General features: G+C 35.2%; 1 protein-coding gene and 1 long non-coding RNA gene across 2 annotated transcripts; both read right to left on the reverse strand.

Annotated features, from left to right (window-relative positions):
* Positions 1-38510: 38510 nt before the first annotated feature.
* Positions 38511-54286, reverse strand: LOC142225013 (uncharacterized). The gene is made up of 3 exons (XM_075294789.1): positions 54274-54286; positions 47097-48641; positions 38511-38665 (listed from the first exon to the last, which is right to left on the reverse strand). Exons 1-3 carry the CDS (start codon positions 54284-54286, stop codon positions 38511-38513), a joined length of 1713 nt encoding a protein of 570 aa, XP_075150904.1.
* Positions 54287-66674: 12388 nt separating this feature from the next.
* Positions 66675-67026, reverse strand: LOC142226146 (uncharacterized). The gene is made up of 2 exons (XR_012719609.1): positions 66963-67026; positions 66675-66885 (listed from the first exon to the last, which is right to left on the reverse strand). It is a non-coding gene; the product is annotated as an uncharacterized LOC142226146 (long non-coding RNA).
* Positions 67027-72089: the final 5063 nt, after the last annotated feature.

Consider the following 72089-nt stretch of genomic DNA (forward strand, 5'->3'; position numbering starts at 1 on the left):
TTGTAACGACACCAATCGAATATGGCCCCATTTCAACTTAAACCGCACACTAGATATGCTAATGTTCTCGAGACGTCAGATATCACTCCTGATATCTGCTATAACGGGTCGCTGCCTGATAGGCGATTTTGCAAAAACTATTGGCGCGAAGTATAATGACTATTGTATGAGCTGTCATGATGCGGAGGAAAAAGAATCAATTAAACACCTCTTGTGTGAGTGTCCTGTGTAAAGCGCAAGCAACTTTTAGGAGCATATAGCTTCAGATTACTGGCGGATCTGGAAAACGTTAACTTAAGCAGTCTGCTAATGTGTTTGGAACAATCTGGTTGGTTCAGCGAAGAAAAATAATCGAGAAGGTTCAGCGGTTAAAACTAGAAGTGCCCATATGTAATAGGTATTTTAGTTAATGTGGTATCACAATGGACTGAATAGTCTAAGTGAGCCTGAATCTTAATCGGGCTGCCACTTTAGCCTAACCTAACCTACAATATATTTAGAAGCAGCAGTCATCCTTTTTATTTTAAAGATAATTTTTATTTAAACACTGTGTAGTTTGATGTTAAATTGACAGTTAGAATTTTTAGCAGAAACGTTTAACATGTTTATGAATATTTGTGATTTGCTGAGATGAACTAGCCTGAAATTTGAACATGGATAGAAATGCAAGATAGATATGAATAGACCAAACACATTACATCAATTTGTGTAAAGACTCACGTCTTTGAGTTGGGATCAATACTAAGGCAATTAAAACAAAAAAGACGAGGCATTTAGTTTTGTTGAAGCTTGTATTGTGATAACTCTTTATGCGTTTTTGTGAATATACAAAGGAATGAAACATTAGTCATGGAACTACCATCCATTTAACATTGACATTATCAAATGGAGGTGATAAGAAAGCTTTAATGAATTTTATACCCATATCTTTGTTACGTTCACACTATGCATTTCATACAGCACATACTGTCGGAAACCTATAACATTTAAAAAGAAGGTTTTCAATAGGACTTAAACAGTTGTGCTACAACATTCTAGCTTTGGTATACCAAATTCCTATATTGAATAAGGGGAAAGTCCCCGTTAAAACAAAATGTCTCAAGAATACAAAATTGAATTACATTGTGAGTGCAATCACCGTAATGGACTTATATCTATGATCATGCCTTGGCGGCAGGGTCGTCCATGTCGTCGTTGCCGTCGTCGTATGCCGAACCAGGTCATTACCGTATCGACACCAGCCGGCCCTACCCCATCAGCATCTGTTGCACCAATTGTAATCGAGCAACAACCGCCTCCACCATATGAAATGGTAGCCACCACCACCACCACTACCGTTGCAGTGAAATAGTGTCCAAGTTATAAATAAAAGCCATTTGTTATGAGCATCAATGGCGCCTTCTGTTCCTGCTTGCTGGCGAATGTTATTAACCCCATCAATTGTGGTGCAAACATTGTACGAACAGAGAAATGTAAGAAGAGAATTTAATAAAAGATTTGCGGTGGCACGCGAAAATAATTAAAATTAATTTGCCTTTTTATTCCCGAAGCCAGCGTTGCCACATTGTACACTTGGTGCAATTAAAACAAATTGCTTGTAATAGATATCGGCCCTGAAGTTTTATTCTGCTGCTCTGCATATCACCCAGACTGAACCAATGGTTGATGTAATTTAAACTGCATTAAGCTACGAAGGACTGCTGTGCAATGCTTGTAAGGAAGTTACACCTACAACTACCTGTGTGTGAAAATCCTTTTTATGATATATTAACATGCATATGGCCGATGGCAAAGGCTCTGGAAGAGAAAACCAAATTTAATTGTTTTTGTTTTTCCTCTAGCAGGAATATTATTTTTTTGTAATGATATCATGGTCGTAGACTTGAATTGAAGGTGTTTAATATGACAATGGGGATTTAACCACACTGTTATAAAAATATGTTTTTCATATGTTACGATATAAACAAAATGTGTTTCGGGCACAATTTTCAAACACAATATATTTAAGTGCAAACATGTAATGTTCCTAAACTAGCACTAAATGTTGGGGACACATACGTTAATATGTTAGAATATATTATGTTTGGAGCATGAATGTTTCATAAAAATAATATATGTGAATGAACATATACAGTATGTCAAGAAAGTCTTTTGACATTGCCAAATATTTCAAATTCTAGAAATAATTGAAATATTAAATATTTTATTAAATTTTTAATTCTGTGTACGTATGTATACTTTGCAAAATACATAATAAAATATTTTTTTAAAATTTCATTATATTTAATTTTGGAACAAAACATAATTTTTATCCCATTGTCAAAACACTTTCTTGACAAACTGTATATGTTGCGATATTTTATTCAGAGAGAGAGATAGAGAGAGAGAGAGTATAGAGAAAGAAATAGAAATGGAAACCGGGAGGGTTGACGAAAGATATCAACATAACACAGCGAGAGAATGAAAAGAGAACAATTTCTGTGAAACTGCTTGTATGTTGTTTCGGAAAACTATTTTATGATAAGGCCAAAAATTTGATATGCTTAAGTCTAAATATTATTTAATTTGAACAAGTATATACGGCCGTAAGTTCGGCCAGGTCGAAGCTTATGTACCCTCCACCATGGATTGCCTAGAAACTTCTTCTAAACACTGCCATCCACAATCGAATTTCTTGGGATGCGGTAACGCTTGCCGATGGCAAGGTATCTTAAACCCTCCTAAAACCGTCTTCTAAATTGTAAGTAAGTTCATACGTGGTATATATTAAATTAAAAAAGACCGATTAAATACGTATATAATTCAGTTTGACAAAATTTTCTATAGAAATAAAATTTTGACAAAATTTTCTATAGAAATAAAATGTTGACAAAATTTTGTATAGAAATAAAGTTTTGACAAAATTTTCTATAGAAATAACATCCGATCCGGTTCCAAATTTGAACCGGATCGGATGTTAGAGACCATATACCAAAACCATGTACCAAATTTCAGCCGGATCGGATGAAATTTGCTTCTCTTTGAGCCTCCGCAAGCCAAATCTGGGGATCGGTTTCTATGGGGGTTTTATATAATTATGGACCCATGCGGACCAATTTTAGCATAGTTGTTAGAGACCATACACCACCATGTACCAAATTTCAACCGGATCGGATGAAATTTGCTTCTCTTAGAGGCTCCGCAAGCCAAATCTGAGGATCGGTTTATATGGTGGCTATATATAATTATGAGCCTATGTGGACCAATTTTTGCATGGTTATTAGAGACCATATACCTAAACCATGTACCAAATTTCAGCCGGATCGGATGAAATTCGCTTCTCTTTGAGGCTCCGCAAGCCAAACCTGGGGATCGGTTTATAGAGGGCTATATATACTTATGGACCGATGTAGACCAATTTTTGCATGGTTGTTGGAGACCATATACCAAAACCATGTACCAAATTTCAGCCGGATCGGATGAGATTTGCTTCTCTTTGAGACTCCGGAAGCCAAATCTGGGGATCGGTTTATATGGGGGCTATATATAATTATGGACCGATGTGGACCAATTTTTGCATGGTTGTTGGAGACCATATACCAACACCATGTACTAAATTTCAGCCGGATCGGATGAAATATTCTCCGTTTATATGGGGGCTATACGTAAAAGTGGACCGATATGGCCCATTTGCAATACCATCCGACCTACATCAATAACAACTACTTGTGTCAAGTTTCAAGTCTATAGCTTGTTTCGTTCGGAAGTTAGCGTGATTTCAACAGACGGACGGACGGACATGCTTAGATCGACTCAGAACTTCACCACGACCCAGAATATATATACTTTATGGGGTCTTACAGCAATATTTCGATGTGTTACAAACGGAACGAAAAAGGTAATATACCGCCCATCCCATGGTGGAGGGTATTAAACCAAATACCATTACGAGGCCTGTATACCTGCAAATGAAACAAATATTTTTTTAATAAGATAATATGTTCGTTTTATTACAAACGGACGAAATACAATTTATAGAAAAACATACCACACTGAAGAAAATCTATCCAGTAAGTAGATCAGTGAAACCATATCCATGGAATAATGGGACATTTTTTTTAATTCTTTAAAATTAAAAATAATATTAAATTAGACATAACTTCCACTTTCCCGTATACCATTCAACATTTAAAACTTGCTGTAACATCCTAATAAAATAGATAATATACAAGTATATACAGCAGTAAGTTCGGCCGGGCCGAATCTTAAACACCTACCACCATGAATTAAATATTAGGGTTTCCTTTGAAATTTCAGAGGGTTTGATGACAGATCAAGCAGAGCAGTTCAACCAGTACACTTCACGAAGATAAATTTAACCCTTTCACTACCGATGTCCACTTAGTAGGACATTCGAAAAAGACAACAAATTCTATTTTCCCACTTAGCTTCGAATTATTTCTCGATGTTATTTTGAAGTAGAGGCTTTAATCTAAACAACCTATAAATATTTTCCATATTGGTGAGCACTAAAATACATTTTTATAAAGTTCTGTAACAATAAACGAAAAATACGAAAAATTGAGACAATTTTTCTACTATATGTTTCTAGTAAATGGACATTCATACAAAAACTATAGCTGATACTACTTCGGGTTTTTTTTGTATTTTTTCTCACACTTTGAAATATATTATAGGCCAAATAGCGCTTATTTTCGTAAGGCCATTTGGTCACAATTCAAGAATCAAGTTTTCAGAACAAGCTCATATAGCTCTTGAAGTAATTGAGGTAGGTTCTCAAAATTACAATTTTTGTTCTACACGCACAGAAAAAACATGTTTGGACATGGTTGCCGCATCCATTTAATGCTTATTTAGTGTATGTAATTGTCGCGAAAACCATGTATTTTGGCTTTGTAAAAATAATTTTCGAGCGGAGAAAAATATATGTTGGCAATAAGCATTTAAATGGTTCTCAAATGCCGCAAACATGTTCTATTATTTAAATGATAGAATTTGAGACCATTATATGGTCAGGAAAATCATGTATCTGACCATTCAATTTTTTTTTACTTTTTTGCAGAGAAAAATATATTTTTATAGTTTACGTATAGACATGTCTACAACCATTACATGGCCATAAAGACCATGTACATTGTTTTCGTGACCATTTAATTTTTTAATTTTTTGCAGCGACAATAATTTTATAAAAACATTGAGCAGGTACACACGATTTTCATTTTGCGCGTCAGTCGTGTGTTGATTGTTTCTTGGAATGGACGGAGAATACGGAATTATTGTGTTTTGTGTTAATTTATTTATTCGGAAATGGCACGTGGTTTTATGTGAATACAAACAAGGAAAGTGTAATTGAAAAAAATATACCTGGTTTTTGTTCTGCATTTTGATATATGGTATAATTTATTTTTATTTGCAGTTACATGATGTCTGCGTTTGTACATTTGATGGTCACGAAGTAAATATGGAATGATTACTTATTGTTGAAATTGAACCAAACTAGAGTGTGTAAAAATATGTGAAGTTTGCTTGCACGACATTATAAATACAAATAAACAATGAATTAGTTTATAAATAAATAAAAACAAATAAATAAAGTTGATTTTGTGTTTTCTTTTCTCAAGTGGCGTCCTTTTTTCGACGACGAAAAAAGTTTTTTCATAAAAATCAAAACATTTTATGTTGTGACCATGTTCTTTTAACTAGAAGAAAAACATTTTTGACGAATAACATAACATTTTAGATCGTGACCATTGTCTTTTAAGGGAAACAAAATTCTTTTTATCAATATAATAACATTTTAGATGAGGACAATTGTATTTTTCTTAGAACCATGTTCACTGAGCCAACATGGTTGCAGGTTAAAATGTTACATGGTCGCCGCAAAAATAGCTGCTATCATATTATTTTGCTCTTCGAATATGATTGTGGCAATCATGTTTCTTCTCTGCGTGTACATGCTGTTAGTGCAAGTAGAAACAGAAGAAAAATTAAAGTTTCAAACATTAGGTTTATTTCGGTAGTGAAAGGGTTAAAGATTTTACCTATGAAGACTTTATCAGATTCTGGATTTATAAGAACCATTTTTGTTTGAGTTTTAGAGGAATCATTAACATCTCTTGTAAGTGTGCAAGAAAATTATAAAATAGCGTCTTGATTTGAAATCTTAAATCTGTAGATTTTCACCCGAGAAATAAAATCTGGAAATTTTACATTGAGTTTCAAGCAATTTTCATTATCAGTGCGCCTTCTATACTCTCAAGAAGTGAAATCGGTCTATATGGAGGCATTACCAAATGGACCGATAAAAACTTAATCCGTTACACGTTGTTGTGAGCCTTAAATACTAGAATATTTACAATGTCAGGCAAATCGGAAAAACTACGGTTTCTACAAACCTAAGGAGTTAAATTGGGAGATCGTTCTTATGGGGGCTATACTAAAATATGGACCGATACTTACCGTTTACGGCACACCTCTTTATGGCCCGAAAATACCACTAGATTTTCGATTTCAGGCAAATTGAATAAAAACTACGGTTTCTATAGGCCCAAGACTCCAAATCGGGAGGTCGGTCTATATGGGGGCTATATTTTTATATAAATCGGTTTAAAATGTTTGCCCACGTCTTTAACAATGTATTAGTAAATATAGAATAAACGATTCACAAAAATAAACTGTTCTTTAACGGTGGTTTGGTTTCTGGTCATTTATTTTTATTCATCAAAATAAAGTGTTTTTGTTTTCTCTATATCACAACATTCACTTCTCAGCTTCTTAAGCGTTTCGAAATAAATGTATTTTTATTAACAAACAACAAATAACAACTCACTTTTGCCTTCAATAAAAACCACAATATTACACCTTCAATGCATAAACACAACTGAATGTAGCAATAAAACAAGAAGTCACATAAGCAAATGAAGTCATAAAAGGACACAAACCTGGTATAGAGAAAAACAAGCGGCAAGAAAAATAACAATTCCACACACGATCCTTTTTTGATCTCGCTATTGTAACAAAACAGCTAGCACCACAAAAGATACCAACAACACAGAAAGAACACTCCACAAATTCATCCACACTTTTTTCTAGAACCAAAACGACCAACAACAGCATAAAAGACGCAATAACAAACCCAAGGTTAGGTTAGGTGGCAGCCCGATGTATCAGGCTCACTTAGACTATTCAGTCCATTGTGATACCACATTGGTGAACTTCTCTCTTATCACTGAGTGCTGCCCGATTCAATGTTAAGCTCAATGACAAGGGACCTCCTTTTTATAGACGAGTCCGAACGGCGTTCCACATTGCAGTGAAACCACTTAGAGAAGCTTTGTAACCCTCAGAAATGTCACCAGCATTACTGAGGTAGGATGATCCACCGCTGAACAACTTTTGGTGTTCGGTCGAAGCAGGAATCGAACCCACGACCTTGTGTATGCAAGGCGGGCATGCTAACCATTGCACCACGCTGGCTCCCTAACAAACCCAAACAATCGATATACACAAAATCTTTTTTCAAACATTCCCCTCACATGATTCCACCGTGATGCCAATTTGGTGCTTTTAGCACCAAATTTATTGCGTTTTGATTTCCAAAAAGCACCAAATTGGCGTTTTAGTGTCTTTTCAAAAAAGAAACTTGGTGCTTTCTGGCATTTTCATTTAGTGCTTTTGGTGTTTTTTTTTCAACAGTAGACTATCAAAAGCTTAAGAAACTTCGCTATGTTGCCATGGAATTTTATTGTTATGAAGGTGGTGTTGATCCTGTTTTAATCTATATTGTTGATGGCATTAAAAACGTTAGTATTAAATTCAAAATTTTGAAATAAGAAATAGACTCCCAGCAAATATTAATATTTCCAAATTTAATGTCGAAACTTTATTTTCTCCTCTGAAAACACATATTACTGATAAAAAATTAATGGAATGAGTGTAAAATTAACAATTATAAAGATGTACACTTGGATAGGCGTTCATAATTTCGTAAAAATGCTTCAAATGAAATCAATACCCAAAAGTTCTTTGGAAGTTTTTTTTTGTAGTATCACATTGAATTTCGCCTGGCTTGAGTAGTTTTTGTAGTGGGAACTGGTATGTTAGAATTTATAATATATTTTTGGTGCTGTTTGCCCTTCGGGAGTTGGCGTCATTGCGATTCCATTTGCAATGATTTCATTGCTCTCAATGCATACTCTCATGCTCACTTAAATTTCCAGTAACTTGTTTATTGATTAGTTGCAATTCTATTTACAGGATAAAATAAAAAAGAGCCCAATCCTGTATACTATCTCTTACTAAATAATTCACGTCAATAGTCCGACAGTTGAATATTGCTTATTTTACATAATATGATAATTGGAACTAAAATTTACGATGAAACCCTAAAAATTCACATACATCCCTCAAGGAATATTTTAACTACTTATTATTCTACACGCAAAAAAATAATTCTTTCCTCCCAAACGAAATTTTAGACAAACAAAGTTCGTTTTTCATTTGCTTTTCGCTGTAAGGATGTGTATTTGGAAGAAAAGTATATACTTTTTGTGATAAACGTTTATTCTTTTCCAGGATGTAAAAACAATTTCATAAAGACTAACTAAAAAATTTTTTTTTCTGGCTAATTGCATTTTCCCTCACATCTTTCTCACTTCCACGAAGATTTTTAGTTCTGAGCACCTTTTTCTGTAATACAAACAATGTAGAAGAAATTATACGATTTTATAAATTTTTAAAATTTTTTTACCTTTCGCCTGGACGGAGAATCGAACCGCGGACCATGCACTTTGTAAGCCAACACACTAACCACTGAGCTATGTACCTGTTATGGTCATCAATAGATAAATATCCATATAAGTTAGATTTATATAGCATAGCTTGCGGCGCCCACGAACCGAATAAACAAAGTTTATTTAACAGAAACAAACATTTAGTTTGGCACCGTGGAGCAGTGGTTGCTACGTCTGACTCTCATGCCAAGGGTCGTGGGTTCGATCCCTGCTTCGACCAAAGTTTTTTTTTTTTTTTTACATACATTCTACATATGTTCGGAAGATTCCGAAAAAAATGTTCAACATTACATTGTACTATATTAAATTTTGAACTGTAAAATGTGTTTTATTAAATACCAAAAGTCAGAAAAGAACAGTGTTTGATATAAACGAAATGGACTCTGTTGTTGTTTCAAAAATAACTTTTTTTATTGAACAAATAAAAACTTTGTAACAAACGAATTTTTTTGGTGATAAAAGTTTAAAATTTTCGAAGCAATTCAAAAAACTCTAACAAAAGAAAAACGTTTTCGGTACACGTTTTCCAAACATTTTTTTCTTTGCGTGTACTTTCTACCAAGTTTCTAAATGAGGAATATTACTCCAACTTATAATATTAGTCGAAATAAACTGTAGGTAGTCAGAATTCTGGTGGGATGTGTCTATAGACCTAACAATCATGTGGATATGGTGTTTTTTTTTTGATATGTTGGAGGACTTGTCAGTCGCTTACGACGATATCGTGGTTTCTGGTGATTTTAACTATAATATCAGATCTGATATTTCCTCTCCCATGCTGTCCTTAGGTCTATTACCGACTAATACGTCCAGTCCCACGCACTCCTGTAGTAAGCTAGGCAATGTTTTACTGTATGACCAGATTTCTGTGTCTTGCTTTTCGAAACATGACTTAATTTTACTGTCCTACAGTTTTAGTTTTCGAAGAACACAATATACATTTTCATTTAGAGATTTTAGGAACCTTGACTATACTTACTTCGGGACCTTCGCTTCCCAGATCGAGTGGAATTTGTTTTACGACATGAGCTCGCCCGACGAACAACTTAACTTTCTGGAACATAACATTCGTCATATAGAGGATCTAACCATGCCCTTAAGGACGAAAAATGCTAGATCTGGCTCTAAGCCCTGGTTCCATGAGGAGGTTTGGCGTACTCTAGGTGGAAGAGATTTAAGATCCCTGCTCTGAGGGACGATTTTCGTGAGAAGAGAAGACTTGCGAATGTTGCTATTACACGCTCTAAGAGTAATTATTTCTATCGCAAATTTTCGCCTGCTTTGGGATCTAAACAGTCCTGGAATATTATACGGTCTATTGGTATAGGAAGAACCTCGGGATGCAGTGATAATGTTGATGTTGATGAATTGAACATGAAATTTGTTAATATTCTATGATTTTGACGTTAATGTCTCGGACTTTGGAACTAACACGAATGGATTTCAGTTTTCTTGTATCGATTCTGCAGATTTGATTCTTAGCATCTCATCCATAATTTGAGAAGATAATCTATAGACAACTGTCTGACTATCTTACTGATGGCTCAATGTTATTTGAGAGACAGTCTGGCTTCCGTCCCAAACACGGCTGCATAACCGCCTTGGCAGACGTATGCGAGGATATAAGGATTAACTTAGAGAACAATGGGGTTACTTGTCTGGTTCTTCTTGATCACTCTAAGGCCTTCGATTCGGTGGATCACAATATATTGTGTGCTAAGTTATTAAATATTTATAATTTTTTTTCATCCGCGACACGTCTCATTTGGTCCTATTTGTGTAGTCGGTCGCAATCTTTTGGTGCAAATGGTTTATTGTCAGGAACTCTGTCAGTCAACCGAGGTGTTCCTCAGGGGTCAATCTTGGGCCCCCCTGCTAAAGGGTGATACGGTCAAAACTTGGACAATATAAACTTGACGTATTTCTTTCAATTTTGCATTTAAAAAACACCCCTCATTTTGAAGGTGTGTGTGTGTGTAGAATGTTGCTCCTATTTTGATTTTGGAATTCACTCTTCAGTTGTCAAAATGCCGTCCAAGCAAGAAGAGCAGCGTATCAAAATTTTGCTCGCGCATCGCGAAAATCCGAGCTACTCGCACGCAAAGCTGGCAAAATCTCTAAAAGTTGCCAAATCAACCGTTACAAATGTGATTAAAGTGTTTGGGGAACGTTTGTCGACAGCCGGGAAGTCTGAATCGGGGGGAAATCGAAAACCGGAAGCCGCTGAGACGACAAAGAGAGTTGCCGGTAGTTTCAAGCGAAACCCTAACCTCTCTCTCCGAGATACCGCAAATAAGCTGGGTGTATCGTCTACAACCGTGCATCGAGCCAAAAAACGAGCCGGACTATCGACTTACAAGAAGGTAGTGACTCCAAATCGCGATGATAAACAAAATACGACGGCCAAAGCGCGATCCTGGAGGCTGTACACGACGATGCTGACGAAGTTTGACTGCGTGGTAATGGACGACGAAACCTACGTCAAAGCCGACTACAAGCAGCTTCCGGGACAGGAGTTTTATACGGCAAAAGGAAGGGGAAAGGTAGCAGATATTTTCAAGCACATAAAACTGTCAAAGTTCGCAAAGAAATATCTGGTTTGGCATGCTATCTGTACCTGTGGCTTGAAAAGCAGCATTTTCATAGCTTCCGGGACTGTCAACCAAGAAATTTACGTGAAAGAGTGTTTGAATAAACGTCCGCTGCCTTTCCTGAAGAAACAGGGTTGTTCCGTACTGTTTTGGCCGGATTTGGCATCTTGCCATTACGGTAAAAAGGCCATGGAGTGGTACGCCGCCAACAACGTGCAGGTGGTTCCCAAGGACAAGAACCCTCCCAACACGCCAGAGCTCCACCCAATTGAGAAATACTGGGCTATTGTCAAGCGGAACCTAAAGAAGACCAAAAAAACTGCTAAGGACGAGCAGCAGTTCAAGGCAAACTGGCTTTCTGCGGCGAAGAAGGTGGACAAGGTGGCTGTACAAAATCTGATGGCAGGTGTCAAGCGTGAGGCCCGGCAATTCGGATTTGGAAAAGCGGAAGCCTAACTGAATATTTTTCCTGAATTTTATACTAATTGAACTTGAAAAAGAAATTTAATTTGATTTTTTAAATAAACGATTTCACCGATTTACACGCGTTTTCCCTTGACCAAATTTTGACCGTATCACCCTTTATCTGTATTCAAACAATTAGTGACACCAATACATTTAAGAAACAATTGTTTAATTACTTTGCTATCACCTGAAAGTCTTTGTTTTCCGATTTTTTATTGAATGTTGAAAAATGCAAGTATTTTTATTTATTTAGTCATTTTTCTTTGATTTTTTTATTTTATTCTCGTTTCTGGTTTTGTTTTACCTATATAAATGTCACTCCTAAATTTTATCTTTGTTACCTTACCAAAATTTAATTGTACCAATTTTTTTACAACATTAGCAAGCTTTATAACTTTTATTATTATTATTATAATTATTTTTTCCCCTTTTATCTTTATATTTAAAGGGTGATTTGTTAAGAGCTTGATAACTTTTAAAAAAAAAAAAACGCATAAAATTTGCAAAATCTCATCGGTTCTTTATTTGAAACGTTAGATTGGTCCATGACATTTATTTTTTGAAGATAATTTCATTTAAATGTTGACCGCGGCTGCGTCTTAGGTGGTCCATTCGGAAAGTCCAATTTTGGGCAACTTTTTCGAGCATTTCGGCCGGAATAGCCCGAATTTCTTCGGAAATGTTGTCTTCCAAAGCTGGAATAGTTGCTGGCTTATTTCTGTAGACTTTAGACTTGACGTAGCCCCACAAAAAATAGTCTAAAGGCGTCAAATCGCATGATCTTGGTGGCCAACTTACCGGTCCATTTCTTGAGATGAATTGTTCTCCGAAGTTTTCCCTCAAAATGGCCATAGGTTAGGTTAGGTTAGGTTAAAGTGGCAGCCCGATTAAGATTCAGGCTCACTTAGACTATTCAGTCCATTGTGATACCACATTAACTAAAAGTACCTATTACATATGGGCACTTCTAGTTTTAACCGCTGAACCTTCTTGATTATTTTTCTTTGTTGAACCAACCAGATTGTTCCAAAAACAGTAGCAGACTGCTTAAGTTAACGTTTTCCAGATCCGCCAGTAATCTGAAGCTATATGCTCCTAAAAGTTGCTTGCGCTTTACACAAAATGCAGGACACTCACACAAGAGGTGTTTAATTGATTCTTTTTCCTCCGCATCATGACAGCTCATACAATAGTCATTATACTTCGCGCCAATAGTTTTTGCAAAATCGCCTATCAGGCAGCGACCCGTTATAGCAGATATCAGGAGTGATATCTGACGTCTCGAGAACATTAGCATATCTAGTGTGCGGTTTAAGTTGAAATGGGGCCATATTTGCTTGGTGTCGTTACAACCCTTGCAATTCTCCCATCGAACATTTGCCATAATAACAGCCTTCTCACGCAGCATGAGCTTGCAGGTAGCTAGGGGCATACCAACAAATTCTAGTTCCCCTGGAATATGTAAGGTAGTCCCTAGCCTTGCCAACTCATCCGCTTCGCAGTTCCCCGGTATGTTCCTATGGCCAGGCACCCATATTAGGTGAATATTGTACTGCTCAGCCATCTCATTGAGAGATTTGCGGCAGTCGATGGCCGTTTTCGAGTTGAGGAACACAGAGTCCAAGGATTTTATTGCAGGTTGACTGTCTGAGTATATATTAATGCCCACATTTTTTGGAACATTACTTCTCAGCCAATTCGCCACCTCTCTTATTGCTAATATTTCAGCCTGAAAAACACTACAGTGATTAGGTAATCTTTTCGCTATTCGAAGTTCCAGATCATTAGAATATACTCCGAACCCCACTTGTCCATCCAATTTGGAGCCATCAGTGTAGAAATCTATATATTCTTTATTCCCCGGGGTCTGTGTGCACCACGCCTCACTGTTGGGGATTAGAGTCTCAAACTTTTTGTCGAAAAGTGGACTCGCCAAAGTGTAATCCACTACGTTAGGCACATCTGGCATTGTTTTGAGGACAGAACTGTGACCGTAACCTTTTTCCGACCACAGCGATAGTTCGCGCAACCGCACAGCCGTTGTTGCAGCTGACTGTTTGGCCAAAATGTCTAAAGGCAATAGATGCAGCACGACATTAAGGGAATTTGTTCCTGTCTTGCTGAATGCGCCTGAAATACACAAACACGCCATACGCTGAACTTTATCTAAACAAGCCGGTTTCTGAAGTGCCGGCCACCAGACTACAACACCATATAGCATTATAGGTCTAACCACTGCCGTGTATAGCCAATGCACAATTTTTGGTTTCAGTCCCCACTTTTTTCCTATTGCCTTTTTGCACGAGTACAAAGCTACAGTTGCCTTTCTCGCCCTTTCTTCAATATTAAGCTTAAAGTTCAGCTTCCTGTCCAAAATAACGCCAAGGTATTTTGCACATTCACCAAAGGGAATTTCAATACCCCCTAAGGAAATAGGCCTAACCGTGGGAGTTTTGCGATCGTTGCAGTACATGACTAATTCTGTCTTTGCAGGATTTACCCCAAGACCATTGTCTTTCGCCCATTTCTCAGTCATCCGGAGGGCCCTCTGAATAATATCTCTGATTGTGGATGGGAATTTTCCCCTGACTGCCAGAGCCACATCATCTGCGTATGCCACCACTTTTATCCTTTCTTTTTCTAGAGTAACCAGAAGGCTATTTATAGCAACATTCCAAAGAAGAGGTGATAGGACTCCTCCTTGGGGAGTGCCTCTGTTCACATACCTTTGTATGTTTGCTTGTCCTAGTGTGGCTGAAATACGTCTCTTCATTAGCAGTTCGTCTAACAGCCTGAGTATACATGGATCAACATTCAGAGTTGTCAGTCCATTTAATATCGAGCTCGGATGGACATTATTGAACGCCCCTTCGATGTCTAGAAACGCCACGATTGTGTATTCTTTGACAGATAGTGAGCTTTCAATAAAGCTGACTAGTTCATGTAGTGCGGTCTCAGTAGACCTGCCCTTCGAGTATGCATGCTGTCGTTTCGAGAACAAACTTGAATCGATGCTAGTTCTAAGATAAATATCTATCATCCTCTCCAGAGTCTTAAGTAGGAATGAGGATAAGCTGATTGGTCGGAAATCCTTCGCCCTCGAGTGAGAGGCTTTTCCCGCTTTAGGTATGAAAACGACTTTTGTTTCCCTCCACTTTCCTGGGATATATGATAAGTTGATACATCCTTTATATATCACCGACAACCAGGGGATAATTTTGTCAGTTACAGCTTGTAACTCCGCCGGAGTAATTCCATCAGGTCCAGGGGATTTGAATGGTCCAAAGCTATTTAGCGCCCATCTTATTCTAGTTTCCGATACAATTTCCTCGACAGGAAACGACCGCTGAGCAACTGTGGCACCGCCAGTACATGGTTCAACCGTCTGATTTCCAGGAAAATGTGTGTCCAATAGTACCTCCAGCGTCTCCTTACTGGACGTTGTCCAATTGCCCTCCGATGTTTTAATGAAACCTGGAGCGGAGTTGGTGGATGCTACAACCTTCCGTAGTCTGGAAGCCTCGGACGTATTCTCAATACTGCTGCAGTAAGCATTCCAAGAGTTATGCTGAGCCTTTCTCAGTTCTCGCTTGTATCCTCTCAGATTCTTCTTGTAAGCGTCCCAGTCCTCAGGGGCTCTGGTGGACTTTGCCTTGTTAAAGAGCTTCCTGCAGGATTTCCTCATATTACTTAATTCCGTAGACCACCATGGTGGTCGATGTTTCCCCCTTGGCTTTCCTCTAGGGCATGCAGCTTTCAGTGAGATGTTGAAGGCCTTAGTAATCCGCTCCACTGCGTGTTCGATATCTTGCACATTTCTCATATTTGTCTCTGTTATTTCCGGTATCATCATATTGAACGATTCCCTATACCTATTCCAGTCAGCTTTCCTAACATTTGGCGGAAATATGATCTTGGTGATATGAACATCAAATTTGAAACTGATGTAGCGATGATCTGAGAAGCTGTGTTCACTTAAAACCTGCCACTCAGATATCATTTCATTTAGTTCTTGCGAGGCCAAGGTGATGTCCAAAACCTCTTGCCTGTTTTTAGTGACAAAGGTTGGGACATCTCCCTTGTTGCAAACTACCAGATTAGTACGCAAAATAAACTCTATTAGCGACTCTCCCCTTGCATTAGTATCACTACTTCCCCATATACTATGATGTGCATTCGCATCGCATCCCATAATGAGTTTCGCCTTTGTTTTCAGTGACTCCTCCACTAAGGTCTTAACGGCATATGGAGGCATCTCCCTGTCATGTCCCATGTAGACCGAAGATACCCAATATTTGCATTTGGCTATTTCTAAACTTGCAACGACAGTGTCTGTATTGCACATTGAGGGAAGCAGAAACAAATTGAGCTCGTTTTTAGCAATTATACAGGCTCGATTTACATCATTACCAGTATACTGCAATAGTTTGAACCCCGGAGTACTTAATTCACATATTTTGTTTTTGTAAACATATGGTTCTTGAATAAGAACTATATCTATGTCCCCTTTCATCAGGAGAACTTTTAAGGCAGCACATGCAGCCTTACAATGATGAAGATTTATCTGGAGGATCCGTAGGACCATCGAGATTTTCAACAACCGTCACATCAGCCGCTTCGATCGAGTCATCAAGAATGTCCTCTTCAGAGATATCGGTGACTCTCGCAATAACCATAGGTTCGACTTTGGTGAGTTCTGAGGCAATAGAAGCCTCCTCACGCATACGGTATCTATCCATGTCTTCAACTTTGGTATCTCCCTCGACTTCGCAAGAGGATCCGCTTACTTCTGATTCAGACAGAGGCTTGTCCATTTCTGAATCCTTTAGCTGATCGTTTTTATACACCTTCATTTGGATATAATGAAAGCCATAACATACACGGCCCTGGGACTTTGCCAGATGTGGCAAAGACTGAGTGTTCAATATAAACACTGCATGCCGTCTTGGTCCATCCACTTCATCCAAACGGCCAACCTTCCAATCAGCTGTTGGAAGATCTGGATTGCATCGTTTCAGTCTATTTAAAATAGATTCAGGGTCAGAAGGGTTTGCAGGTATCCAGGCATGTGCTCTAGGTCTAGCCGGTATGTCTTTCTTCTCGACTAACTCTAGAGCAGCTCCTTCCCAAACTTCACCAATTAGTATCAGAGCAGCTTTAAAACATTCTATAGACCTCTGGTCCTCAAATGCGACTAGCTTAAATCGTCCTTGATACCAACCAGCCTCTTGGTGTCGAGGATCTGGGCCGGGAAACTTTTCCAGTACCTGTGAGTAGACGACAGATAGAGCATTCTCAATTTCCCCCCATTTTTGCTTTGGAACCATACCGTCCAATGCTCCTTTATTAATGATAGCCATCACAAGGCTATCTTTAGCAACTGAGGCAAACGATCTTTGATCCCTTTTGGAGGATGGCAGCTCATCCGGCGATCGTTCCCTTTTTCCAGTCTCAAGAATTCCTTGAGCCCATTTTAAGGAATCGCTTTGTTTAGCCGACAACGTGCTTGGGTCGACTGATCCTAACTTCTTTAGGATAAACAAAGCATTTCTGCGTTCCTTGAATCTCTTTCGTGAGGGATTACCTCCTTTTGATGTCGTTACCTTAGAAAAAGTTCGACTTGTCAGTGTGTCGCCACCTGTCGACCCGTCTACAGGTCGACTAATTGGGCCTAACTCTTGGTCATTGCCCAGATTTATAACTCCAGTCGATACCCGTCCACTGGGCCCTGAAGTTAGCAACCCAGTGGATGACTTGGAATTTCGCTGCATGGTGGCTTAATATCCCACCACACTTGAAATTCGTAGTAGGTACCTATTACTATGAGTTTATCCGCTATTGAAAAAACACGTCCGTTCCGTTCGACGGTTGAATTCAAAATGGCCATAGAATCGCGAGCTGTGTGGCATGTAGCGCCATCTTGTTGAAACCACATGTCAACCAAGTTCAGTTCTTCCATTTTTGGCAACAAAAAGTTTGTTAGCATCGAACGATAGCGATCGCCATTCACCGTAACGTTGCGTCCAACAGCATCTTTGAAAAAATACGGTCCAATGATTCCACCAGCGTACAAACCACACCAAACAGTGCATTTTTCGGGATGCATGGGCAGTTCTTGAACGGCTTCTGGTTGCTCTTCACTCCAAATGCGGCAATTTTGCTTATTTACGTAGCCATTCAACCAGAAATGAGCCTCATCGCTGAACAAAATTTGTCGATAAAAAAGCGGATTTTCTGCCAACTTTTCTAGGGCCCATTCACTGAAAATTCGACGTTGTGGCAGATCGTAAGTCTATTCATGATGAAATGTCAAAGCATACTGAGCATCTTTCTCTTTGACACCATGTCTGAAATCCCACGTGATCTGTCAAATACTAATGCATGAAAATCCTAACCTCAAAAGAATCACCCTTTATATCTATATTTTAAAACCATTACAAAATATTATTTAATTGTCAATTTCATTTCATTCAGGTTTTTTTTTTTGTTTTTTTATAATTTTTATACCCTCCACCATAGGATGGGGTATATTAACTTTGTCATTCCGTTTGTAACACATCGAAATATTGCTCTAAGACCCCATAAAGTATATATATTCTGGGTCGTGGTGAAATTCTGAGTCGATCTAAGCATGTCCGTCCGTCCGTCCGTCTGCCCGTCTGTCCGTCTGTCCGGCTGTCCGTCCGTCTGTGGAAATCACGCTAACTTCCGAACGAAACAAGCTATCGACTTGAAACTTGGCACAAGTAGTTGTTATTGATGTAGGTCGGATGGTATTGAAAATGGGCCATATCGGCCAACGTTTACGTATAGCCCCCATATAAACCGATCCCCAAATTTGGCTTGCGGAGCCTTCCGGAGCAGCAAAATTCATCCGATCCGGTTGAAATTTGGTACGTGGTCTAAGTATACGGTCTCTAACAACCATGCATAAATTGGTCTATATCGGTCCATAATTATATATAGCCCCCATATAAACCGATTCCCAGATTTGATCTCCGGAGCCTCTTGGAGGGGCAAAATTCATCCGATCCGGTTGAAATTTGGTACCTGATGTTAGTATACGGTCTCTAACAACTATGCAAAAATTGGTCCATATCGGTCCATAATTATATATAGCTCCCATATAAACCGATCCCCAGATTTGAACTCTGGAGCCTCTTGGATGAGCAAAATTCATCCGATCCAATTGAAATTTAGTACGCGGTGTTAGTATATGGTCTCTAACAACCATGCAAAAATTGGTCCATATCGGTCCATAATTATATATAGCTCCCATATAAACCGATCCCCAGATTTGACCTCCGGAGCCTCTTGGAGGAGCAAAAGTCATCCGATGCGGTTGAAATTTGGTACATTTCGTTAGTATATGGCCTCTAACAGCCATGTAAAAATTGTCAAATTTTATTACTATAGAAAGTTTTGTCAAAATTTCATTTCTATAGAAAGTTTTGTAAAAAGTTTATTTCTATAGCAATGTTTGTCAACATTTTATTACCATAGAAAATTTTGTCAAAATTTTATTTCTATAGAAAATTTTGTAAAAAATTTATTTCTGTAGAAAATTTTGTCAACATTTTATTTCTATAGACAATTTTGTCAACATTTTATTTCTATAGAACATTTTGTCAACATTTTACTTCCATAGAAAATTTTGTCAACATTTTATTTCTATAGAAAATTTTGTCAAGTTTTTATTTCTATAGAACATTTTGTCAACATTTTATTTCTATAGAAAATTTTGTTAAAATTTTATTTCTATAGAAAATTTTGTAAAAAATTTATTTCTGTAGAAAACAACATTTTATTTCTATAGACAATTTTGTCAACATTTTATTTCTATAGAACATTTTGTCAACATTTTACTTCCATAGAAAATTTTGTCAACATTTTATTTCTATAGAAAATTTTGTCAAGTTTTTATTTCTATAGAAAATTTTGTCAAAATTTTATTTCTATAGAAAATTTTGTCAAACTGAATTATATACGTACTTAATCGGCCTTTTTTTTGTTTAATATATACCCCTTATGGACTAACTTACAATTTAGAAGACAGTGTTAAAAAGTTTTACGATACCTTGCCATCGGCAAGTGTTACCGCAACCCAAGTAATTCGATTGTGGATGACAGCCTTTAGTAGAAGTTCCTACGCAATCCATGGTGGAGGGTACATAAGATTCGGCCTGGCCGAACTTACGGCCGTATATACTTGTTCTATTTTTTTTTTTTTTACTTTTACTTTTTTATTACATTTAAGTTTCGATTTACGTGATTATACAAACATTGGATACATTTGCCTTTACTATAATTATAAGAATATGTTATTCTTGTTGTACAGGTTTTATGAAATAAATAAAAAATTAAAAAATAGTCATCATAGGAATCGGTAATGTGGTTAAGTTAACAATGACTACAAAAAATTTTTTCCATACAAAATTGTTTCCGAGTAAGTTGAACGTATTTCGTAGCAAAAATTTTATATTACCGAAGTATTTTTTAAATAAAATCAACGACGTATATACTACTGTGTTGGAAATTTATTTAAGGAAAAATCCTTCCCATTTCGTAGTTAGTGAACTAAAAACAAATTACTGAAGGCTTACTGATTTTCCTTTAGCTCAGTTAATTTTTCTTGTGATTACAAAAATTAATTATATTACAGTAATTATTTTGAACTATGTGGAAGTAAAAATGATGATACACCGAAAGAATCATCTTCGTTAATTTTACGAAGAATTCTTCATTAACTATTCTTCGTGAATTCTTCATTAAAACAACGATTTTCATTCGTTTTCGTAAATTGTACGAACACTCAGAAAAAGTGAACTCTCTATTTCACTAAAGCCAATTGAACTTTATTTTAGTTTATGGAATTATTAAGTTTCGAGAAAATTTCCTTTACTCTAAAAAGTTTTTGCGTACGTTAGTTAAATGAACTAAAAGACGGGGAAAAATATACACAAATTAAGCAGAAAGATTTACTAAATTCGTACTTCTCAAAAAATAGTTCATTATTTCCTTAAATTTGTAAATTTTACCAAAAATGCGTCCATCATGAACTTCGTATGTCACTAAAGACATTCTTGCATTTTTTCTTTCAAACTACAAAATGTTCTTTAACAAGTGAAAAAAATTAATTGTCTAATAAATTTTCTTGAATTTGTCGAAAAATAGTTACTTATTATCAACGTGGTGCTAGCGATTGTTTACATAAAATTTTCTAAAAATATTCAAAATTTTCCAAAAATTAACAAAAAAAAAAAGTTTTCTTCCTGGTGAGTTCACTGTGAAGAACATTTTATGAATATACGAAACGTCAACGAAATATTCTATATTAACTTTTCTTCGTAAAATGTTCGTACTTTTAACGAAACTTTCTTCAAATTTCACGACTTTTGTGAAGAAGTTTTTAAGAATTTACGAATATTTTACGAAACATTCTGCATTAAAATTTCTTAATAAAAAGTACGAAACATTTTCTTTGAAATGACGAAGAAGTTTCATTGAAGTTGAAACATTTCCGTTCGTTCATTTGGGTGACAGCATGCTATGAATAAAAGTGAAGCAACCAAGCTAAAAGTTACTCAAAAACTTAAGATGTAACAGGTTGGCTGATAAGTCACCGGTCTGACACATAGATGGCGTCGCTAGTATTAAATGCATATAATTTTTATATAGTACCAACGTCTGTAAGTCAGATAGTTTGTGAGACAGAGCGTCTTTTGTGAAGCAACTTTTGTTATTGTGAAAAAAGTGGAAAAAAAGGAATTTCGTGTTTTGATAAAATACTGTTGTCTGAGGGGAAAAAATACGGTGGAAGCAAAACCTTGGCTTGATAATGAGTTCCCGGACTCTCCCCCCGGGGAAATCAACAATAATTGATTGGTATGCAAAATTCAAGCGTGGTGAAATGAGCACGGAGGACGGTGAACGCAGTGGACGCCCGAAAGAGTTGGTTACCGACGAAAACATCAAAAAAATCCACAAAAAGATTTTGAATGACCGTAAAATGAAGTTGATCGAGATAGCAGAGGTCTTAGAGATATCAAAGGAACGTGTTGGTCATATCATTCATCAATATTTGGATATGCGGAAGCTCTGTGCAAAATGGTTTTGGTCACATTTGACCAAAAACAACAACGTGTTGATGATTTTGAGCGGTGTTTGCAGCTGTTAACTCGTAATACACCCGAGTTTTCCGTCGTCGATATGTGATAATGGATGAAATATGGTTCCATCACTACACTCCTGAGTCCAATCGACAGTCGGCTGAGTGGACAGCGACCGGTGAACTGTCTCCGAAGCGTGGAAAGACTCAAAAGTCCGCTGGCAAAGTAATGGCCTCTGTTTTTTGGGATGCGCATGGAATAATTTTTATCGATTATTTTGAGATGGGAAAAACCATCAACAGTGACTATTATATGATGTTATTGGAGCGTTTGAAGGTCGAAATCGCGGCAAAACGGCCCCATATGAAGAAGAAAAAGGCGTTGTTCCACTAAGACAACGCATCGTACCACAAGTCATTGAGAACGATGGCAAAAATTCATGAATTGGGCTTCGAATTGCTTCCCCAACCACCGTATTCTCCAGATCTGGCCCCAGCGACTTTTTCTTGTTCTCAGACCTCAAAAGGATGCTCGCAATGAAAAAAATTGGCTGCAATGAAGAGTTGATCGCCGAAACTGAGGCCTATTTTGAGGCAAAACCGAACGAGTACTATCAAAATGGTATCAAAACATTGGAAAGTCGTTATAATCATTATATCGCTCTTGATGGGAACTAAGTTGAATAATAAAAACGAATTTTGACAAAAAATGGGGTTTTCTTTGTTAGACCGGGGACTTACAAGCCTGTTAAAGTAGTGATGACACTTGTTACTACAACCAAATGCACTTTGGGCTATAAAATCTTTTTCTAAAAGTTCGAACATTTTTCACAAAAAGTATGAAAGTTTTTCATAAAAAGTACGAAATTGTTTCATTAAAAGTACGTAACAATTTCATAAAAAGTATGAATAATTTTCGTAAAAACTTCGAAACAATTTCATAAAAAGTACGAAATTGTTTCGTAAAAAGTATGAAGCTTTTACATAAAAAGTACGAAGTTTTTTCTTACAAACTACGAAAAATTTTTAAGAACCTTTCTTCGTAAAAAGAAGGAAATATTTCGTACTTTTAATGAAAGGTTTCTTTGGTTGTAAAACAATGACAAATTTCGTACTTTTAACGAAATACACATTGTAATAGCAGACCTTCCATTGAATCTGACTTGGGTAAATGTCGACTGTTTTGGCCAAACCTTGTCCAAAAACATAGAATTGACCACCTATCTTGACGAGATATAGCACATATCACCAGTGCTTAGTAGCAGATTTTTGTTGAAATGCCTCAAATTGATGTATACCTCTAATACATATGTATCGCACGATAAATAATAAATGCACTTTTGCAAAAACGCGAAATTGCTAAATATTTCCCATATTTACATTGTGTTTTATCCCTAGACGTTAGCCGATTAAATTTTAAGTCTAGAGATTTTGTAGAAGTAAAACAAATTTTGGCCAAATCGTATAGTTGCCTTCGAATATTGGCTAGTTTGTACACCGAAAAATAAAATTCATTCTTCATATAAAACAATTTATTTTTTTTTTGTGTACATAAAAAAAGGCTCTTTATTCATTAAGAAGAATTTAGCGCATAGAAGGTTGACAGTGACAATAAAGGGTGATACGGTCAAAATTTGGTCAAGGGAAAACGCGTGTAAATCGTTTATTTAAAAAATCAAATTAAATTTCTTTTTCAAGTTCAATAGTATAAAATTCAGGAAAAATATTCATTAAGAAGAATTTAGCGCATAGAAGGTTGACAGTGACAATAAAGGGTGATACGGTCAAAATTTGGTCAAGGGAAAACGCGTGTAAATCGGTGACATCGTTTATTTAAAAAATCAAATTAAATTTCTTTTTCAAGTTCAATAGTATAAAATTCAGGAAAAATATTCAGTTAGGCTTTCGCTTTTCCAAATCCGAATTGCCGGGCCTCACGCTTGACACCTGCCATCAGATTTTGTACAGCCACCTTGTCCACCTTCTTCGCCGTAGAAAGTCAGTTTGCCTTGAACTGCTGCTCGTCCTTAGCAGTTTTTTTGGTCTTCTTTAACCTAACCTTAACCTAACCTTGGTCTTCTTTAGGTTCCGCTTGACAATAGCCCAGTATTTCTCAATTGGGCGGAGCTCTGGCGTGTTGGGAGGGTTCTTGTCCTTGGGAACCACCTGCACGTTGTTGGCGGCGTACCACTCCATGGCCTTTTTACCGTAATGGCAAAATGCCAAATCCGGCTAAAACAGTATGGAACAACCGTGTTTCTTCAGGAAAGGCAGCAGACGTTTATTCAAACACTCTTTCACGTAAATTTCTTGGTTGACAGTCCCGGAAGCTATGAAAATGCTGCTTTTCAAGCCACAGGTACAGATGGCTTGCCAAACCAGATATTTCTTTGCGAACTTTGACAGTTTTATGTGCTTGAAAATATCTGCTACCTTTCCCCTTCCTTTTGCCATATAAAACTCCTGTCCCGGAAGCTGCTTGTAGTCGGCTTTGACGTAGGTTTCGTCGTCCATTACCACGCAGTCAAACTTCGTCAGCATCGTCGTGTACAGCCTCCGGGATCGCGCTTTGGCCGTCGTATTTTGTTTATCATCGCGATTTGGAGTCACTACCTTCTTGTAAGTCGATATTCCGGCTCGTTTTTTTAGCTCGAGGCACGGTTGTAGACGATACACCCAGCTTATTTGCGGCATGTCGGAGAGAGAGGTAAGGGTTTCGCTTGAAACTACCGGCAACTCTCTTTGTCGTCTCAGCGGCTTCCGGTTTTCGATTTCCCCCCGATCCAGACTTCCTGGCTTTCGACAAACGTTCCCCAAACACTTTAATTACATTTGTAACGGTTGATTTGGCAACTTTTAGCGATTTTGCCAGCTTTGCGTGCGAGTAGCTCGGATTTTCGCGATGCGCGAGCAAAATTTTGATACGCTGCTCCTCTTGCTTGGACGGCATTTTGACAACTGAAGAGTGAATTCCAACATCAAAATAGGAGCAACATTCTACACACACACACACCTTCAAAATGAGGGGTGTTCAGGTTTTTAAATGCAAAATTGAAAGAAATAGTCAAGTTTATATTGACCAAATTTTGACCGTATCACCCTTTATTGTAGTAACATAGTCCATACATGTCACTTGTTTTACTATTTTTAGGGAAGTTTCTCTAGAGGTATTTTATGCGTGTTTTTTGTGTCTTGTCTAAAATTATGACCATTACGTCCACAGTAATGGTAAAACACCGATACGTTCTCTTTTACTACTCCATGATGTATGTGCAGTACTATATATGTTAAAGCATGTGTCTCAATCCATTACCATTGAATTTGTATTCATAATAATAGAAAGTCAATGAACAAATATGGATAAATAAATTGATGTAATTTTGCATTAACTTAAACTTTTTATATTTCTAAAAATTGTTAAGTTACTGATAACCTTAAGTTCTAAAAATTAATAATAGATTGATAAACAACTTAGAACAAGATCCGTAATTGAATTGAGATTTAACCCGTGAAAGCGGCGGAAAAGCGAAAATTTACTCTTGACTGTGATTAGCCAATATTTTTCCATAGGCCCATTTTATATCAAATTTATTCATTTTAAAAGAATCTGAACTACGTTGCACAGTGGTTCCAAATCGCTTTTATTTCGGGAATAACCCTGATACTCTTGAACGGAAAAATATGAACATAATTTTTCTTTGTGTAAAAGCTAAGTTTGCAAGTTTGTGGGTCCCTAGTTGGTCCACGGGCTGACCCGTAGACGTTTAGCTGTCAAATCCGAAGGTCAGATTTTGGTCGAATCCTTATTTTCTCAACTTTCCCTCCAAATTCAACGCATATTAGCGTTGCCACAACGAAATTTTATTTTGCAGCAATTTTTTTCAAAATTTCCAATTTCGAAAAAAAATGGGTGGAAAGGTATTTCATTGTTGTTACTAAAAAATGAGGTAAACCATAAAGGGCTAATGTGCTTTAGTGGTTGATCAAAAAATCAACTTTCGAACTTTTTAAATTTGGGAGAGTAAAATTTTTGAAAAGCTGGGCTCTTTTAGGTTTTCAACTTTTTCAAAATGTGGACAAGTATACCCTTTTAAAAGTAATAAAAAATTGAATTAAAAGAACTTCCTGGGGAGTTAAAATAAAGAACATCATTGGGAGTGTATCTTCCGGAAGTGCTTTTAAAGTTGTGCCTTTGGAAGAACTTCCAAATTTTTTTGCTGGGAAATTAAGAAACTTGAAATTTGTTGAGGCAAGAAAAATTAAAAAAAAAATTAAAAATAAAAAGATTTTTAGCTGTACCAAATGTCAAAAAACGTATACCTACAGAAAACATACTTTTGTTGAGCTGAGGTCATCTTTGCTTTCATAAACTTCAGACAGTTCTTCGATGATCAAGTACTCCAAACCTTAATTTAAAATTTGATTTGCCTTTTAATGTATATTTAAAGTTTTCTTTTTAAGATAAACGTTTTTTGTTTTCTCGTGACGGGGATTTTCCAATTGACATGGTATTTTCTATTGCAGGAAACCAATGTTTAATTACACTAGTTTACACTGAAAATGTACATTTAATGCGAGGTGACTTTTCTTATGTTTTTTATTTGCTGAATTCGAAAATGCCACTCGGCCACACAAAAATGCATTTTTGTGTTTGTGAGTGGCTAACATTTATATTATATTTGGCATCGGATTTATTCACTCAATTGCTTATAACTTTGTAATTTTTCGGTCGATTTTCTTCCAGTTAGTCTTATTTCTTACGTTAAAGTATCATTCGTTTCGGCATTGGACAGGCTAAGCACTTTCACCCAAAAGGTTTAAAATGAATATACATTAAGGCTGGGGAATTTGGAGTGTCACACATGTACAACCGTCCTCAATTTCTTCATGAGCAGATAATGGAGATTTAAGGAATCCTTGAATTTAACCATAAAAAATCGTTTTCTTATTCGTGAACAATACCCATATTGCAGCAACAGATTATCTCTTCACCACATGATATTCGACTCGACTCACACAAACATTTATTTCAAGTGGATTATTTTCCCATATACACTCCAACAGGACATTCGAGCACAAACGCACAAATACACCATGTGCACTAAAAAAAGCATGCCCGATTCCAAGATTTTGTCTTTACTCTAAAAATTTTGGTATTGATTCCGAGCCAAAGAAGCGGAGAGTACAAGTAAGGACACTTTCAAGACACAATTCTCTTTTAAATTTGGGTTTTGTGTACTTGCATCTAGGAAGCAAATTTTAATTTTCCATTTTGCAGCTTTTTTTCTTCATATGCTATCAAAGTCCTTTAAAAACGAGTTAACGACAACTTTATTTTCCAAATTCAGACTCAACTTCCAATAGAAATTATCCTATGTTTCAAGTAAAAAAACGTCTTTAAAACAAAGTGTTGAAAAACATGTCCTATATTTCAACGATTTTTTGCTTTGTAGTCAAGATGCAAAAAGACACCAAATTTAAAGACAATTTCATTAATTTTAAAGAATTTTTCTGAATTATTAAAGTCAACTTGACCTTAGCCCAACAATTTTTTCTTTCATGTTATGATACCCATTTTTAAATCAAATCACTTAATTATAAGGACAATACGACTTTATCGACTTTTGGACAAGGAAAAAAAACTTTATATTGGAGAAATGCTTCTTCTATGCTAAGCAAAATTTGCATTCGTATTTTAAAGACATTAAATCTTTGACCTCACGACAATATTTTTTTTCAGTGAGTGTGTGTGTATCAATTGCAAAAGAAATACTTCCAGTGGCAGAAAATGGTACTCAGGTAATGTAGGCCTGTTAAAGAAGCGGTTACGTGAGGAGAAACCATACGTTTTTTATTCAATAGTTTATACTCTTCCGGCGGCACAGAGTATTTTTAACCTCTTATCTTATCACAATTGTACATGTACACGTTTGTTTGTCATCACAATGCCTTGTATTCACACTGAAAAAAATATTGTCGTGAGGTCAAAGATTTCATGTCTTTAAAATACGAATACAAATTTTGCTTAGCATAGAAGACGCATTTCTCTAAAATAAAGTTATTTTCCTTGTCCAAAAGTCGATAAACTTTTCAATGAAGTCGTATTGTCCTTATAATTAAGTGATTTGACTTAAAAATGGGTATCTTAACATGAAAGAAAAAATTTATAGGCTAAGGTCAATTTGACTTTAATAATAATTCAGAAAAATTCATTACATTTAATGAAATTGTCTTTAAATTTGTTGTCTATTTGCATCTTGACTACAAAGCAAAAAATCGTTCAAATATGGGACATGTTTTTCAAAACTTTATTTTAAAGAAGTTTTTTACTTCAAACATAGCATAATTTCTACTGGAAGTCGAGTCTTAATTCGGAAAATAAAGTTGCCGTTAACTCGTTTTTAAAAGTCTTTGATAGCATATGAAGAAAAAAAGCTGAGAAAGCGAAAAATTAAAATTTGCTTCCTAGAAGCAAGTACACAAAACCTAAATTTAAAAGAGAATTGTGTCTTAAAAGTATCCTTACTTGTATTCTCCGCTTCTTTGGCTCGGAATCAATACCAAATTTTTTAATGTAAAGACAAAATATTTGGAACCGATTATGCTTTTTTTCAGTTCAAGAACAAAAAACGATGTAATCGGACATTTCTAGCTCGAGATATAAATAAAAGGATATCTCAAAAACTGTTCCATAAAAAATTCTTAATCTTAATTTTCGAATTTAGCAGATCAAAATTCATAATAAAGTCACCTCTCATCAAATGTACATGAAAAAAATATTATTTTGTAAATTAGTGTTACAGATGAAAGTCAACGTGCAAAATTTAACTTATTCTGGTACCATTAATTGTTTACTGCACATATGCATTGGAATATCGGTAAAAAAAAATATAATTATGTACTATTCATCAGAGACCTTGTATTTTAATACCAAAGCATTGCAACTCAAGCGTCTATGTTACAACAAATGACACACAATTTAATATCTCATGTAAAACTGTCATTGAATACTTCCCATCTTTCACAAAAAAAAAAATTGTACAGAAATATTTTAAGAATGCGTGCGATTATCAGCCAACGTTGGCTTGTATTATTTCATTTTCAAGTGAAGGTGTTGCCACAGACACAATTCCTTCCTCTAGCATTTACCAATTTATAGTCACATCTATACAGATTGAAAAATATATTTTTCATATTTTCCGATGTAAACAAAATGTGTTTTTTAAACACAATATAATTAAGGGCAAAAATATAATGTTCCTAAACTACAATTAAATGTTTGGGACACATATGTTAATATGACAGAATATATTATGTTTGGGACATCAATATTTCATAAATATAATATGTGCGGATGTAAACATATATTAATTCAATAATTTCGAGTAAACTATACATATATATATGTTGAGATATATTAATCAGAGAGCGAGAGAGAGAGTACAGATAACGAAATAGAGATTGAAACCGGAGAGTTGACGAAAGATATCAAAAGAACAATGCGAGAGAATTGTTGCGAAAATTAATTTTTAATTTCAGTAGGAACACAATCTTATTTGGAAGAAAAGCTCCACATATGTAGTATATTTTGTGCTAAAGTTGTTCGAAACATATTATATCTTCACAGAAAACAAACATCACAATTTTCTTATGTTCCGAAAGCATTTCATGGTCCGCTAGTAGTGGAAAGCTATATGACCCTACAGTTCCCTTACGTTTTACACAAAAATCGGGACATTCACACAAGATGTGCTTCATTGACTAATTTTCCTCTGCATTATGCCAATTCATGCAGCAATCATTATACCAAACAATAGGGATCTATAGTACAAACCAATAATCGATTTTTCGACTTTTCGATTATTGACTTTTAATCAAAAATCGATTTTCGATTATTTTTACCATTCAAAATTCGAATATTCGATTTTTCGTAATCGAATTTCATAGAAATAATGATTATACAAAATATTCGATTTTATGAAATCTATTTTGTTTTTGCGATTTGGAGAGAAATGCAAAAATTAGCGTTCTAGTCAAACATGTTAATTTTTTTTAATTTGTTTAATATATTTTTAAACACTGAAAAAACAGTGAACCCTTTTCCATTGCAAAATGAACTAAACTGTAGTAATATTGACCATGATTTAGCCCTTAAGATTTTTTTCAACGTGTCTAGTTTATAATTCTCTTAAATTTTAGTTCATTTATAACATTGTATTTTAGTTCATTTTTACAACACCATAAGATTTATATACCCCTACCAAGTTAAAAAGTCAGTATTATTTTGGTTTACTTGCTTATTTTGTGGGAAACCCGATAATAAAAATTGGTTAACAGTCTCTTTAAAATGTCGACGACTAAACTATAAATAAATCAATCATTCCACAGTACAGAGAAATTAAATAATTAAAGGAACAACAAACCGTTTTACTATTATGAAAATTATCATACATTAAAATTAAACTTTCTTAAAGCAAAAGTACTTTATTATAAAAACTTATGATGAAAGTTCTTAATACAATGTTTTTTGTGAATAAAAATTATGACCACGTGGAACAGAGAGTAGTTCATTTGAACTCGCTGTTTGGACATTTTGACTTATCCTTTTTTTATTCATCGTAGGTAATTTTTTCACATATCTTGCTGGAAAAAAATGCAAACAATAATGAAAATTGTTAAAAATTAACACCATGTAATGAAATATAATTTTTAATTCTTCATTTTAGCTTGTAACTTACCATATTTAGGGGCATTCTATCAAATGGAGTAAGGAATTACAACTTTTCTTTGGAAAACGTATCTCATAAAATTTGTACCTGAAACAATTAGAGAAATAATGAAGTATTCTAAATAAACTCATAAAACTGTGTTGTTATCGATGTGAAAGATATAATAAAATAAATAATCTAGTTGAAAGAAAGTAAAGTTTTAATATGAAACTTACCAATTCTCTATTAAATTGTACGCTGAGGGGAAATATAAAAAGTTGTCCAAATTTATTTGGGTTACTCTGAAATTAAATATTTATTTTTTACATTAAATAAAATTATTAAATAGGTTTTCAAAAAATCTAATAAAAAAAATAATAATATTCATAACAAACCAAATATTCTTGATATCCCTAGACAGTCATCATTCGTCAAAATGACGACACGTAATTTCATTTTCGATTTAAAATGCATTTTAGTGTATTGGGAAATGGTAAATTTAAGTTATACTAATTCGACCGTTTTATGAATTTTTATATGAATTTTATACTAATTAAAACCAAATTGAATAAGAAAATAAATTCAAGTTTGGTTCACTTTTTCGCTCACGATAAAAATTATAGCGTCTTGAAATGAGCCGTAGTCAAAATGACGAAGGATGACGTTAATGTACAAAAAATAAGGATGACTGTCCAGGGTTAAAAGAAAGTTAAAGAATCCTTACCAATTCACTATTAAATTACAGCAAAGGAGTACTAAACATTTGTCCAAATTTTTAAGGGGTTATTCTGAAATTAAATATTTGTTTTTACATTAAAAATATTACAGTGGCTTCCAAAAAATTTGATTAAAAAAAATACTAAAATAAGGTATTAAAAACCTGTAATTTTGATGATAAAAAGGTCACAAAAACGTAAATATTCTAGTTGAAATAAAGCCAATTTTTAAAAGAAAACTTACAAATTCTCAATTTTTTTAAATTTGTTCGAATCCATCTGGAGTTGCTCTGAAATTAAATATTGTTTTTACAATAAAGAAAACATTAAACTGGTTTCCAAAAAAAAAAAAATTAACGAATAATAATATACATAAAAAATATTCTTTTTAAAAGAAAGTCATTTAAAAAAAATACTTACCAATTTATGAATAAACTATACGCTGAGATATAACAAAAATTTTCCAAATTCATCTGGAATTGAATATTATTTTTTTACATAGAACAATAATAATATCAAAACACTTTCAACATATTTTCGTAAATATTCTTAAAGACTTTTTTCTAAACTACCGATAAAATATTAATAACTTTCATTTAAAAGGTTTAATAAACAAACACCAATATATGTCTCAAAAATCCAAAATGTTCCATGTCTTTATATTCCCTTGTTGCATACCAGCTAAAAAGATGCAACAGCCACGCCAACGCCAACTATACAACTGAAGCATGCCAAACAAAACCAAGCAAAGCCAAAACATTCCTACAACAACAAAAACACATGTGCCTTTATTGAAAACAACACCTCATCCAGCCAAATAAACCATCCACGAATAACAAACACACACACACACACACAAACCACTAAATGAACAAAAATAAAAACAACCACACGCTCATGTATACACAACAAAACTCAAGTAACATCATCTTTACATTAATCACATTCCTCTATGCCGATAAAGATCTCTGTACTATGCATTAGTTCATCGCATCTGCTGACAATTTACTCTAAGAATAATATTCGTAAAGGCACACCAGTTTATGAACGATGAAACGTTTAACTTAAAATTTGCAAAATTTTCATGAAATGTTATCTACCATTTTAGACGAAAATGTCTATAAATTTAATTACATGTGAACTAAAAATATTTCATTGGGTAATTTTTTACCAACAATTATTAACTATAGGAATTGTCAGTAAGAAATTGCTATCCACTTTCAAGTTCATTTTTCTTAAAAAAATATTTTCTCATACAAAAAAATCTTATAGTAAATTGCACTTATTATTTAGAAAATACTTTACATTTCACAAGTAGTTTTATAGCATGACAAACGAATTTTTAACTACCAGTTAAGAAATTTTTTAAGGAAATTTCCATCGTATTTTGTAGGCCATGAACTAAACGATTGCTACTTAGAATTTGTAAAATTTCCTTTCGAGTAGTTAATTTTCGTTGAAGATACGAAAAATGAACTAAAATTCTGGAAAATTCTTGTAATAAATTATTGTAAAAATTTTCTTAAATTTACGAGACACTTTTTTCTGTGTGAAATGTTAAGTATAAAATTTTTAACATGTACGAATCATTTATCATTATTTCACAAAATAAATTCAAGGAAACTGAAAACACAAAGGATTCATTTAAACCAATTTGATATTTAACTTAATCAAATCAATATTTTTATTCTTATTGGTAATAGAATTCTATAAATAAAAATGAAGAAATATCTCGGTATTTTTCAATTAAATTGAAACCAATGAATATGAAAACAGAAAACACCAAAATCGAGTTTTGATAGTCAAAATTAAAAATTAGATGAAAATCTAAAACCGATTTTGCGATTATTTTTAGGTTAATAATCGATTTTGATTTTTTTTTAGATTTTCATGCCAAAATTCGAATAATCGATTAATCGATTTTCGATTTATAGATCCCTACCAAACAACAGTTTTTTCAAACTCGTTTGTCATAAGTATATCAGAAGTGACGTCCGAAGTCTTAAGAACCCTACCATATTTAGAGTGTCGTTTATGTTTCGATGGGGCCCTCCAATCGGACATTGGACGGATGGCTGATTGTTAGACCAATACGTTTAATGACCGCATACACAAAAGGAAAAAATAATTTTATTTGACAAAAAATACCAAGATCCAAATGAAATATTATTCAATTTTCCTGCGATAAACTTTTTAAAGATTCAACGTCCAGAGTTGTAGGTGTTTAATCGAACATATTTTATAATTTCAACTGATAAAAAATGTAATATTCAGAAAAATATCGTAGGCATTTTATCATATATAAAACCGGTATAGAAAACCATTATTCAACAATTATGTCGTCGTAGATTTGCATGTTTAGTATCGATAATTTGTGATTTTCCCTGACATTTGTGATTTTCCATGATTTTAAATCGATAAAAAATTTTGCTTTCGATAATAATTTCGTAAGCTTTTTAACAATTTTTCTTAATCGTAATTAATATATTTTTATTTGCTTAACCAACATAAAAATAAAAATATTCACCCTTATTCCTGAAGTTGTTGTTGTAACAGATTTTAATGTAGTTTTATCCATTTTGTTCTATGCTTGTGTAGTTCAGCTGGTAGCCAGATCATAGAACTCTGCGACAAGGATGGGGTGTGTCCAGAGTGATCTGGTAGTGAGACGGGTAGGCTTAGCTGGACAAGCAAAAAGGTGACTAGTGTCATGTAGCCCTTGATTACAGATGGGACACACGTCAGCTACGCTGCTATCAATCACTGATAAGTATGAATTGAGGCGGCTGCACTTGCCTGTTCTTAGTTGGGCCAAAACTACCCTTGTCTGCCGTGGGAGGTCTCTCTCCTCCGGTGCTATGGGCTATGGTCTGACTCGGAGAACAGGATTAACCTTGTAGCTTCTCACCGCTTCAGCTACAGTATCCTCATGAATCCTGTTCAGACCTGTCTGGTATGCTGCCTGATCTAGGGGCTCTCTTTTGTAACGCTGGATCTCGGGCTCTAGAAGGTGAAGATCAACCCCTTACATTCCTGGGTGGAGGTTGTCTGTCCACAAGATGGTGATTCGGATGACAACTTCGATGGCAACCCAAGAGGTACCGCTTTGACAACATGTAGTTGTGTCGACGCACTGGGATGATCTTGGTCTCCGCATAAAGGTGATCCAGGGGTGTACTGCGGAGACATCCTGTTGCGGTTCTAAGGGCAGCGTTCTAACAGGTCTGTATGTTATTCCACTGCGTATCGCTCGTTTGAGGAGTCCATACTGTCGCTGCATAGTTTACCACTGACCGGCCAATTGCCTTATATGTAGTTAACAAGGTTTATTTGTCCGCAACCCAAGTGCTGCCGGCAAGCGACTTGAGGACCTTGTGTCTACCGCGGAGCTTATCACAAATTGCAGTGGCATGGGCGGACGACTTATAAAGCTGTCGAATGTCACCCCGAGAATCTTGGGGTAATTTGTTGTCGGAATTGTTTCGCCATCGATTCTGACATTCAACTGCCTGCGTACTTTCGCCGTCCATGTAGTGAATAGTGTGGCTGAGGATTTGGTGGGAGATATCCTCAAATTTCTTGCAGTGACATAACTGGTAAGATCAGCGAGGTAGACATTTAATCGATCACAAATGTCATCAACAATGGGCCCGGATGCCATGATTGTGCAATCGTCCGCATAAGACACAATCTCGACGCCGTCAGGAGGGGGTGGAATCGAGGACAGGTAGAGGTTAAACAGTGCCGGAGATATCACCCCGCCCTGGGGAACTCCCTGTTTAACTCTACGGGGTTTTTACTTCTTGTCCCTGAATTCCACGTACGACTGGCGTCCACACATATAATTCAGAACCCAACGCTTCGTTCCTGCCGGTAGGAACGTGTTCTCGATGTCCTCGAATAATGTGGCATGGTTGACCGTATCGAACGCTTTCGATAGGTCAAGCGCCACGAGGACCGTCCTATGACACGGCTTGGGCTGATTAAGTCCCTTATTGATATGTGTCGAAATGGCATGTAAGGCGTCGTACTGTGTACCTTACGGAATCCATGTTGATGGTGGGCAGCTGGAAAATTCTCCACAAGGCTGGGGAGGAGTAGTGCCTCAAGTGTCTTGGCTACCGGTGAGAGAAGGGATATCGGTCTTTACGATTCACCTTTACTCGAATCTTTGCCTAGCTTCAGTAGTGGAATCACTCTTCCCATCTTCCAGACATCGGGTATAATGAGTGATTCCAAGGACAAATTGAGGAGTCTGGTAGGTGCTCAACTCCTAGTATTTCCAGATGCTTCAGCATTAGCTTTGAAATTCCGTCGGGGCCCAGCGCCTTAGATGGTTTCGAGCTGTTGATGACATTGGTAACTTCGGCTGCGGTAAATTGTGGTGTGTCGTTGGCTCGGAGACCACGTATGCGACGAGTGGCTCTCCTTTTCGCTCTATCACTCTCGGGATGCTCGACAAACTGTCGGTTGAAGTATTTGGCGCATTTCTTCGGATCAGTCACAGTCACGTCGCCAAATCCCATCATCCCTTGTAGCGGGGTTCGAGGGGGCTCTCACTGTTGACCACAATTTACCAGTTCCTGTGCCTAAGTTACATCGCCTCAGGTGCTCTAACCAAGTGTTCCTCTTGTGCTCGTCGACTATCTTACTAATCTCTAGATTTAGTTCTCTGATCCTAGGATCAGCAGGGTTAGCACGACGGCGTTCATCACGCTCGTATGCGAGTCCCGCCGCTTCGGCTGGGAAGTTGGGCCTCACTTGGGCAATTCGACCAGCGGGTATGAAGCGAGCGGCTGCTGCGTTGATGATGTCCCGGAACGCCCTCTGGGCAACATGAATATGAGAGGGGGACGGGAGCTCACTGAAGCGGCGATCGGTGTATTCTCTGAAAGCTTCCCAGTTGGCTTTCTTTTAATTGATAAACGTCCGGCGTTCAGGGGTTATGAAATCGGAGGGTCGGTTAATGGTGAGAATTATGGGGTATGGGGGGAGGTGGTCCGGCAGGAAACGTCATTTATCAGACCATAAGACGATAAGGTAAATCTGGCGAACTGCTGCAGTCACCCATAATTCTCGTGGGGCCCTCTTTCACATTGCAAAATGTGGAGTCATCTATCTGCTCTGCCAAAGCTATGCCTCTCACCTAGGAGTGAATGTCAAAGTTCATGGTGGGCATTAAAGTCTCCTAGAACCAATCGGTTATGCCCGCACAATAGCCACTCAATGTTTGGGCAATAACCTGAAGCACAGCTACCAACCGGCGGTATATACACATTGTATAGCTCTATCTCGGCAGCCCCAGACTTGACTGCTACCCCCATACATTTCATATACGGGTCACTAGTGTCTGGCACAAGCGGGATAGGTCTATACTGCACGGAACGGTGTATTATGAAAGCCAGGCCACCACCTCTACTTCTTGTACGATCCTTTCGAAGCACATTGTATCCATCACAATGGCGTAGGCTGCAGGTGGAATTCAGCTTAGTCTCCTGGATCGCCACGACCCTTATCCTTTTCCGACTCATAAAGTCCACGATTTCGCTAATCTTAACTCGGAGCCCATTGCAATTAAATTGCAAAAACGATGCACTATCCGGAACTGGGACAACAATATTGGGTGTAAGATGCTGCGGCGGAGAATATTGTTGTACGGGAGATGTCGGGGGGTCGCATAGCCAGACGACCCACTGCTGCTATCGCTGGCACAGCATCCTGCCACGTAGTCAGTATGACTATACTCCCGCAGCGATGTTAAGCCGGAGCAGTTCCGGTAATGCACCCACTCCAAGCACCGGTTACACCTGACCGATACCGAACGGTGGTGGATCAGGTTTCGGCAGACGACGACGAAGTTGATTTCGCCGTCGCTTTTCGTCTGTCGCCACTAATTGGTATTCCGTTCGTCGATATATTCTGCTATCGACGAAAATCGGTATTCCTGGTGTCGCTTTTTGTAGTTCAATGCCTTTGGACTTTAGAGACAAATTGTAACAAATGGTAGAAAGGTGTAACTATTATTAAAAAATCTATATTGTTCAAATATTTATTCCAGCTTCCACTCTTTGCGGAACTCATTTTCTATATCAAGGAGTTCTGAGCTGACCACGATCAGAAATCTATTGATAAGAAATGCGCTATTTTTACTAAATTGACAATGACCTGTATATATAGTAGTTATGATCATCACATTCACATCAAAGAAAAGAACACTGCATGATTGAAGTAAACTTGTTGATTTTCAATTCCATTTATTTTTAATAGAAACCCTGGATGAACATATAAGGAACCAGTTAGACAGGAAACTATCAACTACACTCAGTGGTGCATCACATAGAGAGATCCATGACTTATGGCGACTATACATTGGCGGCGTTTCTGGACATTGAAGGTGCTTTTAATTATACGAAAATTGATAAGGTGGTACATGCATTAGAGAGGTATAGTGTTGAGAAATTCGTTATAAAGTGGATCGAGTTGATGTTGCTAAGCAGGGACATGGTGGTCGAGCTAGCGGGCTCCATAAGGAGGGCTAGGACCACTAGAGGACTGCCACAGGGAGGAGTTATATCACCTTTGCTGTGGCTATTGGTGGTGAACGAGTTATTGCTTGGACTGACTAGTAAGGGTATCAAGGTAGTGGCATACGCGGATGACATTGTGATAATGGTATCGGGGAAATTCCTCGACTCTATTGCGGATGTGCTGAGTGAGTCTTTGCAGTATCTCTCGGAATGGACTCTAGGATGCGGTTTAGGGGTGAACCCTAGTAAGACGGAGTTGGTATTGTTCACCAGGAGGAGAAAGGTTATCGGGTGCAAGTCTCCTGTATTCCAGAACGTAGAGTTGACGCTCTCGAAATCAGCAAGGTACCTAGGAGTTATTTTGGACTCCAGGCTGAACTGGATGGATAATACTGCCGATCGCATTAAGAGGGCCTATGCGGCACTATACTAGTGTCAAAAATTGGTCAGGCAGAGATGGGGAATGAGGCCTTCTCTTTTTGCCTGGATTTATACCGCGGTTGTAAGACCTGTGGCCACATATGGCTGTCATGTTTGGTGGACGATCGTGAAACACCAAAATCATATATCGAGAATAAACAGGATAAATAGGACTGCCCTCATCTATATGACAGGTGACATGAGGACCACAGCCACTGCTGCTCTGGAGGTAATGATGGGATTTATCCCACTCCATTTACACGTAAGGAAAATAGCTGAACTGACACTTCTGAGACTGAGGAGCTTGAACACGCTGGAGAGGACAACCTGCAGGCACACTGAAATTTTGGACGAGCAGTATAGAGAGACGGACCATATGGCCACGGAGCATGTTTATCATCACAAACCGACGTACATTATACCAAGTATGGAAGAGTGGGAAGACAGGAAGATACCCTTCGGAACTCTGAACATGTATACGGACGGATCGAAGATGGAAGAAGGAACGGGCAGCGGAATCTATTGTAGTGAACTAGGTATAAGGGAGTCTTACACGCTGGATAGTGATTGCAGTATTTTTCAGGCTGAGATTTATGCGATCACGAAGGCTGCTGAATCGCTGTTGATGAGGCCGTTATACAGAAGCGATATCAGCTTCTTCATCGACAGTCAGGTAGCTATAAAGGCATTGTGCAGTACTGACATAAGGTCTAGGGTAGTCAGCCGCTGTCGTCGAGAACTCAAGGTTCTCACTGAACAGCATAATATAACTCTGTGCTGGGTACCTGGGCACTATGGGATAATAGGAAATGAGGAAGCGGATGTGCTGGCTAAGGAGGGTGCTCGTGGAACGAACAATGTCCTAGCGGACGTTTTTCCTCCACTATCTTCTTATCATTACAGGATAGAGGTTAAATATGATGAGCAATGGCGTAGACGCTGGGTCTCTTCGGTTGGTTGCGAGCAAACCAAGTTGATATGGGATGAAAAGAAACGTAGAAACTGTGAAATTTTGTTGTCGATGAGCAGAGAGGAGTTACGGCCACTGATTGGTATTATAACAGGACACAACACACTTGGGAAACACATGGTAAGAATAGGACTTAAAGACGATGATATCTGTAGATGGTGCCTGGACCCGGAAGTTACGGAGGACTCGTACCACTTCCTGTGCCAGTGCCCAGCTTTATCCTTTAAAAGAAACAAGATACTGGGCTTCTTTTTCTTTCAGACTCTCACTGATCTACGGGAGTGCAGCTTAAGGAACATACTTGCCTTCATCAGGGCCTCTGGTTGGTTATTCTGAGATTTCTTTCAAAGAGAACGAGCAGAGGGAAGTTTCTGGGACGAGGCGGCCGCATCGGAAGAAGATAGATTGAAAAATCACATCGAGGGATCACAATGGACCTATACTGGTCTAAGTGGGCATCAATATAAAACATTGATGTCACCCTCTACAACCTAACCTAATAGAAACCTAATGTATTTTATTTAGCACCAAACTTAGATAACAATTGTGTCCTTTATATAATGTCAATGTCGTTCCAATTGTATAAGCCGGGTGTTGTTATTTTCCTAATGTAGATATCTAAATCATTTCCCAAGTCAAATTTATCATTTATTTAGATTTTCCAAGTTAAAATTGGATTACAAACAAATAACAGTTTAAACGCAAATAATTAAAATTCCGCCATCGATGTCAGCGTCGTCGCCATTTTAATAATTTTGGAAGCTTTTACTGCCCTTGTGTATATCCACATTTTTCCCGCGTCAAATTTAATATTTTTTCTGGATTTTCAGAGTTAGATTTACGCCAGAAATAAAAATATTTTAAAGCGAAAGGATTGAAATTAATTTTTTGCACATCAGCTGATAGTTTTATAGTGATAAAGGTCATTTGTTACCGAGTATTGCAATTGCCACAAAAAGTAATCGTCGCCGTCGCCAATAGGAATACCAAATTAGTGGCTAGGCGACGAAAAAACGACAGACGTCAAAAAGCGTGGGCGACAATACCCAGCAAAAACTACACTCAAAAAAAAAGTGAACTCTCTATTTCACTAAAGCCAATTTAACTTTATTTTAGTTCATGGAAATATTATGTTTGGAGAAAGTTTTCTTTACTGTAATACTTTTTTGTGTACATTAGTTAAATTAACTAAACCCGAGGAAAAAAATATACTCAAATGAAGCATAAAGATTAACTAAATTCGTGTCTTCCATAAAATAGTTCAGAATTTCTTTAAATTTGTAAATTTTACCAAAAAGGCGTCCATCGTGAACTTTCTATGTCACTAAAGACATTCTTGCAATTTTGAACTCCAAGTTTTTTCTTCAAACTACAAAATTTTCTTTAACAAGTGAAAAAACTTAGTTATGTCTAATAAATTTTCTTGTATTTGTCGAAAAATATTTACTTATTTTTATGACATCGGCGTGATGCCAACGTTTGTAATACTGTTTAGTTAAAATTTTCTACAAATATTCAAAATTTTCTAAAATTAACCGAAATTTTTCTTCCTAGTGGGTTCACTGTTTTTTCAGTGTAAGTAACCACATCTCATTACCATTGGTATTACCAAGAGTACAGCTGTCATTACACGTTGCATTACATTGCGGTGAGTTATAATGACTAACTTGTAATGACAAACATAAATACTTCTCGGTAATTTTCGAATTGTTTTTCTCAAATTTTTATGCAGTTGGCTTTCACTGACTTAAAAAAATAGAATAAATAGTGGTACCATTAGGTATAATTATCCACATAATTGAGTATTTACTTAAAAAATAAAAAGAACATGTAATGTGACATTAATTCTGAACATTTTTCCGCTAAAAATTGTTATCACAAATATTTCATAATAATTGTGCTTTAAGTTAATGCCATTATCATATTATGTTTTAAATAAATGCTTTCTTATACCTCATTCATATTACACTTCCAAAATGCACTTAAACTTGATTTCAAATGCCATTTGCCTTATAAAAAAGGGACTTAAAATTCATTTTTAGTAGATTTCGAACCTAATGTGAATTGACTACTGGATATATTATAACGTAATTCACGAATCCAACTCCCTTAAACAACCTACATTTATTTCTATTTTAAGTGTGAAATTAAATTGCGTGTAATCTTATTTAGATGATTTGTTAGATTTTTTGTTTATTTTTACAATATTCGTTTCTATTCAAGTAGTGCTCCTATTACAGCATTACTCACCATATTTTGATCCATTGTAATCGGCGATAGAAACCAATATTTTCGAGATTTGGTTGCCTGATACAATAAGTGGCTATTTTGCAAACTTTGGTGTATCTACGAATAAGTGATTACATATTAGTTGATTGTATGCTCTAAAAGCACTACTTATTTCTTGGCCGAAAGTCTAAGGGGTAGTACTTTCCTCCTAGGACATGCGTATGTAAATGTATATATTAATAAGTGGTTATTAATTTTTAAATAGGCTTACATACAAAATTACCGGGTAATGAGAGGTTTTGCTGGGTAGGAATAAGGGCGAATATTTTTTTCTTGATTTTCCGACTTAGAATTGCGTCAGAATTAAAAATACTTTAAACCGAAAAAATTAAAATTCATTTTTTGCACATCAGCTGATTGTTTTTTAGTGATATCGGCCTTTTATTACCGAGCATACCACTCTACAGGAATACGACTTAAAAGCGACAGACGACAAAAAGTGACGGCGAGAGCGAGGGCGACTTCAGCAATAAGGGTGTTTATTCGATTTTTCAAAGAAACATTAAATAAATAAACACTGCATTTTTTGTCTTCATAGTCTTCATTATATTATATTTGACTCAACATTCATTCTATTTCGAATTCAAATCAACGGCAGCTGGGTGTTTTAACACAAAATCGATTCCAATCTGTAAATGATATTATTAATAAGATATTAATATTTTTGCCGCAAAAATCTTCTTTACGCGGCATACATATACATGCATGCCGAAATCAGATACATATGTTCGAGAAAATCACATTTTTGCGACAAACATGTTCCCCGTTCAAAAATTACATTTTGCTTTTGAAACATGTTTGAGGTGATCATATTCCTTCTAAGTTAGAAATATTGTCCCTAGTGGGTCCATGGGCTGACATGTACGAGTAGGCTTTAAAAGTTGGTCACCTCGGGGGTAGCAAATTTTGTTTCAGCTGTCAAATCCGCAATTATGAACCAATTTCTATGATTTTTCTTTGCTGGATAGAACTTGTAAAACCCTTCAAAAAATGTCGCGAGTGTGCGAATATATTTTATAGTTTGCGAGATATATGTCCCACAATTTATTTTTGTTTTGCAAAATTTTATCAAAGTGGGGTCAGTATTTTGAACCTACAGGGTCCGTTTTTGGGCCGATCCTTGTTTTCTTTTATTAACCACAATCCCTACAAAATTCTACTAACTCAGGAGCGAAAAATTGTGTACCTATGTGCTTTAGACTAAAGGTTGTAAACCCCACAATTTAGAATTTAAAAAAATACACAAGTTGATCAATTTTTTCAGAAAAGACAACTGCATTCTTTCTGTCGTTTCTATATATATCACAATTTGTTTTTGTTTGTTTCTTATAGATAGATAAAGATACGTTTTAAGCTTTTATCGGTAGTGTATGAGTTCTTCTCATCCTAAAATCGGTAATTTTTCAAAATTAAAAAATTTTGTTTTAAAAAATTCTCATTTGGCAAAGCACCGAGTGTTAAGCCAATCTCTTTTCCAAAAAGCCCCTTGTGTCCACTAACTAACTTTAAAAGGTTTCAACATCCTACCGGTAACAGCTGAGAAATATGCAAATTATCAAAAAAAATAACGTGTTTTTAACAAATGTGCCAATTTTGTGGATTTTTTGAATTTTTGAATTTTGAATTTTGGGAATAGTATATTCAGCAATATTTCTTAAAACAATTTCCCTGCAAAATTCAATAAAAATCATAACGATATTATAATTAGTTCAAGAGTGATATATATTTCAATTCATATTTTTAATTCCCAAAAAAATGTAATTAAAAAAATGGTTCCTGGGCCAAAAACGTGATTTTTTTCGCAATTTTTGTTTTTCTCGATAACATAAACAGAAAGTTCTCTAAAATACCTTTCCATAATGCATTAACACCGGAATTTGTCAACATTTTATATGGCCCCAGAAGCCAGAATTTTACTTAGATTTGCTTGCACGAGGAGTCTTACAGTACAGTCAAGTGTGTAAAATTTGGTCGATATCGGTTCAGATTTAGATAGCTCTTATATGTATCTATTGTTTTCGGCCCAAAAACGGACCTTGTGGGTTCAATATACTGACCCCACTTTGTTAAAATTTTGAAAAAAAAAAAATAAATTGTGGGCCCATATCTTTATAACATACCTTTTTATATGGTTTTACAAGTTCTATCCATCGAAGAAAAAATCATAGAAATCGGTACATAATTGACAGCTAAAAAAATTTGATACCCCCGAGGTGACCAACTTTCAACGCCTACAGGTCAGTCTGTGGATCCACTAGGGAGTCACAATCTTGCTAACTTAGAGGAAAACTCTCAGCTTTCACACAAAGAAAAAAATTATGTTGATAACATATCTTAATCCGTTCAAAAGATGCAGAATTAATCCCAAAATAAAGCGAACCACTGTGCAACGGCTCGTAGAGCGCTTCACACGATATGTGTCAGCAGTTAAAAAAAATCATTCCTCTCTGACAAAAACATAAAATCTAGACTGAAATTCTTTAAAGATCACCGGCATTGGACGCTAGAAGATTGGAAACGGATAATTTGGTCTGACGTAATGAAAAATAATCGTTTCCACAGTAAGGACAAAAGAATGAACATTCTCAAAAAAACATTAAAAAAATTTTGAAATCTTCCGCTTTTGGCTGACATGGGCAAATGGCATTAAATATCTGCTAGCATTGTTCAAAATATTCTCACATAGTTGTATACACCGAACAAGTATAGAAAAGTGTTTTTTTCTTTTTTTTATTTTTTCCAAATCAACGAGGAGCTGAATGTAAGTGGAGATTATTTAGAAAATACTCTGGCAACTCTGATATACGAACACAAGGTTTTAGATAAGTTCTAAGCAAATGGGTACATATATACCAAGGAATATATCACACGATACAATAAATTATGACTCAAATGTGTGAGATTATAATGAATCCTTACACTCAGAAGGTAACTACGTGGATATCTGCTCGCAGGCATATGAGTTATGCATGACTTTTGTTATGTGGTATGTGGTTAGAAATACACACTGTTAGAAAAATATGTTTTTCATATGTTCCGATATAAACAAAATGTTTTTCGGGCACAATTTTTAAACACAATATATTTAAGTGCCAACATGTAATGTTCCTAAACTAACACTAAATGTTTGGGACACATATGTTAATATGTTAAAATATATTATGTTTGGGGTATGAATGTTTCATAAAAATAATATGTGTGAATGTAAACATATATAAATTTACAAATTTCGAGCAAACATATATATGTTTACAATTTCTGTGAAATGGTTGTATGTTGTTTCGGAAAACTGCTTTATGATAAGGCCAAAAATTTTATATGCTTAAGTCTAAATATTATTTAATTTGAATATTAGAATGAGTATTCGGAGTAAAGAGAATAGACATTCGGAACCAAGAGCATAGAGATTTGAAAAAAAAACAGCATGTGTTTTCGCCTTGAGAGGAGAATTTTATGTATGTGGGGACTATAAATTTTTAATAACCCACATTTCGAAGTTTCATTATAAAAATTTAATATAGTATAAATGTCTAAATTGCAAAAAAAAATTGGTTCGGTCGGAGCAGGAATTGAACACACGACCCTTTGCATGCAAGGCAGGCATGCTAACCACTGCTCCACGTGGCCAACAAATGTATGTTTCTTTTAAATAATGTTATGTTTGCATGGGCTCGTGGGCGCTGCAAAGTATGCTATATAAATGTAACTTGTAACGATAATTGTCTACTGGTGACTATAACTACTACGTAGCCCAGTGGATAGTGTGTTGGCTTACAAACTGTATGGGCCTCGGTTCGATTCTCCGCCCAGGCGAAAGGTAAAATTAAAAAAAAAAAAATTATAAAATTTAATAATTTCTTCAACATTATTTGTATTACAGAAAAAGGTGCCAAGAACTAAAAATTTCGTGGAAGTGAAAATTATGTGAGGGAATGATCACAATCTTCTTTGGGGAAAATTCTTCCAAGCATATACTATTTTTGGGCTCAAAATGCTTCCAAACATATAATATGTCCACATAAAACAAACATATTAATATTTCGGCAGTATCCAATAATATATGTGCTTCCTGCAAAATATGTTTGGAACATATGTTAAAGAAGCGATTTTTTTTGAGGGTGCAGCCACAAAACATTGTATGTATTTGCCTGTGCATGTGTTTGAGAGAGTGACTTGGACTAAGTGAGGTGTTGGATAAATGAGGGTATCCGGCATCCTTCCTATTAAAAGGTGACAAATTGTTACGACTTGAATTAAACTTATAGAGCCATCGTTGAAGGTTGGTGAGACACACTTATACTCTGGGGTACCATTTCCAAAAGCTGTTATTTTTTATGGTGAAAGCTTGCTCATGATGTCTGGATTCATTTTGTCAGAATTCTAAATTAGAACGAAATTAAAAATTTTAATTGTACTATAATAAATAATGATTAGAATGAGTAGAGGTGTGCACGTGACTCACGAATGATGAAAAAGGCGTGATTAACCACCCACTGTCGTGCGTGAACCACGAAAATAATATATTCGTGAATGTGACGAATTTCGGAAAAATACGCACACGAAATAATCCCGCTCACGAACATAAAACGTTCACGCCATTTTCTCTCGATTTTAATCATGCTCCTGTTGTTAGTTAGATCGCTCAGGATCATTTTTCGTGAGTCACAACATTTCTAATCGTGAGTGTGCTTGAGTGTGAGTCTTCAAAAGAGATAAAGTTGGGTGTACTGAAACAAATATTGCCGTATGCAATATTTATATACCGCGCAATAATAATTAAATAATAGGTTAAATACTTCAAAAGCAAGTAAATACTTCAAAAGCAAAAGTTTCATATTTTGTTAAGATCTTTTTAAAAATATTTTTGAGTGTTGTTGACCTATTTTATGTTTATTCTGATTATTAATTTTGTTCGGCTTGAGGTCATAGAAACAATCGATTATTGATTTGTTTTAATATTTATTTCCAATATTTCGGTTAGTGCCACTAACCATCTTCTGGGATTTTGTATCTACATAAATTACAAAAATTAAATTACTTTTAATGTTCACAAATCACAATATTATTTTAGATATAATATATTGAAAATAACTAACGTGAGTTCGTGTGATGCTGTTCGTTCTGCAAGCCACCGTACACTAAGCTTCGTTTGTGTCGATGCTTGTTTATGATGTGTCGATACATTCTCGCGCATTCTTCCGTGTCTTTTTTGAAATTCATTCTCTTGTCAGGAGAGAGATCTATTATATTAAGCATCTCAAGAGTGTATCTACGCCTATGATTATTCTCTTGAGCAAGTATCTCGACGTCTGTGAAGTTGGGCTTGTGTCCTGTTGTTGCACAGTGAGCTGCAAGTGCTGTTTTTTGCTCTACTGATTTGTCTACAGCTTTAAGGTCTGATTTATGCGACGAAAGTCTTGTCTTAAGTTTGGTCATTGTAGTGCCAACATATGCCATTGGGCATATGTTGGACTTGTCTCCATTACATTTAATTTTGTACACTATGTTACTCCTGTCCTCATTCTTTATTTTTGACTTTGTGTTGCTGAATAATTCCTTTACTGTTCTCGATGTGCGTGAAGCAATTTGAATCTTGTCCTTGTTATATACGTCCGATTTGAAAAAACGCTCTGAGAATCCTTCAACGTAAGTCATGGGTTTGTATGACTTATCCTTATAATGGTCCGGCTCTTCAATAGTCTTAGTTTTAATGTTTTCGTCAAGTGTTTTATTTTTAACGCGATTTATTAGTCTGCTTATTATTCTATTTGGAAAATCGTTTGTGGTCAATATTTGTCTTATCTTTATTTCATTCTCCTTGTGGAATTCTGCATCACTTATCCTTAAGATTCGATCTATAAAATTGATTGCTGTCATATGGATTATACTTTTATTGTGTTTTGAATTATAATTTATTAGTCGTCCAGTTGCTGTTGGTTTTTGATACCAATTCAGCCTCAAACAATTATCATCTCTCAATATGTTACAGTCTAAATATGGTAGCTTGTTATCCTTCTCTAACTCCATTGTAAATTGTATTTGACTGTGGAATGAGTTTAATGCGTCAAGAGTACTTTCCACGTCGGTTTTCTTTACTATCGCAAATATGTCGTCCACATATTTTGTTATAATTCGAGGTTTCGGTATCTTGCTCAAGGACACGTCTAGTAGCTCTTCCATGATGATGTCAGCAATTATTGGAGATGCTGGAGATCCCATTGGCATTCCTTTCAATTGTTCATATGTCTTATCTTCATATTTGAAGTACCTACTGTCTTTGATACAAAATAGTGCTAGTTCCTTGAAAATATCACGAGGTATTTTTGTATAATTTTTGATTAAGTCCCATTTCTTCTCAATCATTGCAATGGCTAGGTTTACCGGTATACTGGGAAACAGTGATACAACATCAAACGATATCAGGATTTCATCATCTGTTAGCCTTACATTCTTAATCTTCGTTTTAAAGTCAATCGCGTCTTTTACATTGTATTTTGAATCTTTGGTGACGTTCTTTAAGATACTAGATATATATCTGCACATCTTATACGATGGTGCATTGATCGATGAGCAAATTGGTCTCAATGGTGTTCCTTCCTTGTGTACCTTCGGAAGGCCGTAAATCCTTGGGGCTATAGCAGTTTTACTCGTCAATTTATTCTTTTCCTCGATGCTGATTAAGTTTTCTTTATATAATTTTTCCACTAATTTATTATTCTTGGTTTGAAATTTCGATGTTGGATCAATTTTTAACCGTTTGTAACTACACATGTCGTGTATTATCGCATGCATTTTGGATTTGTATTCTTTGCTGTCCATAGCAACAGTTTTTCCACCTTTATCCGCACTTAATATTAAAACATCCTTGTTGTCTTTCAAATATTTCTTCGTTTGAGCCACTGTACCTAGTATAAATTTATCTCTTTTGTTTACGTTTGTCTTGTGTAAATGGTCATCTATCAGTGTTGTGAACTTTGTTCTTGCTATTTCTTGCTCTTCTTTGTCATCTGTAGTTCTCACCAAGTCTTCTCCTTCTGCGATGACTTTCAGTAGATCTTTATAATGGTTATCAGAAATGGGCATCATAGGGGTATACGAAACGAAATAAAAAAAAAATTAAAAATCAAATTTGACGTCGGAGTCAAAAATGATCAATGCACGAAATATAGCCCCTGATCAACCACGAACAACTATATGCGTTTCTTTTCGATCGGACTTCAAATGACGACACAGCACAATAAATTGTATTTCGGGGGGTCGTAGGGTGCACGAAAAAAATGTTTTGGTGTTCTGAAATTGTCTTCGAATATGCTGCAAAACTGGGGGTGACCGCATCAACTTTTTTTCGTGACCCTATCTACTATACATCCTTAAAAAATCGCTTCTGTCATATATACCCCAAACACATTTTGCATCAAGCATATATATTTTCGGGATTGGTCCAAACAAAATATTGTTTGTATTATTCAAACATATTATGTTTCACCTTAGGGCATACACTGGTAGAAAAAAATGAAAAATGAAATTTTCTTTGTGTGGATATATTTTTAAGGCTCCAATTGGTTACTTCCATTATTTTACTTGCAGCATACTCTCTAGGTCTCTCTTTCTAAACACATATATGTTTATATTTCCAAATTAATATACGTTTGCAACCAAGCATATTATATTTACAAACATTTTATGTCCCAAACATATTATGTAGGTTATGAACATCATATGCTTGCACTTAAAAATATTGTGTTAAAAAATTTGAGTTCCAAACATATAATTTTTACACCCAAACATATGAAAAACAGTCTTTTTCTTCCGTGTACATACCTGTCAAGAACTAAATTATATAGATATGTAGTCTACACCACAACTGGACTAAATTACAATGTTAAGAAACTTAAAGATACGTTGCCATCGGCAAGTGTTACCACAATTTAAATTTTTTTTTTAATCAATTTAATATTTCATTGAATATTTTTATACCCACCACCATAGGATGGGGGGTATATTAACTTTGTCATTCCGTTTGTAACACATCGAAATATTGCTCTAAGACCCCATAAAGTATATATATTCTGGGTCGTGGTGAAATTCTGAGTCGATCTGAGCATGTCCGTCCGTCCGTCCGTCCGTCTGTTGAAATCACGCTAACTTCCGAACGAAACAAGCTATCGACTTGAAACTTGGCACAAGTAGTTGTTATTGATGTAGGTCGGATGGTATTGCAAATGGGCCATATCGGTCCACTTTTACGTATAGCCCCCATATAAACGGACCCCAAAATTTGGCTTGCGAGGCCTCTCAGAGAAGCAAATTTCATCCGATCCGGCTGAAATTTGGTACATGGTGTTAGTATATGATCTCTAACAATCATGCAAAAATTGGTCGACATCGGTCCATAATTATATATAGCCCCCATATAAACCGATCCCCCGATTTGGCTTGCGAGGCCGCTAATAGAAGCAAATTTCATCCGATCCGGCTGAAATTTTGTACGTGATGTTAGTATATGGTCTATAACAACCATGCAAAAATTGGTCCACATCGGTTCATAATTATATATAGCCCCCATATAAACCGATCACCAGATTTGACCTCCGGAACCTCTTGGAAGACCAAAATTCATCTGATTCAGTTGAAATTTGGTATGTGGTGTTAATATATGGCCTCAAACTCCCATGCAAAAATTGGTCGATATCGGTCCATAATTATATATAACCCCATATAAACCGATCCCCAGATTTGACCTCCAGAGCCCCTTGGAAGAGCAAAATTCTTGCCATTCGTTTGAAATTTGGTACGTGATGTTAGTATATGGTATCCAACAACCATGCAGGAATTGGTTCCTATCAGTCCATAATTATATATAGCTCCCATATAAACTGATCCCCAGATTTGACCTCCGGTGCCTTTTGGAGAAGCAAAATTCATCCGATCTGCTTGAAATTTGGTACGTGGTGGTAGTATATATTTAACAACCATGCCAAAAGTGGTCCATATCAGTCCATAATCGTACATAGCCCCATATAAACCGATCCCGAGATTTGGTTTTGGAACGTCTTGGAGGAGCAAATTTCATCCGAGTGAGTTGAAATTTGGTACATTGTGCTAGTATATGGTCGTTAACAACCATGCCTAACTAGGTCCATATCGGTCTATAGTTATATATGGCCCTCAGATAAATCGATCCCCAATCACACAAAAATTGGTCCATATCAAGTTCATAATTGTATACAGCCCCCATATAAGCGACCCCCATATTTCAATTCTGGCTCTCTACACGCAAAGAAAAAAAACGTTTGGAAAACGTGTACCGAAAACGTTTTTCTTTTGTTAGAGTTTTTTGAATTGCTTCGAAAATTTTAAACTTTTATCACCAAAAAAATTCGTTTGTTACAAAGTTTTTATTTTTTCAATAAAAAAAGTTATTTTTGAAACAACAACAGAGTCCATTTCGTTTATATCAAACACTGTTCTTTTCTGACTTTTGGTCTTTAATAAAATACATTTTACAGTTCAAAATTTAATATAGTACAATGTAATGTTGAACATTTTTTTCGGAATCTTCCGAACATATGTAGAATGTATGTAAAAAAAAAAAAAAAAAAAAAAAAAAACTTTGGTCGAAGCAGGGATCGAACCCACGACCCTTGGCATGAGAGTCAGACGTAGCAACGGTGCCAAACTAAATGTTTGTTTCTGTTAAATAAACTTTGTTTATTCGGTTCGTGGGCGCCGCAAGCTATGCTATATAAATATAACTTATATGGATATTTATCTATTGATGACCATAACAGGTACATAGCTCAGTGGTTAGTGTGTTGGCTTACAAAGTGCATGGTCCGCGGTTCGATTCTCCGTCCAGGCGAAAGGTAAAATAATTTTAAAAATTTATAAAATCGTATAATTTCTTCTACATTGTTTGTATTACAGAAAAAGGTGCTAAGAACTAAAAATCTTCGTGGAAGTGAGAAAGATGTGAGGGAAAATGCAATTAGCCAGAAAAAAATTTTTTTGAGTTAGTCTTTATGAAATGGTTTTTACATCCTGGAAAAGAATAAACGTTTATCACAAAAAGTATATACTTTTCTTCCAAATACACTTCCTTACAGCGAAAAGCAAATGAGAAACGAACTTTGTTTGTCTAAAATTTCGTTTGGGAGGAAAGAATTATTTTTTTGCGTGTACGTACAAAAAGTCCATATCGATTCGTAATTATTTGTAGACTTAACTATACATAACTTTTTTGTCTAATATATACCATGTATGGACTAAATCACAGTCTTTTGTAGAAGTTTCTACGCAATCCATGCACTGTTAGAAAAATATGTTTTCCATATGTTCCGATATAAACAAAATGTGTTTCGGGCACGATTTTAAACCACAATATATTTAAGTGCGAACATGTAATGTTCCTAAACTAACACTAAATGTTTGGGACATCTATGTTAATATTTTAGAATTTATTATGTTTGGGGCATGAATGTTTCATAAAAATAATATGTGTGAATGTAAACATATATAAATTAACAAATTTCGAGTAAACATATATATGTTGTGATATTTTATTCAGAGAGCGAATAAAACGAAATGAAACCGCTTGTATGTTGTTTCGGAAAACTGTTTTATGGTAAGGCTAAAAATTTGATATGCTTAAGTCTAAATATTATTTAATTTGAATAAAGAGAATAGACATTCGGAACCAAGAGAATAGACATTTGAAAAACAAACTGCATATGTTTTCGCCTTGAGAGCAGCATTTTATGCATGTGTGAACATGTGTTTTGTTTATCATTTTGGCATTATGGGCACAATTTTTCGTTAAAATAAATCAGGGGTCTTCATAAAAATAACGAAAGGGCACTATACTCTTTTTACAGTTGGAACAGTAAAATGAAATAAGGAGGAAATAGTGAAAAATTACACAGTAAAATGTATAAAAACAAAGTTTAGTTCCTCTTTATTAATAAGTAGTCCACGAGGAGTTGACGGACACCTTCAAATATAAAAGCGAGCATTAAGTTCGAGTTTTGCAGCTAAAACAATTTAAAAAGTTTATTTTCTTTAAAATGAATTATTAAAGAAAAATAAAAGGCATTTTAGAGCGATGGTGTTAAATGTTAGTAAAAAAACTGTTCACGCCTAAATAAATTTATGTTTATATTATAAAATTATATATGTATGTTTATACTCGACTCCACATTCTTCTTTTGTTAGAGTTTTTGAATTCCTTCCAAATTTTAAAGTTTTGTACTAAAAACAGGTTTTTGTTACAAAATTGTTATTTTGCAATAAAAAAATAATATGTTATCCAAATATCAGCCAATTTCGTTTATATCAAGCACTGTTACTGACTTTAAATCTTTAATAACACACATTTCGAAGTTTCATTTAAAAAAATTTAATATAGTATAAATATAAATGTGTAAATTAAAAAAAAAAAAATGTTCGGTCGGAGCAGGGATTGAACCCACGACCCTTTGTATGCAAGGCAGACATGCTAACCACTGCTCCACGTGGCAAACAAATGTATGTTTCTGTTAAATAATGTTATGTTTGCATGGGCTCGTTGGCGCTGCAAACTATGCTATATAAATGTAACTTAAAACGATAATTATCTACTGGTGACTATAACAGCTACGTAGCCCAGTGGATAGTGTGTTGGCTTACAAACTGTATGGTCCTCGGTTCGATTCTCCGTGCAGGCGAAAGGTAAAATTTAAAAAATTTATAAAAGTGAATAATTTCTTCAACATTATTTGTATTACAGAAAAAGGTGCCAATAACTAAAAAATTTCGTGGAAGTGAAAATTACGAGTATGTTAGGGAATGAGCACAATCATGTTTGGGAAAAATTCTTCCAAGCATATAATATTTTTGGCTCAAAATGCTTCCAAACATATAATATGTTCACATAAAACAAACATATTAATGTTTCGGCAGTATGCAATAATATATTTGCTTCCTGCAAAATATGTTTGGAACATATGTTAAAGAAGCGATTTTTTTGAGGGTGTGGTGGTGGGTACATAAGATTCGGCCTGGCCGAACTTGCGGCCGTATGTACTTGTTAAAACTCAATTAAGACTTTAATTGGAAAAATTTTCGTGATTTTTTTTCTGTGTACTTTTTTTGAAATGCGTATCTAGTTTCAGGATTTGTTCAAACAAATTATTGCTTGTATGGTTCCAACATCTTATGTTGCACCCTAAACTACGAGTATATATTTTTAAAGGTGGAATTACATACATAGCATGCAGTCATGCGTGCGTACGTTCTATAATTTAAAAAAGTGTGTGGAATATAAAAACATAATAACAAGCATAGAGGCGGGGAATGTAGTCAGGAAATTTATTGGTGTTCCGACGCATGCTGCACGCAGCGAAGGAATATGAGCACCTCAAACATGTTTCAAGATCAAAATGTTATTTTTGTATGGTGACCATGATACATGATTTCCGAGAAAATAACATGGTTGCGAAAACCATGTGCCATGGTCACCACCCAAAAATAACATTTTGCTCTTAAAACATGTTTGAGGTGATCATATTCCTTATCTAGGTGTGTGTAACTCTATGGAAAAATGTTTTCGTCAACGCATTCGAATATAACGTACGCATGTATGACCGCATGGTATGTAATTCCACCGTAAGGCTCCAATTGGTTAATTCCCGTTTTTACACATTTGTTTACTTGCCTCAAACATACTCGTGTTGGATTATAAGTAAAAAAAGTTTATATATTTGTTTGAATTTTATACTCCAATTATTTATTTATAAACAAAATATATAAATCAATAAGCATTCGCGATCGTTTAGGTTTTACATATCCCTATATGTTAATTTTCTAGACTTACTATCGCTGACGTAGATATAGCTCCCATATATAGCTTTCGCCCGATTTACATTCATATGACCACAGAGGCCACTTTTTTGCTCCGATTTAGTAGAAATTTTGCACAGGGAGCAGAATTAGCATCGTAGCTATGCGTGCCAAATTTGGTTGAAATCGAATCAGATATATCTCCCATATAGATATATCTCCCATATACAGCTTTAGCCCGATTTACTCTCATATGACCACAGAGGCAAATTTTTAACTCCGATTTAGTTAAAATTTTGCACACACCCAGAGAAGGAATATGATCACCTCAAACATGTTTTAAGAGCAAAATGTTATTTTTGGTTTTCGCAACCATGTTATTTTATCGGAAATCATATATCTGATTTCGGCAAGCAGGTTATATTTGACGAGAAAATAACATTTTAGGGACAAACATGTTTCATGGTCACCATACGAAAATAACATTTTGCTCTTAAAACATGTTTGAGGTGATCATATTCCTTCTCTGCGTGCAGGGAGTAGAATTAGCATTGTAGCTATGCGTGCCAAATTTGGTTGAAATCGGTTCAGATTTAGATATAGCTCCCATATATATGTTTTTTTCTGTCGAAAAGTTGTAAAAATGACTCTAATTTTCCTAAAGTTCTAATACATATGTATCGAGCGATAAATCATAAATAAACTTTTGCGAAGTTTCCTTAACATTGCTTCAGATTTAAATGTTTCCCATATTTTTTTACTAACATTGTGTTCCACCCTAGTGCATTAGCCGACTTAAATTTTGAGTCCATAGATTTTGTAGAAGTCTATCAAATTCTGTCCAGATCGAGTGATATTTAAATGTATGTATTTGGGACAAACCTTTATATATAGCCCCCAACACATTTGACGGATGTGATATGGTATCGAAAATTTAGATCTACAAAGTGGTACAGGGTATAATATAGTCGGCCCCGCCCGACTTTAGACTTTCCTTACTTGTTACAGATTGGATTTTACATTTTTTTTTCGACAAAATTTTAATAATTTGTTCCATTTTATTAATTCTTACTCTGTTTTTAACACATTTGAAACAAAACAAAAAAGCGTCGCCAAAAAAGTAATGAAAATGTTCTTTTTGGATCCGGAAGTGGTGCAAAATTGAGGCAGAAGCGATGAATTTAATATGGGCTTGTCATAGGATGGAAGTCCTCCATTTCAACAGCCGTTGCAGTGAATTTGCATCACTTCTTTAGGTGTGATCCGAATTCAATGTTTTGGATGTAAATTAAAAAATTCTGTGATATTTTGTAAAATAAATAGTTTTTGTTATTTTCTAACGGATTCTGACACTTGTCGGAAACGTTTGACCTAAAATATTTTCAAAAATTCATAATTTTTTCAGATTGGATTTAGCATTTTTTTCGACAAAATTTAAATGATTTGTACCATTTTATGAATTCTTACTTTTAACCTATTTGAAACAAAAAAAGTTAAAATTAACATGAATTTAACATAAGCTTGTCATAGGATGAAAGTCCTCCATTTCAACAGCCGTTGCACTGAATTTGCATCACTTCTTTAGGTGTGATCCGAATTCAATGTTTTGCACGCAGAGAAGAAACATGATTGTCACAATCATATTCGAAGAGCAAAATAATATGAAAGGAGCTATTTTGGCGGCGACCATGTAACATTTTAACCTGCAACCATGTTGGCTCAGTGAACATGGTTCTAAGAAAAATATAATTGTCCTCATCTAAATTATTATTATATTGATAAAAAGAATTTTGTTTGAATGAAAAGACAATGGTCACGATTTAAAATGTTATGGTATGCATTCAAACTGTTTTTCTTCTAGTTAACCCTCTAATGCCCCAATTTTTTTGCCAGCTGATTAAATTTTCAATGTTAACGACAAAAAAGCAAGGGAACTAAACAAGAAAAATTTATACTGTAAAATTCAGCGTATGCTGCAAAGCCTCTTGAATAGTTTCAAATAAGTTTTCTTTTTATTTCGCCCATTTTTGTTGTCTTAAGATGTGTTTTACTGAAAGCTTCCTTATTAAATGAAGCCCGCCTAAAGGCGGGCTTGGGCATTAGAGGGTTATAAGAACATGGTCACAACCTAAAATGTTTTGATCTTTATGAAAACACTTTTTTCATCGTCGGAAAATCGCAATGGACTGAATAGTCTAAGTGAGCCTGAATCTTAATCGGGCTGCCACTTTAACCTAACCTATCGTCGGACAAAGGACGCCACTTGAGAAAAGAAAACACAAAATTAACTTTATTTGTTTGTTTTTATTTATTTATAAACTAATTCTTTATTTATTTGTATTTATAATGCCGTTCAAGCAAACATCATATATTTTTACACACTCTATTTTATTTAAATTTCAATTAGTAATTATTCCATATTTACATCGTGCCCATCAAATGTAACTGCAAATAAAAATAAATGATACCATATAGCAAAATGCAGAACAAAAAACACACGACTGACGCACAAAATGGAAATCGTGTGTAACTGCTCAATGTTTTTAAAAAATGTAAATGTATTTATGGCCATGTAATGGTTTTAGACATGTCTATCCTTAACCTATAAACATACTTTTTTTCCCTGTAAAAAAGTAAAAAAATTGAATGGTCAGGTACATGATTTTCCCGACCATTTAATGGTCTCAAATTCTGTCATTTAAATAAGAGAATGCTTATTGCCACCATACATTTTTCTCCCCTAGAAAACTATTTTTACAAAGGCAAAACACATGGTTTTCGCGGCAATTACATGCTCTAGATAAGCATTAAATGGATACTGCAACCATGTCCAAACATGGTTTTTCTGTACGTGTGGATGTAAATTAAAAAATTCTGTGAAAATTTGTCAAATAAATAATTTTTGTTATTTTTTATAATTTTTAACGGATCTAACGCTTGTCGGAAACGTTTGACCTCAAATATTTTCAAAAATTCACAATTTTTTCAGATTGGATTTAACATTTTTTTCGACAAAATTTAAATGATTTGTACCATTTTATTAATTCCTACTCTTTTTCTACCCTCCATCATAGGATGGGGGTATATTAACTTTGTCATTCCGTTTGTAACACATCGAAATATTGCTCTAAGACCCCATAAAGTATATATATATTCTGGGTCGTGGTGAAATTCTGAGTCGATCTAAGCATGTCCGTCCGTCCGTCCGTCCGTCTGTTGAAATCACGCTAACTTCCGAACGAAACAAGCTATCGACTTGAAACTTCGCACAAGTAGTTGTTATCGATGTAGGTGGTATTGAAAATGGGCCATATCGGTCCACTTTTACGTATAGCCCCCATATAAAGGGACCCTCAGATTTGGCTTGTGGAGCCTCTAACAGAAGCATATTTCATCCGATCCGGCTGAAATTTGGTATATGGTGTTGGTATATGGTCTCTAACAACCATGCAAAAATTAGTCCACATCGGTCCATAATTATATATAGCCCCCATATAAACCGATCCACAGATTTTGCTTGCGGAGCCTAAAAGAGAAGCAAATTTCATCCGATCCGGCTGAAATTTGGTACATAGTGTTGGTATATGGTCTCTAACAACCATGCAAAAATTGGTCCATATCGGTCCATAATTATATATAGCCCCCATATAAACCGATCCCCAGATTTGGCTTGTGGAGCCTCTAAGAGAAGCATATTTCATCCGTTCCGGCTGAAATTTGGTACATGGTGTTGGTATATGGTCTCTAACAATCATTCAAAAATTGGTCCACATCGGTCCATAATTATATATAGCCCCCATATAAACCGATCCCCAGATTTGGCTTGCGGAGCCCCAAAGAGAAGCAAATTTCATCCGATTCGGCTGAAATTTTGTACATGATGTGGCTATATGGTCTCTAACAACCATGCAAAAATTGGTCTACATCGGTCCATAATTATATATAGACCCCATATAAACCGATCCCCAGATTTGGCTTGTGAAGCCTCAAAGAGGAGCAAATTGCATCCGATCCGGCAGAAATTTGGTACATGCTATTGGTATATGGTCTCTAACAACCGTGCAAAAATTGGTCCACATCGGTCCATAATTATATATAGCGCCCATATAAACCGATCCCCAGATTTGGGGTGCGGAGCCTCAAAGAGAAGCAAATTTCATCCGATTCGGCTGAAATTTGGTACATGATATTGGTATATGGTCTCTAACAACCATGCAAAAATTGGTCCACATCGGTTCATAATTATATATAGCCCCCATATAAACCGATCCCCAGATTTGGCTTGCGAAGTCTCCAAGAGAAGCAAATTTCATCCAATCCGGTTGTAATTTGGAACATGGTGTTAGTATATGATCTTTAACAACCGTGCCAGAATTTGTCCATATCGGTCCATAATTATATATAGCCCTCATATAAACAGATCCCCAGATTTGACCTCCGGAGCCTCTTGGAGGAGCAAAATTCATCCGATCCGGTTCAAATTATGAACGTGGTGTTAGTATATGGTCGCTAACAACCATACCAAAATTAGTCCAATCACACAAAAATTGGTCCATATCGGTTCATAATCATGGTTGCCACTAGAGCCAAAAATAATCTACCAAAATTTTATTTCTATAGAAAATTTTGTCAAAATTTTATTTCTAGAGAAAATTTTGTTAAAATTTTATTCGGTTCATAATAAAATTTTCATCGTTGTCAAAATTTTATTTCTATAGAAAATTTTGTCAAAATTTTATTTCTATAGAAAATTTTGTCAAAATTTTATTTCGCATTGTTGTTGTTTTTTATTTCAGCTTAAAACCATACATTGACTAAACTACAAGAGTAGCTTAACCAACAGAGGAAAAGAATGTTTGTCAAATTTATTTGGGCAAAGCCCTATAGACTGCAAGATGGTTGGATGGACGCACGTTTCGGAATTACCACATTCCTCATCAGCATCCTCTACTTGCAGCAAAACTATCAACCAATTATCAGAATAAATTCAGGCAGTTTATTAAACCCAACAAAAACCACACTTGAACCCTCCGAAAAAAGGTTTTACATTGATAGCCGGCTTATGCCGAAATAAATTCGAAACAAACATATCTCTTTTTATTTTATTTCTATAGAAAATTTTGTTCAAATTTTATTCGGTTCATAATCATGGTTGCCACTCGAGCCAAAAATAATCTACCAAGATTTTATTTCTATAGAAAATTTTGTCAAAAGTTTATTTCTATAGAAAATTTTGTTAAAATTTTATTTCTGTAGAAATTTTTGTCAAAATTTTCTTTCTATAGAAAATTATGTCAAAATTTTTATTTCTATAGAAAAATTTGTGAAAATTTTATTTCTATAGAAAATTTTGTTAAAATTTTATTTCTGTAGAAAATTTTGTCAAAATTTTATGTCTACTTTGTCAAACTGAATTATATACGTATTGGATCGATCTTTTTTGATTTAATATATACCACGTATGGACTTACATACAATTTAGAAGATGGTGTTAGGAGGTTTTAAGATACCGTGCCATCGACAAGCGTTACCGCAACTTAAGTAATTCGATTGTGGATGGCAGTGTTTAGATGAAGTTTCTACGCAATCCATGATGGAGGGTACATAAGCTTCGGCCTGGCCGAACTTACGGCCGTATATACTTGTTTTAACCTATTTGAAACAAAAAAAGTTAAAATTACCCATTAAAAGTATGAAAAAATTGAATTAAAAGAACTTCCTGGGTAGTTAAAATAAAGAACATCATCAATAAAGAAAATAAAGAACATGCATTGTCTGGAAAAGTATGAAAAAACCAAGTTATAAACAAGTATATACGGCCGTAAGTTCGGCCAGGCCGAATCTTATGTACCCTCCACCATGGATTGCGTAGGAACTTCTACTAAAGGCTGTCATCCACAATCGAATTACTTGGGTTGCGATAACACTTGCCGATGGCAAGGTATCGTAAAACTTTTTAACACTGTCTTCTAAATTGTAAGTTAGTCCATAAGGGGTATATATTAAACAAAAAAAAGGCCGATTAAATACGTATATAATTCAGTTTGACAAAATTTTCTATAGAAATAAAATTTTGACAAAATTTTCTATAGAAATAAAAACTTGACAAAATTTTCTATAGAAATAAAATGTTGACAAAATTTTCTATGGAAGTAAAATGTTGACAAAATTTTCTATAGCAATAAAATTTTGACAAAATTTTCTATAGAAATAAAATGTTGACAAAATTTTCTATAGAAATAAAATGTTGACAAAATGTTCTATAGAAATAAAATGTTGACAAAATTTTCTACAGAAATAAATTTTTTACAAAATTTTCTATAGAAATAAAATTTTGACAAAATTTTCTATGGAAATAAAATGTTGGCAAACATTGTTATAGAAATAAACTTTTTACAAAACTTTCTATAGAAATGAAATTTTGACAAAACTTCCTAGTAATAAAATTTGACAATTTTAACATGGCTGTTAGAGGCCATATACTAACGAAATGTACCAAATTTCAACCGCATCGGATGACTTTTGCTCCTCCAAGAGGCTCCGGAGGTCAAATCTGGGGATCGGTTTATATGGGAGCTATATATAATTATGGACCGATATGGACCAATTTTTGCATGCTGGTTAGAGACCGTATACTAACTTCAGGTACCCAATTTCAAACGGATCGGATGAATTTTGCCCCTCCAAGAGGCTCCGGAGGTCAAATCTGGGGATCGGTTTATATGGGAGCTATATATAATTATGGACCGATATGGACCAATTTTTGCATGCTTGTTAGAGACCGTATACTAACATCAGGTACCCAATTTCAAACGGATCGGATGAATTTTGCCCCTCCAAGAGGCTCCGGAGGTCAAATCTGGGGATCGGTTTATATGGGAGCTATATATAATTATGGACCGATATGGACAAGTTTTTTCATGGTTGTTAGAGACCATATACTAATACCACGTACCAAATTTCAATCGGGTAGGATGAAGTTTGCTCCTCCAAGAGGCTCCGGAGGTCAAATCTGGGGATCGGTTTATATGGGAGCTATATATATTTATGGACCGATATGGACCAATTTTTGCATGGTTGTTAGAGACCGTATACTAACATCAGGTACCAAATTTCAACCGGATCGGATGAATTTTGCCCCTCCAAGAGGCTCCGGAGGTCAAATCTGGGGATCGGTTTACATGGGGGCTATATATAATTATGGACCGATATGGACCAATTTTTGCATGGTTGTTAGAGACCGTATACTTAGACCACGTACCAAATTTCAACCGGATCGGATGAATTTTGCTGCTCCGGAAGGCTCCGCAAGCCAAATTTGGGGATCGGTTTATATGGGGGCTATACGTAAACGTGGACCGATATGGTCCATTTTCAATACCATCCGACCTACATCAATAACAACTACTTGTGCCAAGTTTCAAGTCGATAGCTAGTTTCGTTCGGAAGTTAGCGTGATTTCCACAGACGGACGGACAGCCGGACAGACGGACAGACGGACAGACGGACGGACGGACGGACATGCTTAGATCGACTCAGAATTTCACCACGACCCAGAATATATATACTTTATGGGGTCTTAGAGCAATATTTCGATGTGTTACAAACGGAATGACAAAGTTAATATACCCCCATCCTATGGTGGAGGGTATAAAAATTGAATTAAAAGAACTTCCTGGGTAGTTAAAATAAAGAACATCATCAATAAAGAAAATAAAGAACATGCATCGTCTGGAAATGCTTTTAAAATTGTGCCTTTGGAAGAACTTCCAAATTTTTTGGCTGGGAAGTTAAAATTACCCATTAAAATTATGAAAAAGCGAGTTATAAAAAAATTAAATAAATTGAATTTTACCCGGATGGTATTATATTTACTCCTACAAGAGATTCAGGGGCTCAAAACTGGAGATCGGTTTATATGGGGCTATATATAATTATGGACCGATAGCTATCAATTTCTGTATGGTTGTTAGAGGGTATATACTAAAAACACGTATTAAATTTCAACCGTAGCGGATGAAATTCGCTCTTTAAAGAGGATCCCGAGATCAAATCTTGGGGTCGGTTTATGTGGGGTATATATAATTATGGATCAAATTACAAACCAAATCGATCACTTTTTGGCATATACTAATATCGCGTACCAAATTTAAACCGGATCGGATGTAATCTGCTCTTTCAGTGAGCTCGCTAGATCAACTCAGAATTTCACTATATACTTGATGGGTTCTTAGATCAATATTATGATGTGTTACAAACGGAATGACAAAGTTCATATACCTCACACCACCCGGGAATCGGGATTTGACCATCGGTTAACCGGTTTTCTGTATTTCAATGAAATTTCTATTTTACCTTGTCATATTTTTCCTGTGTAAGCAGCGTTGCCAATTTAACTATATTCCAGTTAGATCTGGCGTTTTTAGCATTTTTATTTTCGACATGTTTCTATAGAAATATGGACAAAATGACGTTTTTATCTAACCCTCGCTGTTAGAATAAGATTTTTCACATATTTCAAAGCTCAACGTGTTTGCCCGTCTCCTTTCATTTCATTTGTATTTCAACTTTAAAAAATTACACATATGACATCACCAATTTCAAATTTGTGTCATACATAATACTACATATTTTTTGTGTGAGCAAGAGTTTTTCGTTTAAATTAGCTCGAAAAGGGCCTATTTTTCAGTGCCCTTCATTCGTTTTGGCACTTTATTCATGGGGCTCCGAGAGCAAGAGCTAAAAAAAAAGTGCTGAGTCGGAGCTTCGGAGCCATTTCGAACACTGATTAATATGTATTTTAAGTGAAATAAAAATTTCAAGTTTCTTAAATTTCTATCAAAAATGTGACCGAAAATTGGAATTGGATAAAAAACGGTTATTTAGACACCCTAATACAGTGAAACCATTCAAACATGGACCTTCTGAAAACCGGTCTGGTGACGTTTGCTATATTAACATTTGAATGTTATACCTGGACACCTCCCAAATGTGAAGAAAATTTAGGCGACCGTGGGTGAACACCTTTCAGATGTTTCATTGTACCTGTGTCGAAGCCACTTTAGTTCTTGATCGATTTATATAGAGGAGTCTGAAAATAATTATGAACCAATTTTCGCTCGCTAATTAGACGACCAAATTCCAATCGGATCAAATGAAATTTTTTTCGCGCGACTTCAGAAGTAAAATCTGGGGCAGAGATGGTCCAAAAGACTATTTTTTGGGTTTTTGACAGTCAAAAAAAGTGTAAACGTCGAAAATGTCATATACCTGTATAAAACTTAATAAAAGTAGTAAATTCATAAACCCTCGCGACATTCTTAAATTCGATTTTAAATTAGTGTTTGAATATTTGTACGTAAATATTTACGAATTTGTAAAGTTTTTAATATTAATATTTTGAAACTTTTCTCATAAGAAAATTTAAGTTTTTTTTTTATAATAGAAACATACATACAGAAAAAGTTTGAATTCAACTCCTTTTCAAATTGTTGAACCGGGTTGAAAATAAGAAGTTTTTATGACAGCATGAAATGCCAAACGCCAAGTTGGCCGTTTAAATAAAGTCGGGTCTGGACAACATTTAATTTTTAACGTACTTTTTATTTTCTCTGATTAAGCAATTTATCAATACAAAAATTACAAAAAAAATAAAATTTATATATGGCAAAAATGAAGTATTTTACATAGGTTTACGACACGTTCGACGTATAGTAAAATACGTGTATGTCAAGTACGTCGCAGTTTTCGACAGACCATCTCTGATCTGGGGATCGGTTTATACGGGGCTATACATAATTATGGAACAAGTTTTTGCATGGTAGTTAGAAAGCATCACGTAACAAATTTCAAACACATCGGACGAAATTTAATCTTTCAAGAGACTCCGGATCTCAATTCTGAGGAAAGGTTTGTATGATTATGTATAATTATGAACCGATATCGGCCAATGTTTGCTCGGCTTTTGGAAAGCATATGCAGTGACACTCTGAAAACCGGACACCTCTCAAAAGTGGACAGTTGTTGTGAGACATTTACTATATTAACACATTAAAATTAACTTCTCATAACTGGTTACCTCCCAAATATGGATAAAATTTAAGTGACCTTTAATGGCCACTTCTGAGAGGTTTCACTATAATAAAATATACAAAATTTCAACCGTATCCAATGAGTTTTTGGTTTTTCAAGAGACTCCAGATGCAAAAATATATTAATTTAAAAATAGCCTATAAACATATATGTGTTTAGAAAGAGAGACCTAGAGAGTATGCTGCAAGTAAAATAATGGGAGTAACCAATTGGCGCTTTAAAAATATATCCACATAAGGAAAATTTCATTAAATTTTGTTTCTGCCAGTGTATGCTCTAAGGTGAAACATAATATGTTTGATCAATACAAACAATATTTAGTTTGGACCAATCCTGAAAATATATGTGGTTTAAGCAAAATGTGTGAATCGATTTTTTTTGAGGGTGTACCGTATAGCCCTTATATAAATCGATTAGACTGTTGTAATGTGTAGAAATGTAATTATAGTCCTTGAATTTGGCGCTACTCTCGGTCTTATGTGTTGGTATGTAAATATTAGATCTTAGTTTTTTTTTTGTAGATGAAAACATGTAGTCGTTGAATATTCCATGGAATTAATAAAAAAAAATTGTCATATAGCCAATTTAACTTTATATTGGTCAAAGTTTTCCAAGCCTAAAAGAGAAATAAATTTTTAATATTTACTAAATTAGTGTTTTCCACAAAAATAATCCAGAATTTCCTATATGAAAATGAAACACTACCGTTCGATGCCAAGCCCCTGTAAAATTTATTGAAGATGATCCAAATACTGTGCAATGCAATGAGGAAGAAATTCAATCACAGAAAGGGAGTAGTAAAAAATGGTTGCGGCTGCACTCCTTTAAGAATGTTTGATGCTAAAATAAAAAACTTCACAACTCTCTTTTGAAGGGTCTCATGTAATATTAAAAAGGCGATGTTTCTTGTTTATTCTCTGTGGTTTTTATTTGCATCTCCTGAAGTACTCAAACACTGGTTGAAAGGCGGAGTTTGAGTATATTTTTTGTAATGCATCAGCATCCCGAGGAAACTCAGGAATTTATTTTGCTACGTGTTCCATTTCCTAAGTTATAAAACAATTAGAATGTCAGTTGAGTGGAACTCGTGAGAAGGAGTTCCTAATGGATTCCACAGTGGACTTTCTAAGTTAATTAGGAAAGCATCGAAGTATTCCTAAAAGTTATGATGACAAGCACAGATGGATGGGAGACAATTATTTGTTGTGAAAATCATAAAATTCATATTTTGCAGTTATTTTGAAGCAATTTTTGAAATTGTAAAAGAGAAACAGCATTAGTTGAGAAAATCGAAATTGTGGTCAACATCCTTGCAAGTTACCTTGTTTTTGTTACTTCCACCAATAATTTTAAATGGAAATAAAATCAAGGAAAATAAAATTAAATAAAAAAGAAAAACAAAATCGTAGCTTATTGGATTGAGCAATTTTACAACAAACCACGGCCACGCTGAAAAAAAACTTGTCTGGCTTCAAGATTTTATCTATACCCTAATGATTTTAATATTAATTCTCCTTTAAATTAAACTAATAGGAAACAAAAGAATTTTATTCGTTTTTATATCCTCTACCATTGGATGGGGGATGTACTAACTTTGTCAATCCGTGTGTAACATATCGAAATATTGGTCTCAGACTCCAAATCTAGCGACGTCCGTCCGTTCGCTTTGAAAAAGATATTGTCGTGAGGCCAAGCATTCAAAGATTACGAATTCGATTTTTGCTTAGCATAGAAAATGGTACGTTGTTCTTTGTATTCATTGCATTTAGTACGACCCTAGTATTCTGGATTTTTTTGAAACTAACTAGCCGTATTGCGGTGGTGATTTATACACGCACAGAAAAACATGTTTGGACATGGTTGCCGCATCCATTTAATGCTTATCTAGAGTATGTAATTGTCGCGAAACCGGCTTGTTCGGGTAAGTAGTGAATGCTTACTTATATGGCTACCTATTCGTAAACAGCCCTACTTATAATCCTGACTACTGCCCTTGTATTTGAGCGGAGAATTTAACAAGGAGATGTCGCTCAAAATAACCAATAGACTATTTTCTGCATTATCGGTAACCCCCCATTTGGTAGCTGAAAGTTACTCACAGAAAAGGGTGGCGAATATGTGGTAGCCAAATAAGCACTTTAAATCTATACCCCCATTTGCTGGTTTATTCAGAATATTAATTTTATTGTTTTTAATCAAGGCTTTTTCATTAAATAGTTTTTAATATATAATTAACAAAATTACGTCATGATTATACAAACAAAAAGAAAAAAATTAGTATTGGTGTAAAGATGAATTTACTATTAAATTGGCCCTTCTTTTTCCGCTGCATTGCCTCGCGTAATTGTTGTTCTGGAGGTCCATTGCTGCTAGGAAATGGAGACGCCGTTTCTGAAATTAGAATATAAATATGAAATACATAAATACAAGTGATTTGTAATAGAATTATAATTAATTTGTTAACTTACATTTTTGAATTTCTTTCCTTTTGAATCACCATTAGCACTCCGTATTCAGCCAAACGCATTGAAACCAAGAGAACAACTGAACAAATCATTTGACTTGTTCTAGCGGGACTTCGTTTTTTTTGTTCTTTCAACATCTTTTTACGATTAAACAAGCAAACAAGCATAATATCTTTCTATGCATTACGCGTAAGCACCAAAACCAAATTAATAAATTTGTTTTGTTTAATTTTGCTCGGCAAACTATTTCGTACATTACTCTTAGATACCGAAATTAAATTATCACTTTTTTAATTTCTCTCTCATTTTTTCTGTGAGAGTAACTGGGTCTTTATTATCGATTTCATCCTCTACTGGTGATGCCCAATATAGTTTATCGACTATTTAATAGATTACTTTATGTTGCTGAATTGGGTGAAACGAAATGGTGCATTATATGCATTTAGAATAGGAATCTTTAGTACTTTTTGAAATCATTATTCTATACCAAAATAACCGCCTACACATGTGGAGTGCTTATATAAGCAGGGAAAAGCGACAATAGCTATTTGCCGAACAAGAGGGAGTCGACAGCTATAGATTTGAAAACAAAAATAACAAGACTGGTGACATGGTTTAAACCATGTATTTTGTCTTTGTAAAAATAATTTTCGAGCAGAGAAAAATGTATGGTGGCAATAAGCATTTAAATGGTTCTCAAATGCCGCAAACATGTTCTATTATTTAAATTATAGAATTTGAGACCATTACATGGTCGGGAGAATCATGTACCTGACCATACAAATTTTTGACATTTTTGCAGGGAAAAAAGTATTTTTATAGGTTACGTATAGATATGTCTCGAACCATTACATGGCCATAAAGATCACCCCAATCCTATCTAATAATATCAAATTTTACCTAATTGGATCTGTTCAGATATTGGTTCAGATATAATTAGATCTCCACAGATATGCTATATGGTTAGGTTAGGTGGCAGCCCGATATTTCAGGCTCACTTACACTATTCAGTCCATTGTGATACCACATTGGTGAACTTCGCTCTTATCACTGAGTGCTGCCCGATTCCATGTTAAGCTCAATGACAAGGGACCTCTTTTTTATAGCCGAGTCCGAACGGCATTCCACATTGCAGTGAAACCACTTAGAGAAGCTTTGAAACCCTCAGAAATGTCACCAGCATTATTGAGGTGGGATAATCCACCGCTGAAAAACTTTTTGGTGTTCGGTCGAAGCAGGAATCGAACCCACGACCTTGTGTGAGCAAGGCGGGCATGCTAACCATTGCACCACGGTGGCTCCCATATGCTATATATGGCGCTAGATCTGGTTCGATATAATCGCAGATCTCATCATATATAGTGTAATAACTAATTATATCTCCCATATCTAATAATATATGCTTGGATAGGACCATGTATACCACTATATCTAATAAGATATGGTATATATAACATCATATCTGACTATATATGGGATTAAATATGGTCCAAAAGATAATAAAAAAATCATGAACACGTTAAAACTACTTGAAACACCCCTTTTTATATAACAAAAAAAATTTTCGTAGTATATACGCAAAGTTGCAGATGGAAAATGACCTTTTTTTATTTATTTTTTAATCGCAATATCTTGGTTTCCGGAAACGTTTCCTGCAAAATAGCAAAGGTTTGGTTGCTTGTGTGGCACGTAATTGTTTACTCGAAAACGGCCATCGACTGCCGCAAATCTCTCAACGAGATGGCTGAGCAGTACAATATTCACCTAACATGCCGGGGAACTGTAAAGCATATGAGTTAGCAAGGCTAGGAACTACCTTACATATTCCAGGGCAACTAGAATCTGTTGGTATGTCTCTGGCAACCTGCAAGCTCTTACTGCGTGAGAAGGCCGTTATGATGGCAAATGTTCGATGGGAGAATTGCAAGGGTTGTAACAACACCAAGCAAATATGGCCCCATTTAAACTTGAACCGCACACTAGATATGCTAGTGTTCTCAAGACGTCAGATATCACTTCTGATATCTGCTATAACGGGTCGCTGCCTGATAGGCGAATTTGCAAAAACTATTGGTGCGAAGTATAATGACTATTGAATGAGCTGCCATGATGCGGAGGAAAAGGAATCAATGAAACACTTCTTGTGCGAGTGTCTTGCATTTTGTGTAAGGCGTAAGGAACGTTAACTTCAGCAGTCTGTTAATGTTTTTGGAACAATCTGTTGGTTCAACAAAAGAAAATAATAGAGAAGGTTCAGTGGTTAAAACTAGAAGTGTCAATATGTAATAGGTACTTTTAGTTAAATGTGGTATCACAATTGACTGAAATTTAATCGGGCTGTCACTTTAACGTAACCTAACCTAATTGTTAAAAGCAAACGCACCGAAGGTTAATGAAATCATTAGTCAAGATGATTATCCGATGGAATTACGGATTCTGTGACTACAACAATGATTTTTTTGAATATTTATATGTTATAGTAAATTTAATTTAATGCGTTTTACTTTTATTACTTGCGTAGATTGTACTTGTTAAATTTCAAATAACAAAATTTGCTTTTTTTTTCTAGCTCTCATATCGATGTCCTCATTCCAGAGTAAGCTAAGTCGACTTAGTATATTTTGATGGAGTTCGTTGTTTTTTATTCGGATTGATGTGAATTGCATCCAGTCAAAAGTTCGAATTTATTGGACACTTCTATCAAAAGTTATTGTTAATATTGTACGCATCCTGTGACTAAAGTTTTAAAAATTTCCAATCCAAACAGGCCAAAAAGCTTTGTTCGGTCTTACGTGGTCTAAGTCATTTTTACCCATGTTCTATTACCACTATTTTCAATTCGTACATACTAAAAAAATCCACAATAAACATGATTTTAAAACCGAAAAAAGTGAATTTATATCGTATACGGTGTTTCCTGTAAAATTCACTTTTGTGACCTAGCGTACTTTGGAATGGAGACATCGATATTTTCTAATAAATGGGTTCTATACATTATAAAAGTCCTTCATGTTTCCATTAAATTCGACAAACCAATTCTGCCTTTAGTGTGAACGGCCCATTAGTTTCAACAAAAACCCCAATGTCATTATTTTAAATGTAAACGCAGTCAGGAGCATCACTAAACACTAGAAAAGCGAGAAAATTAAGAAATACTATATAAGTTTTTTAATTTGGTAAAGTGTAGTTTCTTTTATTGCGGAGATTATGTAGGTAAGTAAGTATTGTATTTGTCATTTCCTTCGTAGTCCTTTTCATATATTGTTTAAATACTTTCTAGATTAGGAAAAAGGAAACCACGGTGGTACTGGTTACCATGCCCGCCTTGCATTCAAAAGGTCATGCGTTCAATCCCAGTTCCTACCAAAAATTATCTCGGCGGTGGATTATCTCCTCACAGTAATGCTGGTGACATTTCTTACTGCTTCAGAGATTCTCTAAGTTTTCTCAACGCAACATGATATGCCGTTTGGACTCGATTATAAGAAAGATGTCCCATGTTATTGAGCTAAACATTGAATCGGGCATCACTCGATATGTTGATCAATGTGAATTCACGAATTCCTTTAAATGTGAGTATTAAATGCAACATAAAATTATAACCTATTCAGCAACTTTTATTACAACTTAAAGAAGAATGATCCAAAGCAATCCTTACACTTGATCACATAGTTCAATTTAATTCCTAATACTATTTACTAAATTTCATTACAGATTGCCTGAAAGGAAAAACAAACGAAAAAACCCCTGGACAACACTCCAACTCAACTGTCAATACCTCCTTAATGTAATGCATATACTTTTTGTATTTTTAAATAAAATAATTGATCTCATATTATATACAAATTATGGGCTTTTATTATGAGCAGGTATCCTATACTGTTGAAAGATCTGGAAAGATACAAATGTATCAAATAATATGCAATTGTATCAAATTATATCTGATTAGATGTGTCTCATTTTTGAGATCTGATTAGATCCACTTTCATAGTATTTAGATCTGACCAGATATAACCATTTTTCGGATCTGCTCAGATCTGACCATCTCTTGGCTCAGATCAAACCATATCAAATCAGATCCCCCAAGTTTTACACGCCCGTGTAAAAATATATCTAATTTGATAATATATCTAATTATATATAATTTTATCTACAAATTTCCAATATTACTGAATTTACAGTAATTAATAAAAAGATTTATTTTAGGTTTTATAATGAAGAAAGTGTATTTAATACAGCAAGTTGGCTCAAACCTATTTACGTTATATCTACGTCTAGGAATAAAAGTATAAGAATTCAATTAAAAATATATATAAACATAGCCACTACGGGTTCTGGCGTTTGAATTGCCCAAGGCATTGGGGCATTGCTCTTTTCACGCATTTTTTTTACATGAGTCTCCCAGTTCCTCTCATTGGCTACTCGGAATGAAAACTCCGAAAAATAGAACATATCGACGCCTCCGAACCATAGTATGTTAAGTCGACATAGCATGTTTGAAAGTTCTTTACGTTTTTAGTAGTTTGTGTGTGTAAGTATACATAGTATACTATAGTTTGTAAAAAATAGTCGACTGATAAATAACGAAAATTTTCACATTTTTACAAATGATATGCACTGAAAAAAATATTGTCGTGAGGTCAAAGGTTTCATGTCTTTAAAATACGAATACAAATTTTGCTTAGCATAGAAGACTCATTTCTCTAAAATAAAGTTATTTTCCTTGTCCAAAAGTCGATAAACTTTTCAATGAAGTCGTATTGTCCTTATAATTAAGTGATTTGACTTAAAAATGGGTATCTGAACATGAAAGAAAAAATTTATAAGGCTAAGGTCAACTTGACTTTAATAATTCAGAAAAATTCTTTAAATTTAATGAAATTGTCTTTAAATTTGTTGTCTTTTTGCATCATGACTACAAAGCAAAAAATCGTTCAAATATAGGACATGTTTTTCAAAACTTTATTTTAAAGAAGTTTTTTACTGCAAACATAGCATAATTTCTACTGAAATTCGAGTCCTAATTTGGAAAATAAAGTTGCCATTAACTCGATTTTAAAGGACTTTGATAGCATATGAAGAAAAAAAGCTGAGAAAGCGAAAAATTAAAATTTGCTTCCTAGAAGCAAG

The sequence above is a fragment of the Haematobia irritans genome, chromosome 2 (assembly GCF_050003625.1).
Source record: "Haematobia irritans isolate KBUSLIRL chromosome 2, ASM5000362v1, whole genome shotgun sequence".
NCBI lineage: Eukaryota > Metazoa > Arthropoda > Insecta > Diptera > Muscidae > Haematobia > Haematobia irritans.

Excerpts from the sequence above, each read along its gene's own strand:
- LOC142225013 (XM_075294789.1), bottom strand. Across the intron at positions 38,666-47,096 it reads AATAAAGAATGAGGACAGGA|TGTGCCTGCAGGTTGTCCTC; the intron begins GTAACATAGTGT and ends CCAAAATTTCAG.